Source organism: Tauraco erythrolophus, chromosome 1, assembly GCF_009769465.1.
Source record: "Tauraco erythrolophus isolate bTauEry1 chromosome 1, bTauEry1.pri, whole genome shotgun sequence".
Lineage (NCBI taxonomy): Eukaryota > Metazoa > Chordata > Aves > Musophagiformes > Musophagidae > Tauraco > Tauraco erythrolophus.
In genome coordinates, this window is record NC_141465.1 from 61,940,150 (window position 1) to 61,997,155 (window position 57,006).

Genomic DNA, 57,006 nt, shown 5'->3' on the forward strand with positions numbered 1-57,006 from the left:
GGGTAGTGCAACAACCACTTGGAAAAAAGCTGGCAGTAAATAGCGAAGGGAGGTGGAGCAGGCGTCATTAAACGAAACAAAGAGGACGAAAACACAGGCCCTGTAGCAGGAATGACTTGGCCACACAGGGCTTGTTCTCCCTGCCCTGCAGAAACCCTGTTGCAGACACAAGCTGGCTGGCTGGCAGGTTTCTTCCTATCCTCCCTCTGGGACTGCCCACTTGCTGACAGGGAATTCACTCAAGACCCTACATACAGGAGCTGAATGCACCAGGGCCCTTTTTTCTCTTCCCAGGTTTAGCGAAGCCGTAGTGCCACAGACGCCTTCCACCAGGGAGCTTTTAGGGATTCCCTTCCAAGTGAGGGCTTTACCAGTGTGGATGGGGTTGCACCTAAAAAAAATAAGGCGGGATTTCCCACTCTCTCCCCAAGCAACACAGTTGCAGAGCAGCATCAGTTGTGGCAGACCATGCCGGAAAGGACATGGATGGGCACTGCTACTCTGTCTGCATGGTCCTTTGTGCAGAGCCCAGCTCCTTAGAAAGAAACCAGCCTAACGCAGCTGGATTCATGGCTATCCCATACCTGTGCAGGGCTACACCGCACAGGCCCCGTACCTGCTGCTGTTTAGCTGCAGACCAACTGCTGGCGCAGATGCTTCACTGTGAAACAACAAGATTTTGAGAAGCCCAGACGTGCATCCATGCATTTAATCAGCTAAGAAGGTAGCAAGGTATAGGTACCCTAGAAATATTTTTAGGCCCTTAAAAAACCCCAACCCCTTCTACTTTTAAGTGCAATGCCTGCTCAACGCAATATGCGTGGGAAGAGACAATGTGTCAAGACCTACACGTACCATACAGAATAGACGTTCTGAGCATGACTTGTAGGAAATCCACTCCCAGTACAAAAAAGTACCCAAATCCCAGACCAAATCTCCCCCTAAGAAGGTGGTGATAATGGTCTATTTACAAGCAAATACTGCTTCAGTTAAAAATGCTAAAAACCACTCTCTTGAGTTCATATAAAAATAATCATGTCTATGTATGCACACATATATTTACATACATTTATGGCTTTCACATGCTTCAACCTTCTCCAGTAAATGAGGAAACAAAAATACTCCATTACTGCTTTTTCTCCTCCTCCTGTTTTTCAGCCTCTGCTTCTCCAACTGATAAGGTACCACTACCATATTTTTTCACTCGGGTTTCTACTCTGGCAAGTCTCTGCTTCACCTTTTGTTGAGATGAGGTATACTCTGCCAAGAGCCTCGCAAACCTCGTCTGCAGCGTATCCAGAGCTGTTTCAAGTCTTTCTATTTTTTCTTCCAAGTCTTTTGGGTCAGCTCCTGCTTTTGCTGCTTCCTCATCTATTAAATTGTCTTTCATCAGAATTTGTCGCCCTTTCTCTTCCAGTGCCTTTTTGGCTTCTGGATACTCTGTGAGGGCTTCCATTAATCATCCTTAGACAAGCAGAATAAATCAGAATAACCAATACTCCTTATGTTGGCTGTCCTCCTGTTGCCAGATTTGCTACCTTTGATGTTTAGGATGCTGATTTCACCAAAGTAGCTGCCATCACTTAGGACTACAAATTGGGTTATGCCATCATCCGCCACCACAGCCAATTTCCCCTCTTTAATAATGTACATTTCTCTCCCAATATCTCCCTTTTGCAAATGTAGTCCCCAGGACTGAAGACCGTAGGTTTCAGTTTCAGCACCAGCTCAATGAGAAGTCCAGCTTCACAATCCTGGAATATACGCACTTTCTTCAGTGTGTCCAAATGGACATTGATGGCAATTTCAGCCTTCAACTTATCAGGCAGATTTTTGAGAACTTCCTTCTCATCCACTGTTTTCTTGTTGGTCCAGAGGTAATCAAACCACTTAATAACTCTGGCTTCCAAATCCTTAGTCACTTTTCGGAAATGCATGTACTGTTTAATGGAATCCACTTTGGCCTGGAAACTCTGCCCTGGAGGCATTCATGTTGGAAATCATGGAGCCCACGTTACCAACGATGGTAGCGAAGATGAGCACACCCACCAGGAAGTCAATGACAACAAAGAGATACTCTTCGTCTTTCACGGTGGGGAGGTGTTTCTCCAATGGTTGTCAGTGTGAGCGTTGACCAGTACAGACTGTAAATGTACTTTCTAGACAGGTGCCCATACTCTGGAATGGACACATTGGGGTAGACCCAAGAGTCCGTTCCAAATCCGATGAGCTTCGAAATTGCAAAGTATATACATGCATTCCAGTGGATGATGATAAGAATGTACAAGACAAGATTTCCAATGCGAAACATGTTTGGATAATTTGTCCTGGTTTCTGTACGGTCAAAAAACTCAAACAGACGAGCAATCCTCAGCAAGCGGTTGAATCGCAGTTCAGGATGTTCAAACCAAACTTCAAATATGCCAGGTCTGTTGGCAGAAGAGACAGCACGTCCAGTTTGAACTGCAGAGTTTTGGTATAATGATCTCGTAATTTCTTTTCATCCTGAACTAGCAAGCCTTGTTCAAGGAAGCCTTCAAAGAACAAAAATACATATTTTACTTGTTAGAATAAAAGGACAGTTCAGAGTTACCATCAACAGTACTGAGTGACTCACATTTCAGCTACCTGAGAACATTAACACTTGTACTGTTATGCACACAGACATCGATACACTCTGAGTTCATTTAATGAAAATATTAATTGCAAATGTAAATACTCCAATTTCAAAGCTGATACATAATGATGTAGAGCAATGACTTTATTATTACCACAGTGCTCCCGCAGTTTTCCACTCTATGCTGGGACAGCTGTATCTTTGTCTTTTAGGTATCTTGGCAAAATAAAGGGGAGATTCAAATGTCACATTTTTCACAAATCATTGGCATGACTCGTGACTAGAGTTAAGCAAGTGTTAAGTAATTGTGTATAAATCAGTGGAATATTTTTAATAAACAGCAAGAATAAGTAAGTATAAATGATTGTTGTAAACTTTTTCAGAACAGTATAGATACCCCTGAGATAATGAAATCCATTTTTTTTTCTCTCAGTCATGCTTTTGTTTTGTATCCCATGTTAAAAGTGACAGGATTTCCTTTTCATTTGGGGAGAATGGTTTATGCTGGTTTTGTGTTTCTAGCGAGAGCGCTACTAAGGAGAATTTTGTACATTAATATTAAAAATACTTTGGACAGTATTAGATTTTAAAAATTATGAGAAGACATAAACTGCAGTAAGAGACCGTAAAGCAAACAGCATCTGTGTAAGAGTTCTCATAGAAAGGCTGCCTGAGAAGTACAGCTGCAGGGCTGTTTTGTACTTCTGAAAGCTCAAGGCATTGAAAATGTTCCAGAGGAACAGCCTATACACTGCTGCAATTGCAAGTGGAGATGTCCAACTGTCGGCCCACTAGGCCAATCAGGAGGGAAAGATGACTGAGAGAAAAGAAAACATTCCCTGTGTATCAGGGATTATCACATTTTGCTAATCCCTTAGCAATCTACAAGCAGCAGCTTCTCAGGGAAGCATCTGCTGAGGAAGCTACATTCCTTTTGTCCTACACGGCATAGCTGTACTTCTGGAATGTGGGAGTATCTGTACAGCTGCCTCATGTATATGTGTGTATCTGTCTTGGAGTATCTGAAAACCAATGGTGACTACAAATGGAAGTGGTTCCTGTGCCATGAATGTGTTACCTCCCAGAAACTGCTGAAAGAGCTGGTCAATATTTCCTTAATAACAATGTTATGCACCTAATCAGAAAAGTTGGCTATGCAACTCATTTTATTCTGATTCACATAATTTTTAAAAATAATTTTACAAGTGCCTTCCTATGGAAGGGAGATAAAGCCCCTCAGCTCTTTTTTGTGCTCTCGCACAACTAGAGTCCTATAGTAAAACCTTTTGAAAGCATCAAAACACAAGATATGCTAAACATGACGAGCTGCTAAGAGACACAAATCTTTTCTGCTTCACAGTGCACAGTCACCAAATAGGTGAAACACAGTGAAACTGGCCCTGCAGCTAGACAGGAATGCACCACAGAGAAGGTGACGTGGATCACTGTAGTTGCAAGGCTACCTAGAGCCCCGTTCAAAGCCAGTCCTTGCCCTTAGACAGTGGGGAGTCACACTCTTCTCCAAAGGCTTTCAGGACCTCTGTCCCAGGGCAGATGGACCTTGCAGACTTACAGGAAAAGGCAGCAGACAGGCAGAGCCAGGAGGGGTTAAGAGGGCAGACAAAGATTTCAGCCCTAAAAGAAGTGACTTCCTCATTCGAGTGCCTGAAACTGCAGCAGACCCCTGCACTGAAGCGTTCAGACCTCTGCGGCAATTCTGCAATTCCAATCCGGGCCTGCAAAGCAACCTCCTAACCATGCTTTAACAGCCATACAGTCGTTATCAGGACAGCTCATGGAGATTTGATAACTTGCATTGACTGAACATGCCCATTTTCTGCTTGGTTCTTTCCCATTACAGTAAGAGATGTAACTGTAGAGAAAAATGTATTTGGCACAGTTGATATTTTAACTACATAAAGAAGATGAAGCCCCCCCACTCTGCACCAAGCAGTCTTGTGATTAGGCTGCTATTTGAAATAGACTTTCCTGTTGAACAAAGTACTTGCTAAGTTAAGAATTTGGCTTGCATGAGTTTTGTGCTTCTTAATGTGACAGCATTTTAGCCTCTGTTTTGTAATTATGTTTACAGCTTGTCACAAGCCATAATTAATGTCAAGCTGTCAGCAATGATTTAAAAAAAAAAAAGAAAAAATAAAATAATGTAAAAATCAAAGACTTAAAAGAACTCTCATTTTTACAATGATCAGTGCAGTCTTGGACCCTTTCAAGGGACATTTTGGGGCTGCATCCGTACCAGTAAATAGAATAAGCTAGGAAACCTTTTCTGGCCCTGAGACCAGCTATCATGACAGCTTCTATTCACATGTAAGTTCTCTCAGCCCCTCCAAAAATGACACCATGAATAACACCCAGCCTCTGCTGTCCTTCCAGCTGTGCCCAGACACTGCCTGAGGGAGTTGCCAGCCAGCACAGACCAAAATGCATGCACCAATGTACACCAAGGACTGCTCTAGCAATTTAATGGTATGGATCGCTGTATGTCATTTCTTAGACCTGTATGACCCTTTTTAGTTTAAAACAGATATCCCTTTAAGGCCAGAATCTGTGTCAGCTGGGCACACTCAAATATAAAACCTTCTCAGCCTGTCTGGACTACAGAAACAGAGATGGGAAGCTGAAGAGAACCACTTCACGAATGACATGACAGGGGCCTCACAGATGCTTTAGGTTCACACTTCCTTCAAAAAGGCAGGGCCTAAGCAGAGGTTCCTGGGTAAATCCCATACCACCGCCCTCCTGGGTTAAGCCTACACCACCACCAGGCAGCGGGAGGCCCAGCCAGGACCTTGCAGAGGCTGCAGGAAATACAGCTGGTGGCAGAGGGGCAGCACTGCTGGATTCAGGCAAAGGGCTGCAGACTGGAGGCTGAGATGGGTGCCAGGTCCTGCACTTGACCAACTCAATAATCACTTCTAGGCAGGATGCTGCACAACTTGGCTAAGAAAGCAGCACTTGTGGGGTGCAGTTGGTTTCTTGCCCAACCTAATGAGCACAAGCAATACATCATGCACAGAGCGATCATGACATGCAAAGTGCCTTATTCTCCCTTCCCCACGCAACCTGTTACAGTGGCTGTTCAGTCGGCGCTCGGCGTGTCTATTAAGCACTGACAGAATTGAATTTAGCGACAAGTGCAGTGCAGGTGTTGGGATGTCCAGCCTAAAAACAATTCAAGCTGGTCAGCCACTTTCATCTTCCCAAAGCCTCCACTGTTGGGTTCTGCTGGAGACAGGTCACTATGCTAGTCAGATCCCACAAGGGAATTTCTGCTTCCAGCCTTTATATCCACACTGTATCTGAAAACACTGTAAACCCCAGAAAGACTCAGACTCACCTGTCCTGAATCTGACAAACATGTCAAAAACATAGATGACATCAGAGGCATAATCCAAGAACAGCCATAATTTAATATGGTCAATTTGTAGCTCATCAAAGCAGGCTCTAAAGAAACAAAGATTAAAAAAAAATAAACTGCATCAACTGTGTAAGCACACTTGCAATGTGTGTCCTAGCAGCATGTTAGTGCACATTAAAAATGAAGGGCACTGAAAAATTAAGGGCAGCCTAACTCCATCCTAGACATCTGCACACTCAAGCTATGTCTAAACAGACACTAGGATCTTTCAGAATGCAAAGGTGTTTAGATGAGGAGCAAAACTCAACCACACATATGCCACGCAAGTGCACTGATGGAGGAATACACATATCCCTACAATTAAATATGCATCAGATTTCATGGGATACACATCTCCATTAAGATAATTTCCAAATAAAAGATTTGTTTCTGAGTGACAAGCCATCCTCATCTCTCCCTGCCATCTGAGACAGCCCAGGTGAATGATTTCCAAAGCACCCCATTACTTTGAGTCAAACAGATTTCCACATTTTACAAGGGAAAATAAATACTTGAGTAAAATCCTCCTGTTCTTCAAGCATCTATAGATGCACGATATTAACTTAAGATGACCTAACACTGCCTACACCCCCTCCCTCTGTTCTCTACAGGGTGATTAGAAGACCGATCTCTCGTAGTGGCTGCTGAGCCTGCAGTGGCCCAGGCACATGGCTACCGCTAGCCAGCAGGTGGCACACAAAGGCCACGCACTGCCAGCGCTCATCAGGATGCCAGTTGCGAGTCACATCGGTTTCAGACAAAAAGATAGAATTGGCTACCTATTCCCAGTGGTACGTGTACCATGTATCCCTAAGGGTATATGAACTGTAAATCTTCCAGATAAGTCACGGCAAAGATACCACAGGGAGGGAAGAGGACGATTTACATAGGAAGCGTAACGAGACACTAAATTTGAAACCTAAAATCATTAGTAACTTAAATCCGTACCTGCACACTAGCATACACCAGTTATAAAACACAGGTGCTGCAATTATGGTCAGCCAGTTGTAGTAAATATTGCTTGAAGGATCTATCACAAAGATCTCTTTTTTCTTCCTGGAAAGGAAAACATACAGGTTTACACTGGAAATGTAATGAAGTGACCTGCTGGATCTCCCTCTTCTGGAGGCTGCTCATCTCACAATGAACTCACAGCTGCCTAAGAAGAGAAAGCATTCATGCAGGCAGCTCCAGATGAGATACCAAATATTAGCTTCATCCCATCTGATATGGTCTATTTATTTGTTTCACCCAACTTTAAAGTAAGTGAGAGCAGAAACAAAACCACAGACATTCACATTGCCCAGGCTGAAAACCACAGCCTTTCTGCACATGAGCCTCACTGAAAATAAAAAAAAGTAAGTTACATGTTTCTTATTATCATTCCAGCTAGAAGGCTATGGTCCATTGCTAGAGAAAGAGCCTTCCTTTGCAGATTTATTTTGATGTTTTTGGCAAATCCTATTATGGAAATGACTGTATGAGCACACATTTAAACAAGTAAAACACACATATTCAAATACATGTTTACACAAGTAAGACTCTGTGTGTGCATACATACATATAGTGTGTGTCCAGAAGTAAAACATTTATAATTATGTAAAAGCAAATTTCACACATTCACAGTCCTGGCTCCCTAGGCCTCACAACAGTGAGAGATGCTAAATGAAGCATACAGACCTGGAATTTAAAGAAGATTTAAAGAACAGCATGGCTAATGGCACGGGTAGAGAGTATGCTCAGAAGTCCCCTTCCCCAGCACAAGAAAGGTTGATACGGAACACACAGCAATTAGGCATGTTGTAGGTAATCAGCAGAAATACATATTAGTGGATGGTGAGGTCCACAGCTGAAGTCACTCCAACAGCAACATGTGATAGTGTGATCTGTGAACTGTGTAATAGTTCGGGGAACGTGTGACTGGGTAATGCTTGGATATGTATTTGTGTGACTTCTCCTAATCTCTAAGAAGGTAAATATATTAAAATGAAACAATAATTTACTTCATATTTGTGTGCATTTCTGGCATTATCCCTGCTGTCAGCTGAATGTCCACATGATAATGTTAGTGAAGGAAGCACCTTTAATCTAAAAAGTATTTACTTTGCCATCTTCACAAAACGTTTGCAGCCATTTCTTCTAAAAAACTAGTCAACACCTCAAAACTGGTGACCATGAAATGTGGTCTTCATATGACAGAGTATAGACATTAAAATGTTTATTTTCTTTGCTGAAACGTTTTAAGCTACTGCAAAGCTCAGGCTCTCACTACACAGTAATTGAAGCTGAAAGAGAATCCTGAGAACAAAGGCTTTCTAACCAAACAAAGCTTTGATTAAGAAAGTCAAGATCTTGAGATCAAATAGATTCCATTTGGAAGCAAATCCTAACTGTATGTCCCCATGCCTACATAGCACATGGCCACCATATACATACATATAAACTTGCAGTATGTTACTCTAATACTTCTTAACTGTGAGGCCCACTGAAATGCATTCTCTTTTATCTGTTATCGTTATTTTTAATGACTGGTAATACTAAATTGTACTGTGTTTGGCTCAGCTTTGAGGGAACAAAACAAGAGCAAGATCCATTTCTGTCAAAAGCATTCAAATTATCTCATTTCATTGCAGAAATGCAGCAGCTCCTAATCAGCAGAAGCAAACTGTAGTAATCACTAGTAATGAGTAATTAAATATGCTAGTCAGTGTAATAACTAAACTTATTAGTAAATCTGTAATTTTCTACATGTAAGATTTTTGCTCTTTATCCGAACCAGACTTTGGTTCACCTGCACTGTATCATTATGGACATTCTGGAACAATGAAAAGCCTGTGCAGGTCTGCAAACCAGGCTGCTATCCTAAAAGGCCTACATAGTAAAAAGGTGATCTTCAACAGCAAATCCAAGTAACCAGACGTATCCGAATTCCCTTTTACTGACATACGAAGGTGTTCATGACAGGTCTAAACACAGGCCTTAAAGATGCAACAAGTTTGTTGAGTAGTTGCACCTTTCTAAAGGGGAAAAGGTATTAAAGATTTGACAGGCTAACATTCTGCAACCTACAGAACAAAAATTGTCATGGAAGTGGCATGATGAAATGCCATACCATGCTTTGTAGTGTAGGAAATGTGTTATAAGCACACATTCATTCTTTATACTTACTCTTCTTTTTTTTATCATCTTTTTTGTCATCTTTCTTTTCCTCTTTCTTTTCCTCCTTCTTTTCCTCTTTCTTTTCCTCTTTTTTCTCCTCTTTAACCTCTTTCTTTTCTTCCTTTTTGCTGTGCAACATAATGTAAGGCTTAGCAATTATTACCAATATTCTAGCAGTTAAGGGAGAGGGTGGATGTTGAGGTACAGGAAACTAGACTACAATCCAGACAGGGTAGGACAGGGTTTCTCAGTGGAACCATTCATCCAACTGGTAAAAATGGTTTATGTGCTGAGGCCTCTCTATCTGACACCACCACACCATTATGACAGATAACCAGCTGGCTGATTCTGTGCATTAGTTACCCACGCTTTCTTGACCTTTTCAGACATCAGTGTACCAGGCTGATTTTAATTAAATGCTTCCAGTTTGTTTCGTGCTTTAGAACTCAGGCATTTAAAAAGAAATCTATCAATTATAATAGAACTTGAAATGGCGTAACGAACTGTCAACATTCTTTGCACATCCAAAACCTCATAGTGACTGTCTGAAGCTTTAATGGTAATTAAATGAAATGAGGCTGAATTTCCTCTCATCATTCTTTAAAACCAACATAGCTATAATTAATTAATTACCTCTGGCTTCAACAATTGCCTTGGAGAAGAATCTCGGTCCATGTCTGAACAAAAGCAGCAAATGTAGAGCAAAGAGGTGTGTCTCATTTAACTACATAGAAGTCATTTTATAAATGCTTTATAGTCAACGTGATTAAGCCAACCATTTTAGATCTCTATAGTAGAGAACTACTGTATCTACAAGATACATATCCATATCGCATAGTCCATATCTACAAGATGACTTGTGCCCTAAAAGCTTGTTTTTCTTTCCACCAACTGTAAAGGAAGAATTGGTTGCCTAGTTCAGATGCAGGTGTCTGTATTTGGTCAGAGGAGCCACGTCCAAGTTGCCCTGCCTGTATTTGATTGCTACTGTATTCAAAGGCTGAGCATTAAGCATGAAGTTCCATCCTTGCTAAAAACAATGAGAATTTTTCCTAGACTTAATGGACTCATGATCATCCCCATTTTTATTAATTGCTTTTCATGCAATAAAATAAAATATGGACCATTTAACATAATTATATCTTAACATTCCATAGTATCCAGCACAGACCCAAGCTGCAAGATTTAATTCCAGATATGGAGTTTCATACTGTTAAGTATGTACAGCCTTCAGCATATTAGAATGTGTTAAGCCAGATACAAAGATGGAACTGACTTCCCCCATTCTTGGGTTTGTCTGTGTTTGAACAGAAGAGTTATGAGCGATGCTAACTTTTGCAGATAGGCCCACGCATCCTCTTTAAAACTGCAGAAAGTTAACATCTTTCCTAAGATTCTGTCAACACTTAATATTAGAGATAAATTTGCTAGATGCTTTGGTCAAGAATCATAGAATCACAGAATCATAGAATGGTTTGGGTTGGAAGGGACCTCAAAGATCATCTAGTTCCAACCCCCCTGCTACAGGCAGGGAAACCCTCCACTACACCAGGCTGCCCAAAGCCTCATCCAATCTGGCCTTGAACACTTCCAGGGATGGGGCATCCACACTCCTCTAGGCAACCTGTTCCAGTGCCTCACCACCCTCACAGTGAAAATTTCTTCCTTAGATCTAATCTAAATCTACCCTCTTTCAGTTTAAAGCCATTGCCCTTTGTCCTATCACTACATACCCTTGGAAAAAGTCCCTCTCCAGCTTTCCTGTAGGCCCCCTTTAAGTACTGGAAGGCTGCTATAAGATCACCCTGGAGCCTTCTCTTCTCCAGGCTGAACAGCCCCAACTCTCTCAGCCTGTCTTCATAGCAGAGGTGCTCCAGCCCTTGGATCATCTTTGTGGCCCTCCTCTGGACCCGCTCCAGCAGCTCCATGTCCTTCTTGTGTTGGGGACTCCAGAGCTAAGCACAGTATTCCAGGTGGGGTCTCACGAGAGCAGAGTAGAGGGGCAGAATCACGTAAGCTGAAGAACTGAACTCACTTGCACACATAGAAAATCCATTATCTGAGATCTCCCTGTTTTGAATTTGAAATTTCTCTATTCCTTGAAGCAGAAAGTGTCTCCACTGCTTAGACAGAGAAGCCTAAATGCTCCTGACACTACAGTGCATGTGGATAATGCATATATAAACATAACTCTCTATGCGTAAGGTCTGCTTCGGATGAAAACCATGGATTCCGGCTCCTATGGGAGCTACGTGTTCTCCTCTGAACTGCCAAGATTAGGTCTGATTCTCTCCTTGCACTGGTGTCAACAAAGGACAAATTAGTTCAATGACAGCAATATCCCACGGCAAAGACAGAACACTAATAACAGTTGAAAAAGTGCTGCTTACAGGATTTGAACCAACAGGTAAAAAGTTTAGGGACCTCACTTGCACTTTTCATGTACACTTGCTTGTATTACTCCGAGCAGAAAAAGTCTACGCTGTGGATGGCAGTCCTGTCTAAGAATGTGCCTGTTACAGGGAGAAAGAAGTACTCCAAGGGAAAAGACAACAGTCACCAATTTTAAGGTAAATATAATAGGTCTACTAGTAGCTTTCACCTATCAGCAATGAGCACCTGTTCCAATTCTTACCCTTAGACAGTGATGCAGCACCACAATGTAATTTGGAAAAGCCCAGACTTGTTTGCTAAAAAATGATGAGCTCCTACACTCTTCTATATCCAGGGAAATACCTACCATGCTGACCAACTGCACTGAAACCTTTAAAATCATATACTGTAAGGGACTATAACTTAGGAGGAGAAAAGAACCTTTTAATTGACTCATCTATTTCTACATGCATCTCAATTCAAAGAAACAGATTTTCATTTACCAAGGCTGATTTCTACACAGCAGTGGGAACTGCCACTCATGTATTTATTTCTCTGCCACTGATCCTCCTCAGACTTTTATGGCTTCTCTTTCAAATCTGCCCCAAAAACTCCTTCCTATTTAAAAAACATCAGGATTTCACTGCACATTACTATGCACGGTGCCTGATCTAAAGGCCAATTCACAGTTGCTGTTGTTAGCATTAACATAGTTCAATACTTCAAATGTCCAGCATTCTTACCAGAAAGGAAGGACTACAAGTAAACATAATTTTCAAAGGGTAGAGCCACTGTACACTTATGGATTTGTTATGCAGGGAAAAGTAGGTTGAGATTGAGAATCAATCAAAAAGTCTCAGTCGTGGTGAACTTTGGAGGAATATTTTGACAATGTCAACTTCCTCTTATGTTTTGTTTTAAAAAAGAGAAAAATGTTATTTCACACAGCATCTAATGCCAATGCTTCTTTCTTCTCTGGCCTGAGATCTCCTACAAACTCAACTGTCAAGTACAGCTATCTTTCTAAGTAAGATTCTTCCATTTCTATGGCCTCTGTTCATCTCTCTATTGTGGTAACTCCCAACTTACCACACTCCCACCTACTTATAGTCTAGTGGTAGAAGTCACTCAGAGGAAAAGGCTGGCCATAATCAAAGACTTGAAAGCATCACCTACAGTTCTGCAAGACCAGGCACTCTTAGGTCTTTAACATAATGGAAAACCCAAAGCTGCAAAAGATCTGCATCTTTTTTCCTTTATCAGTGCTACTGAGTAAACTGAGTCGAGGAACTAATAAAACAGCTGTTTGGGCTTGTCCTCTTTCACAGCAATACAGTGGCATCCAATTCTGTGTTTCCAGCATATTAAAAGGAGTTTGCATCTTCAGACTTAGAAATGTCTTCATCAGCCCCTATAAAAATAGTTATAGTCTTTGAATTAATCAAATATTTGCATTTCTCATCTGTCAAGTACTTTGCAAATCAAGTATGTTTGAGACTGTCAGGCAGGTAGACAGACAAGTGTTGTCTTCATTTAAAAATAATGAAACATTGGAAGGATGAAAGTTTTGCCCAGGGTACATGAGTCACTGTCAGAAAAAGAGTAAGAAAGCAGTATTTCCATCCTAATCAGTCCTTTGGGCTCTGACTAGCAGGCTAGGCTCCAGGCTTTCAGCACCTTTTTTTATACCAGTCTAAATAGAATTCTGCACATTTCTGTCACTGTTCACTGCACACTGATTTCCTTTTTAATAAAAGTTATGCAAACCAAACCTAAAAGTTGCTTCAGGAACAGGAAGACCTCTTGTTCAGGTACATGCACGAAGGTTTTGCAGCATCTTTTAAAATGTACAGTTTGAGCTAGTCCATGATGGAGCTATTTGGACGAAAAAACAAGAGTTTCCTGAAAGTATTTCTGTCATAATCAGGAACTGTCCTAGTTATTTTTAATTTTTGATTTCATCTGGAAAGCAATGAAAAAATTAACTATCATTATGTCTCAGAACAGATCTGCTATTGGATGCTACAGAGCAGATATGTCTTCAGACAGCTGTGGTCTAAAACATGCAACAAGCATTGGTGTCAGGAGATTTTAAATTACAGGAGCTCTTCACCTTTTCAAGAGATTTCTCTTTGGTGTAACGCTGTGAAACATCTTGTCAAATATATAAAACAGACTCCAAAGGACCGCTTCTGTCAGAGCTTCCATTGCAATGCAAGCCTTATGATGTTACCTGTCACTCTCTCTACTTCTACACCAACAGTATCTGCTGAACTGAAACAAACATTTTTAAAAGATGGTTAGATTTCATTTAGACTGCACACACAAGTGTTTTCTTGGTACCCGGATCAGTACCCAATTCTTATTTGACAACCTGAAATTTCTGGGGCACCTGATTTGCAAAAGGGGACTGTTAAGAAATGAATACATGAATCTCATTTAAAAACTGAAGAATTAATAAATCAATTTGCAATGCAGTAAAATCAGCCAGTTGATCTAGAGGAGGCAGGGTCTAAATGCTTAATCAAAGTCATTCTTTGAGAGGTTAAGGGTAACTTCAGAAAAAAAGAAGTTCACAGGGAGAGTGAAGGATGCTTTTAACACTAAGAAAACTAGATCTTTATAATTAAACCATATTTTTAGGAAAGGCTTAGGAAGAGATAAGGAGTTTCTACTACAAATGTTACTAGGCTGGAAAGGGAAAAAGAGAAGGAGCTAGTAGTAGAAAGGTGTTTGGAAGTTATCAGTACTTACTCTTCGTTGGTGTTGTTGCTGTAGTTGACATTAAACCTGGCCAAGGGCCAGTGACTGCAGCAAGTTAAATAAAACACATTAAAGAGTGTAAAGACTCTTGGTATTTCATACACGTGTTTACAGACATGATGGACTGACTTACTAGCTTCTCACATGTGCACTGATAAGATTAGGAAGGTCAACTTTGACTGCAGTGATAAGCCTCTTGCGTAACTATTTCAAGGCACCAGTTTCTTTTTATTGTGTGCTTGGCATACACATTTGACCACACTTGATGTCTGAAGCTTGTTCTCAGGCGTATGAGTGCATGGCAACATGCATCTCACTATTTTTAGCCCTGTACTTATTTGGCTACTATTTTAAGCTTTCATCAATCCTTTCAAGTCTTCTTCACAGATGCAGTGCCAAGGCTTTTGGATAAGTAACAAGCATCCCATCCCTACCATTGCTGCAGAATTAAGCCTTCACGATAAAACAACTGGGAGTTAGTGTCACATGGCAACAGCATGAAACTGAGAAGGCAAGGATGGATGCTTCCAAATTCACTTCTTCTAATAGCCTCACACAGAGATTTGCTGGCCCAGGGTCAATGTTGTCCTCTCTAACTACTTTGAATCTGCAGTCGCTACTGATCCAGATGTCTGAAAAATCTGACAGCAGTCTGGCTAATTCAACAAAATGTGCTTTTGAACTGAATTTCTAAGGAGTAGACTAATTGAAGATAGTAAGGCTGTGCTAGCCCACAGCAAATCAAGGTAACCTGTATCATGCACAGCCCTTCAAAGGTTCTTGCTTTAATCCATATTACTAGGTGAGATTTTGAAACAAATCAATTTGTAACTTGCTTACCTACCAATCTTTAACCATGCCAAAAAAAAAAAAAAAAGAAAGTCTATGCTTCAAAATGTAATGCCAAACAGAAAGTCAACTTTTGTCTTGGGACTTAATTTTCCTCTTTTAGCTGGAGTTAAACTTAAAACATTATATCATATATTTACAAAGTAATAATAATTGACGAAGTCAAAAGACTGTAAACACATAAAGGTTTCTCTTGCGAGCCTCTGTTGTTTTATCGGTAAAATTTTAAGACTGAACCTGTCTTCCATACCAACAACTGAGTATGTGCTAATAAGTTAAGTCAGCAGCCAAAAGATTTTCTCATTTCTGCATCAGAAGCCTTCTGTAATGTTAGTAGCCTATCTCCTGAGTAGGTGCAACAAAGCTATGACATGTTTTGCACAACTGCTTTTTGGAGTCTCCTAACACTCGCAGATAAAGTGCATAACGTGAATGTTCTGAAAAACCACAACTAGATTCTTGAAATAGAAATAGCATTCATCCTCAGTGGAGAGGAGTTTAGCGACATCAATTTGCACAGGTAGCATATGATAAAATTCCAGTTCTGAGAAACCATTCTGCCTGAAGCAGCACAATCAAAATCTTTTACCTCAGGATCTTTGCCACAGTACATTTGAGGGGGAAGGAGAAAGTCTGCTGACAGCCATAATACTTCAGTTACGCAAAGATTCCTGGGCAGCATTAGATACTCTGTTCACCTCCCATGCTAAGCTCCTTACCCTTTTCTTAAAATAAAACTTACATCCTAATTACCAAGAAAATACCATCACCTCGGTCATCTCTCTTTAAAGTATAAACACATCATCTTACCTGTTTACTCCTCCAGGCCGCTCACGGATACCCAGAAAGGAGCGAATATTACTTTGCCTACTGGACACCTCGATGAGCTCTGGTCCTCGGATACGCTCTAGGAAAGAATCAGGTCTTTGGTCTTCATGATGCAAATGTCTTGTGGCCCATGACCTCACAGATATGACAAATCGTGATAGTCTGCATGGAAGAGACATACAACATTGACTGAATTAAACAAGAACATCAGATCGCTTAAATCATCCCCACAAAGAGTAGCCCAGGAGGATTCTTCTCCACTTCTCCACTTGCCACAAAATTATACTTGATGGATTAACTGTGTGAACTCAGTCACTTCCCACAGTTTCATACATCATCCTTTGCAGAAGATCAGGAAGTTATCTCACACAGCAGTTCCTAGTCCACTGTAGCAGCACCGCAGGAGCAAGAGAAGAATATTCTTGCCAAGTGGAGGCAAATCAAGCAGTTCTTACAAACTTCTGACATTATGGGATATTGGAGAATCCTGGACTGACAGAATTAGGAGATATAAAATACTCACAGGATTACATGCTCAAGGCTGGTACACACAGGGGAAACAAAAGCTGCATAGTTAGTGAGGGAGGATGGACTTTGAAATAAGGAATGATAAAAATTCAGCCGCTTTCTCCATGATTTTAAAGAGTCTGTCTGCAGATGTACTAATTGCCTATCACATACAAACCTGCCTACTGCATAGGAAACACTATTTCCTCATCCTAAATTTCTAGCAGAGCACTGAAATGAGGTAAACAAAAAATCATGACAACATAATTAATTTATCATTGTATCATTATGTATCTTTTTCTCTTCCCACTAATTCACATTATGAACCCTTTAATGTTTCCTGTCAAAGTTCAAAAGGAAATGTGTTTCTGGAAAATTGAAAATAATGGAGACTTTTTACAAAAGTGATTATATTTATTACTCACACAATATAACATATTATTTCCTGTCAGTAGTCTAGTTTGGACAAAAGTGGTGTTAATTTAGGTTTCCCAGACCTGGCCTCGAAAACAGCATAATGAAATCCTGAACAATGCTTAACTGCTTACAGAGACCTTGGGCTACTCAAGGAAAGCTCTTTACATTCTCTCTGCATTGGCTAGTATTACACATGCTCAGAATCCACAAAGAGGTTGATATGAACAACTTCAACCTTATGGTAAAGTACATTTGCCTCTTGATTACAGTTCTCAAGGGCCTAATTACACCTCCTTATAGATCTTGCCCCGGTTCTCTTACTCTGAAATAAAAAGGACAAAAATGGCAAGAATAACATCACATGTCAGAAACTATAAAAACATATTTCTCGTTCTTCAGCACTATACCGAGATAGCATCATATATATACCTACAAATTTCAACAATTACAAGAATTCAAAGGCTACCAAGAATGCAAAAAAAAAAAGCTCCACATAAAAGTCTAAGATTATTTAAAAGATTACTCATTCTATTCAAAAAATGCTGCATAAAATTAAGCTACAGAATTTTTCTCTTTGCCTGAGCAGAACTCATCTTTCACATAAGGACTACCAAAACGGATGTTCTTACATTAGAAGATAAAGCATTTTGGTGAGACCTGTTAGTAAAGGAGCAAACATATTTTACCAAATAAGATTGAGAGCCTCTTTATTTGAACAAAGAAATAGAATTTTCTGATTTCTGCCATGCTATATTATTTTCACATTTTTGTCCTTTACATCTCTAAGCAAAATTCTCAGTGAAGACCATCCTTGAGAATTTGCATTCGAGAGGCATATTATATGACCATAATACTTAAACTGCTAAGCATTCGTGTGTGCATCACAGGTTTCCTTGTATGTTCAAAGCATAAGTAACTGTAGCTACACACGTGTGTAATTCAAACTATCCTGAAAAAGATTAAAAAGGAAGTTCTCAATATTAGTTTATATATTCATGTGCTTTACGTTCACACAAAACACACACCTATAAATGTTTTCCACCTAAAACCAACTTCTTGCAGACTTTGCAATCCACACGCAGTGGTGTCACTATCTGACAATCAAACAGGGAAAAACAAGTTTATTCTCCGTCATCCAAAAGGCAGAAGTATAAAACAAAACCCTTTAAATTACTCTGGCTTTATAACAATATTTTTCTTTGCTCTGTGAAATAAAGTATGCTTAAACTGAGTATAGTCTGTATTGTGAGTAACAATTGTATCTGAAGACAGAGCTCTGCGGTCTCAACTGGAAATATTTAAAGCAGACACAATAAGTTTTTGAAGCTCCACTTCAGGTTTATGTTTAAGTCCTGGTAAAGCAAATGACTTAAGCAAATGGTTGACTTGAATCCATTATAAACACAACTGGGTTCTAAAAGCTGAGAGAAACTCTTGTACTCTCAACACAAAAGCCCCTGTCTCCTCCCTTGCCAGAGCCATCTACCAACAACAGAACAATCATCATGTCTTATTTGACAGGAAACAAACACTGCACCAACTATCAGCCAGAACCAAACATTTACCCATTTACTTCACAGTCTGACCTCACTTCATGCATTTCCTCAACATTCAATATATTCTCAGATCTGATCATGTAAAAATAATTTATTTTTTTCATTCATACTAATTTGTGCGAGCTCATTCAGCATCTCTAGGATTCTAAAGTTTTTATTAGCAATGAGTAAGTGACGAGTTCAGAATCAAGGTTAAAAGCAGCTTCTGTTACTTTTTATAGGCTTTCTTCAGCTGGACTCCATTTATTTTCCTTGGAAAGTGATGGTTCTTTTTACTTTGCCTCCAAATTGTTACCAGTCTCTTTCAAGAGGTTAAATTTATTACTAGAGATGGTATTACTTAGTACATTACCTTGCCATTGCTCCCCTGCCCGTGAATGAGCTCGTCTGAGTTTCAGATAGATGTCTTCCTTCCACAGAAATGACTCTTTGTAGTTCTGAAGATGCATCCTCACACAGTGAATGGGTTCTGCAAAAGCAAATTTTTTTTAAATGTCCCATACAATCTCCAGTAGACTCCCCCTCATCTGATTCTTTCCATTACATCAGGAAACAATGCAGCAAATTGTCCCCATCCTAGTAATGTGGCGTACATTTGATAAACATTGAGCTAAGCTTATATTCCTACTTTTCTGGAGCCATCCAACATGAAATTAGGTCAGTGGAGGTTCTGCCACCCATTCCAGCAAGCTCAGAAGCTGATTCCTTACTGATCAGTACTGCTCTGGTGTGCAGATACATAATCATGGGTAGCATGTTTTCTACTCTAACACCTCCTGTAAAGCACCAGCAGCTTCCCTTCAACATGGAAGTCATCCCCAGTGGGCTTTAAAGTGACTGCCTGCTGCTTTTTTCAGTGTTGTTCTCCTAGATATAGTTTGGGTTTAACAGTCTGGAATTTCTACCAGTGCAGTTCCTATTCGTGACTTCAAGCAAATAGGCATCTCTTCTGCTTTCATTCTTGGTTGGACTGAAAGGGAAAGCAGTGATTTCACAGCAGCATCACTGCCGCTCTTACCAGCCTGCTGCCACCAGCTGCACAACTGCAGCCCCAACGCTGCTCACTTTGTAACGAAAACTTCACCTTTTGCACAGCAAAACAGGCTGCAGATCTTCAGGGCTGCTCTGGCAGCGATGAGATGAGGCACCTCAGGCTACTGCCACGCACGGAAAACACTACAGCAGCCCAGTGGCACACAACTGCAGACAGTGATTGTAACATTAAGCTATGTGCAGGGTCTGCCAACTCCCACGAGTTCCAGTAATTTTAAGATTACTTATTAGCACTGACGTAATCAGCATTTGAGAAAAATAGATGAAATTTTAGCCTCATCTTTCAGTAATGGGAGTTCTGACATTGACTTCACTGGAACCTGAACTTTATCACAGCTTACTCTGGATATTTTTTAAAGACTCCTAGACTTTTCTCTGCCTTTTTCATTCGTTAGTATTCACTTTTACAAGACTTTGTCATATCGATTAAGGATCACTTCTTCCCTCTTTGTAACGCAAACAAGAACTTTCACATGACTCTCTTAATCTGTATTGCCAGGGAAAACACTGACTATAATAATACTTGCAGTATCTCCCTAAGAACTGGCAAAGCATTTTGAACGTTCACAAAAGGGTAATTAGCAACTCAATTTTGTGTGTGCTCACAGCTGAGAAACTGACAAACAGAGAATTAAAACTTTATTATTTCTACACAAAGAACAATGCTAAAAAAGAGGTCCTGCCACTTCCAGAATTCTCAACTGGTTAACTGTTTTCTTCTTCTCATAAGAAAACACCAGTAGACACTGTTTAATACTGAAAAACTTTTATAACCTACTTTATGTTGTGGGTGCTGAAAATATTGTGGATGCCAAAGCTAACACGGCTTCTAGGGGAGAATGAACAAACTCATGGAACAGAAATCCATTACGGATTACCAGATACACAGAGCCCATGTACAGCTCAACAAGTCTCCTGAGCTCGATGCTGGGATAGTATTAGAGGAAAGTATGCTGAAGATACTTGCAGTTTGCTCACTTCTTTTTCTTTTTCCTGGAACATCTGCCTACAGTCCTGCTGGAGAAAGGATACTGGACAAGTCAGTCTTTTAGACTGCACTGCTATGGCTGTTTTTAAGTCCTTCTATTCCTTTTCACAGAAAAATACACACTTTGTGTGATCTTCGACAGTATAAATTCTAATATTGCTACTTCTGTTCTTACTTACCAATTATTACTATTTTTGAGTCCTGAAAATACCTTTTCAAAAGAAGATAGTGGGAGTTCTTAGAAAATAATTTTAGGTGTCACAATTCAGATGTGAAAATAAACTGTAATTTGCAGAAATAGCCTTTCGTGGAGGCTTAAGCTAGTATCTTTTATTTCTTGTTTGGATGGATTAGAAATTTGTGCACCTTCAGTGACTCGGATAATGAAGAGCATCTCACTAAGCTGCGGTAACACAACTGCTTTTAGTGGCTGTACATCAAGTTGTTATATTTACTCTAAATACAGGTAATTAAATGCAAGGGACAGAAAACAAAGTAGTGAATAGTAATACAGAAAACAAAGTAAATATGGATTAAAATACTTCAGGTATCCTTCCAAGTAGAATTTAAAAAAAAGAAAAAAGATTGTCAGAGTGCATTCTCTGTCAGTCCAAGAAAACCCTACACAGAGGTCGGGCCCAGGAAATCAGGCCAATCAGACTTTTTCTGAAGTCTCAGGAGACTATTTCAATTTTATTAGCCTCTATAAGCATGCTGAAATGAAACAAACATCACATGATGTTCTATTTTGATATAACTGTGCTGGTTTATCAGTGAGAAAAAGAGCCAAGCAGCAGCTGAAAATTGCTATCCAAAATGCACTGTTAACTATCCTTCCTATTTCAATTTTGTACACTTTTTTAGTCCCAGACTCCTTTATTACTGACATTGCTGTGCTTGGGCATCTGCTGACAATAAACAAAAGGCTAAGAATGAGGAGCTCAGCTTTATTTTGAGTAAATGCCTAGGAAGCTAATGCAGAAGAGGGCAGAGAGAGCTGAGTGAGCTCTAAAAAAGCTAGATCAGGTACTAAAAAGCAATACTGTCCTACTAGCTCCACTTACCAGCATAGAGGCATACTTGCTAAGTACATCATTTGTTAAGTGCTTCGTATGCATGATCATCATCTCCATACTCCTCAGCAGTATGGAAAGCTGTGCTCCACTGTCCCTACACAGGCTCGTCATATTCTGTGTGTCTGTAACATTAAGAGTTTTACCAACTGTCTATCCTCTAGCTACAGAGCACTTAATGGCACCCTCTAAAACCCAGTGGTTTCAATCCAGGGTACGGCTTTTGGTGTCTGGAGCCAGAAGTATGTTGAATAAATGTTTTAATCTAGGTGAAATATAATGACATGCTTAATGTCACCTGACTGAACACCTTCCAACCTGATCCAGTGTCCCATAAAACAAATTAAAAATTTCTCATCATTTAAATTGTTCTCTGGTCAGATTCTTACCAGTAGGTGACCAGACACTTTCAGTGAAAAATGGGTAGTATGTAGGAAAAAAAAAAGGCAAAACTCTCAACACTCAACTGCTGGAATCAAACTGGGTGGATTATGGACACAAGTAGTGAAATCGTGAAGTCTGTATTTTTATTTTGGTTGCTTGACTGTTTTTAAGAAACTATTTTTTGATTACTCTATATGTGCATCAAGAATTTCTACAACTAGGTTTATGCTATAACTAAATACAGCAATTCGTACATAAATTCAGGTTTCCCTCACAAAAAAAGTTGCAGATAGAAAGTGTGTAGACAACTCAGGAAAATCAAGGTCATTTTGTGGAAACAGTACTAAAGTGCTTGCATTTCACTTTTACAAATAGAGCTTATGTATATTTGCAACAGGATCAGAAAACAATACAGAAAGGACTCCACTGGGCAACTCTTATGAAACGACCTGTCCAATTTTACACAGCAATCACAAATATATTCCACTTTAATTCACACAAATGCAAATCAAAAGGTAAATCTAAAATGAACCCCTTCTTCCATTATTATAAATCTCTTTTATAAAATTTATATACTCAATCCTGACTTTACTCAGTCCTGTTCAGATAACACAAGAGGCCTTAATTGTCAGCTGGCTTTATATTGATGCAGAGGGACAGTTACAGATGGGACTTTTGATGTAACACCTTCAATGCATGTGGCATAGTTTTTATTTTATTTTAACAAAGACACACAGATTCATTCCCATCTGGACTCCATAAGCTTGTTTAGTATCTGCAGTGAAACAGCAGCCACTGCCATTACTATCCAAGTGTGTTACATGGTCTAAAATCAACATGAGAGGAGAATATGGAGCATGTCAAGAAACAGAGAGCAGGTTACAAAGCAGAAACATGAGCAGATGATTGTGCCTCCTTGGGTTATGCTGAAAAATATTTTATTTCCATGGGGGTAGCAATGTCACTGTATCTTAGAGAAAACTCACTGATACAGAGGTTTCTGCTCGATGCCTCTTCAGCTCTCTAAAGGCCAATTTATTCCCATGCTTTCGTGGTATCTAGCAGTGTAAGCTCTGAGAAGGATATTTACAGCGTCACCTGCTCTGTACACTGTCCCTTGTCTTGACTGAATTTGGCTCTAAATTTGCACAAAGGTCCTCAAGGAAACCCTAGAATACCATTTCCACCTAAAATGCATGCAAATAATCCAGAATTTTCATTTAGTAGTAATTGTTTTGAAGTTCTGATTAGTTAAACAGGAATTGCTGAAGCCCTTTTGAGGAATGACTATGAGCCAGACTTGGAGGGTGGGATTTGGCTCCAGATGGCAGTAACCTAAATTAGGATTTCTAATATAAAGTGAATGTCTAAGTAGCCATTATAGTCAATTGTCATCTTAGCGCTTGATTCAGTTGCCTCAATATAGGAGTCTAGTCCCATTTGGAATACCTCAAAATACGTCATCTGACCTCTCCAGAGCACACAGTTCTCACCTCATATCCACCAGTCCCAGCTAAATGCTTCGGATACTCTACAGTATCTCAACTAGCTTTAGATGCCTGTTTTATGCAACTAAATGCCTCTCATAATCAACACAGCCAAACGAGCCTGAAGAGCTATTCAACTTCAGGGTAGGCTGAATGGTTTCCTAGGCTCCACGGACTATCAGTACTGACTACATTTCCACTGATGACAGCACGACAGCAGGGACTTAAGACCCCTATTCACATGAAGACACTGAAATCCACATGTCTACATGGCACAGGTGAATCCTACTTCCAACTGTGTCTATAAGTTAATATGCTGTCTGTTCTATTTGAACTGTTTCTATACAGAGGCTGGATTTTAAAAATGAAGACTCATTTGTTATTTTTTGTTCTGTTGATTTTTTGTTTTAACAAAATGGACCAACTTTATAGCACGCTACACTGCAAGAATATAGGCATATGAATCACCTACTCCAGCATAATTGAGAATGACAGTTTAAAGACGCCCAGCAGCTTTGTGTTAACTGTTTCAGTGAATGCTTTTCCTTGATAGCATCTCATTCCACAGCAAAAAAGCACTTAAGCACATCTTTAGCATTAAGCATAAATTTAACACCCACTGACTTTAATGAGAACTAAGTAATGTGCTTAATTGCTTTGTTGAACTATAGCCAAGAGGAGGAGTTGGAGGAAGATAAAGGCAAAGGAGAAATGCTGCTACTTTAGAAAACCTGTGGTTTTTTCCAATGTCTATAGTTGTATACTTTGCCACAAGACAAAAAAGGGCTAAAATTTTGAATGGGATCTCTATTTTGGTATACACATATTCTAAACCAAATCTGAATTTAAAAAATGTGTATCAGAATTCTTTGAGTGGTATTACAAAGGCGTTGTATACACTTACTAGAAATCACTTCAGCAATCCAAAAACCTTAAATATGAGATCACTTTTATACAGAGAGATTGTATCTTATTACTCATCTATGAACTCCTGTAATTTATGCTGATAACAGCAAACTCTTAAATAAACGGCTCTTCAAGACCATCATCATCATGACGATGAAGTGCAATTCATATTTCAGTCTCTCTATCTATCATAAGCAAGTCATTGCCTCTGAAACTGCAGATGACTGCAGTCTACATTTACATACTGTCATATCCCTCACCCATTCCGTGAGCCGCCAATCATCTATATCCTCTACAAAAAGGACATTAAAAAAGGAAAGGCTCATTTCGATCTGTGTCTTCCCTGTTTCTGAGATATCACTGTAAATGGAGACAAAGGGACAAAAATCTTGCGAATCTCCCCGAGGAGACCATGGGGTAGTATAACTAAGTCAAGCAAGCCATTCTGTGCAGAATAAAAGCAGCTCCATTTTCACTAGTGTACGTATACCTACATGACAGAAGGTACCACATAAGCAAAGCAGAAAGAAAAAAAAGGACCAATTCACACAGGACAAGGAGCACGTCCATACCAGATGCTAGGGGCATGCAATCCAGAATTATCAGCCCAGCAAGATTTTGAGTGCTCTAGTCCAGAAACACATCTGAACAGCAAAAGACAGTCTGACAAGGTCCACATAGTGGAGGTGGTTGACCGTAATAAGTCAAAAGCAGAACAGTTTTTCCAGTCTGTAAAGGTGCTGTGGATCATCAGACACTTTCCTGCAGGCTCAGCAGGGTTTGCCCAGACTAGACAACTGACCCGTACCACGTAGAATGTTAAGTGCAAGCTCCCTGGCACATTTTTAAACAGCCACTTTAAAACTGTCAAAACAGAGAAAGGTGAATGTAAAGAAACTGTTACAATTCCACTGCACAGTGAGAGGCTCTGAAAAGCCAGTACAAAAATGTCAATAATCTTTATACACGACAAATGTTCCCTATCACAGGAACTAAGCAATTTGCAGGAGCTACTTTAAAAACAAACAAACTTCCTGAGGCTTTTCACTGCATGGCACTGAGAGGATCCCCTTTTCACCAAACCCCACAGACTCTGTGGGAAGCACGGACTTTGGTATCTGTGTTTCTCTTTAATGAGTTGATGTAATAGCCACTGATGATATCAGGAAGAATTTCTTCACCAAAAGGGCTGTCAAGCATTGGAAAAGGCTGTCCAGGGAAGTGGTGCAGTCACCACGCCCTGAGCTATTTAAAAGACGTGTAAATGTGGCACTTAGGGACATGGATTAGTGGTGGACTTGGCAGCACTAGGTTAATGGTTGAACTCGATCTTAAAGAAATCTAAATGATTCTATCATTCTGTGGTGCGAAAATGGGGTTTATTCCTGAGGTAATACAGATTCTGGTTTCAAAACTGCAAGCCATGAGAACCTTCCTGTCGCTGTCTCTTCTGTACTTTGCATCTACATGGTTAAGTCAGTTAAGTGCACTGGGTCAACAATATCATGATATAACACTCCCATAATGCAGAACTAGAGAATTGCCACAAACTATGCAGTAATCTGTCTTCTCGACTGTGATAAAAGGAATATATTACCTGATACAGCCATTTTCAATCCTTTCAATATCTTCATCAGTAGTTCTGACAGACAGTCTCTGCATGCCAGGGTAGGAGTACTGGGTGTTGATTTTTGCCATTTTGCTTTACATATCAACATCTAAATGACAGCTGAAACAGTAGGGGAAAAAAAAAAACGTTTTATGAAGGCTGCAAAATAAATGTGCTAAGTACTTAAAAGGAGAGATTTATTAAAACAATGGAACAGCAAAAAGCAAATTCAACCATTTGAAGATATTTCCACACAATATATAATAGCTGTTTCTTGATTTATTTGCACTAGACAGAAAAAAGTCCTAGTAAAAGTGTTAACAAAAAAACTTCATCACAACCAAAGAAAAGAGTTATATGACACGATATTCTTTTTAGTCTCTGGGCTTTCTGAATACCAATATTGTCATACCCGTTATCCACAGTGAAATTTCATTTAAAATCTCATTAAAAGAAGGCTACTGTTAGAAAGCCAACCAAAAAAGGCTAGGTAATACATGTACTAGGACAACCCATTTCACTCTAAGTTGATCCCCTTGTGCTAATTTTGTCTATTTTATGATAAAGGTTTTTATTTTGAAAATGCATATTAATCAAGCAGATAATTAATGAAATGCATCTCTCAACTTCATATGCGCCATGCATTAATTCTGTATTATATAAATTCTGCACTAAACACATACTAGGGTTTTTTTTTCCATTTATTTCCATATGTCATTTCTATTATACTGCTTCAAGACAAGCTCTGTTAAGATATTTAGCCACCCAGTTCCTACAAGATTTAGGAAATTGACCTAAATTTCTTTCCAGATTCAGCCCTCGATACCCAATTTCATAACATATTGTATTTATCATCCACAAAATAGGTTTTAAGACTCAAGACAAATACCTTAAAAATGAGGGACTGAAAGACTTTCAGTGAAAGCTTTGAATTTTGAATTTTTTTTTTATGTTTTGCAACTCCATTCAGGAACTTTTTTTTTGCTTCAGCTATGACTACAATGAAATTCTCTTGGGATCATTCAACTACCTCAGACCATCTACTGTCCCTTTTTCACCTGTAATCCTGTAATCCTCTGTCTCACTGACGATACAACATTCAGCTTTAGCAGCAAATGAAATATAGATTTCAGAATATTACAGAAACTAATGTTCTGCCCTAAATTATTCCTGAAGGAAAGCTCACAATCCATTATCAGGTCTATGTTATGCACTCAGTTTCTTAAAAACTATATAACTGACTTACCCTCCACTCAACTCTCAGACAACTAAAGGGAATGATATACAACTTTAAAAATTGTTGAATATATTTCAAAATACAAAATAAATTAACATAATGTTTTCACTCAGAAATAACGAAACAAGTCTAGATAGAGCCCTTAAGCATCATTTAACACCTGAAAATCTGGTTAGCATTTCCCATTACTAATTTTACCTCAGTGCAGGTCGATCGTTGTATAAATACATCTCACCTTAAACTGAGCCCTGTATATACTGGTTAACTTAAGTTTTACTGGGTAAAAAATGGGCATTTCTATGACACATTGATATAGAAAAATAAAGAGGGATTTTTCAACCTGCTCTCAGATTTGAATGTTCACTCAGAAGAATTAGTTCCTGAAGTGCAGAATATTTATGCTGAAAACATAACTACATATAAAAATGTTAGCTGGAACAGTCTCACAAAATGAATCAATTTTGTCTGTTTAAAAAATATTTGCCAAATCATTTATGTATAAGTTAACGTATATCCATTATAAGCATCAATGAACACGATTTCTTTTAAAAACGATTCAGCGTTTGAGAGAATAACATTGTTTTTAATAAATTAACTAGCCAAATGACTAAGTTTCAAAATAGGTATGATGCCAAAAATATCTCATCTCCAGGAAAATTTTTTATAAATCGCTTTTTAGTTATAATTACTGATCCCATTACATACTTGGGTTACACAGAATTAGATAGATGACATGTAATAGTGCATTGGTGATTAAAGCATTTGATACTGTCCCACACGGCATCCTGTCTCTAAACTGGAAAGACATAGTTCTGATGGATGGACCACTCGGTGGATAAGGAATTGGCTGGATGGTCGCACTCAGAGAGTTGTGGTCAATGGTTCCATGTCCTAGTGGAGGCCAGTGAAAGTCAACCATATCCTGGGCTGCAGCAAAAGGAGCGTGGCCAGCAGGTCGAGGGAGGTGATTCTGCCCCCTCTTCTCTGCTCTCGTGAGACCCCACCTGGAATGCTGCGTTCAGCTCTGGAGTCTCCAAAACAAGAAGGACATGGAGCTGCTGGAGTGGGTCCAGAGGAGGGCCACGAAGATGATCCAAGGGCTGGAACATCTCTGCTATGAAGACAGGCTGAAAGAGTTGGGGCTGTTCAGCCTGGAGAAGAGAAGGCTCCGGGGTGATCTTATTGCAGCCTTCCAGTACTTAAAGGGGGCCTACAGGAAAGCTGGAGAGGGACTTTTTACAAGGGCAAGTAGTGACAGGACAAGGGGCAATGGATTTAAACTGAAAGAGGGCAGATTTAGATTGGATATAAGGAAGAAATTTTTCACTGTGAGGGTGCTGAGGCACTGGATCAGGTTGCCCAGAGAAGCTGTAGATGCCCCATCCCTGGAAGTGTTCAAGGCCAGGTTGGATGAGGCTTTGAGCAACCTGGCGTAGTGGAGGGTGTCCCTGCCTATGGCAGGGGGGTTGGAACTAGATGATCTTTGAGGTCCCTTCCAACCCGAACCATTCTATGATTCTATGATTGTATGATTGTGCCATTTCCAAGAAATGGAAAGTAACTTTCATTTCTCATATATGAATTTGAACATAATTCAAGGTAAAAAGAAAACGTGGTTTTCCTTCTGTTATTACTGATTTCTTCAAAATTCAGGTTACTAAAATCTGCAAAAGTACTCAACAATTTACACTGTCTCGCTGCCCAAGTTCCAAGACTTGAAGTTAAAACAGGAGGCTACAAGGCAGCAGCCAGAGTGTCACAGCCACTTAATTTAAAAACAGAGAAGCACGCTTCCTGCTGACAAGTTGTTATGCACACACACAAAGTAAGGCACAGTAGCAAATTGCTTCTTCCTACTAATAGTTCCTCTTGCTACCTATTTCATTTCCACTCCTTTGAGCTATAAGCCTCATGAAAAACATATTCCAAGAGTAAGGTGGCATAAGCTGCTTGGATTTTACTGCCTCATATAGTCCCTTCTCCAAAGCTCAGCCAAATAATTTTGGGGTTTTTTTTTAATCAAAATAGAACTCTCTATCGCACTGAAGAAGGGAAGGGTAAATTGTCACTCTTCCACTGAACAGCATCATGCATTTTCCATGTACCCCCATTAAACTTCCACTTTATTCTAGTTCAAGGTTTTAAAAGCTTGATGGTGGGAAAAGCAGAACGATTCATAAGATAAGCAACAAAGCATTAACTTTTTTCTAAGGAGGTATTTCTAACACAAAGTTAGTACTGAGTTAAGATCTTGACTAGTTCTGCCACCTAACACAACAATAACTCTGTGATTAGTTCTGCTGATTCACAATCAGATTGATGTCTATCCTACAGCAGTTCTTAAACAAGGGTCATCCAGTTTATGAAGAACTCTTCGAAAACAAAAAAAGTATGAGATAATAGAAACCTTCTGAAGTCTAGGGATGATGTAGATAATTTGCTACCAACAACAGGTACTATCTCACTGAAAAGACATATTGCTTTTGAACCTAGAGAGTAGTGAACAACGCCTTTCTATATTTCAAACACTGTAGGTGGATTTCCAGACCTGTCATTTCTGCATCAGTTCCTGAAAGTTTGGTTAAAAACCATTAGGTGCAGTATTTCTTTAAACTTCAAACTGAAATGGCTTCTCCAGATGTCACTAATCTCCTGAAATTAGATACTACTAGTTTGGAATTAGACATTGCTAATAGATACTGGAATTAGATGTTCATAATCTCCTGGAATGGTTTGAGTACACCAGTGGAGCCCTGAATAGAGGAAACAGTTGTATACCTTACTTACACTTCAAAAAGCTATTTTGGATTAAAAACTAGCTTCTTAGAAGACAGAAAACAAGAATGGAATTAAACCCTCATCTTCCTCACTGCAAAAGATTAAGAACAATATTTCTCAGGATTCCATAGCAAAACCTCTCATTAATGATGCTGATAAAAGAAAGAGCAGTGATATCCAAGAAGATCTCAGGATGGCAAAATGTACTATGGGCAGGAGAAACAAGAGGAGCGCAAGGAACTTCAAGGTGACGACCCCCATCAACTAGATTAATGTCTCCGTTTGATGGCTAGTGATGCGCAATGTAGGCAAATGGAAATCAATGAATATTGGTGAAAAGCATATAAACTACTACTTTATATGCTTCCAAATTAACCATATGCTCTCAGAAAGGGAACCTGAACACTATATATGTACAGCTCAGTGAAATGCCCTGCTCAATGCAGGGCAGGCTTGCTGACACAATAGCTGACAAAGTAAAGGGATGGGAAATATTAAAACTACTCCATGAAACAACAGCACAGACTTATCTGGAACACTGTTGGTCCTTCTCTTAAACAGAAAGATACTGCAGAATAAAAGCATGGCAAGAATGATCACAGACATAGAAAAGGGAGAGAAAGAAAAATGGGGCTTGTTGACTCTAGAAAGGCAAAGAAGAAGAAGCAGCTATAAAATAAAAATACGTAGGCAAAATTAGAACTCATTTCAGAGCCCTTACCATGATTTCAGCTGTAAAATCCAAATTCAATATATAGTGTGGTCTGAACTCTAATGCTGCACTAGACTAGAGGAAAGGAGGAGGACAAAATTTCACAGAAATACAACTCCACTATTAAGCAACAAAATACATTAATATGTTTTTGGAAGGAGATAGGGAGAGTGGATGAAGGTTCATTATTAAATTGTGCCATGCATGCCCAACTGTGGTAGAGACACAGAACACAGGACTGGTAGAAATAAATAACACAGTAATTTGGGTACGGCGTAGGTGATGAGACCTCCTCAAGCAACATGGTTTGTCCCTGCATGAAGCACGTAAAATTCAGACAAATTACTGGCTATCTGATAAAGGAGAAATATTTGTTCCTTCTAAGTCTCCAAAGTTCCTAATGATAAATGTGTTTAACGGTTTAGGGAGGAGATCAGCTTTTCAAAACTGGATCCAAAATCTGGCAAGCAACTGACTAGGGAGCAGCTTACAGTGAGCATGGAGCTACCAGGACTCAGCCAGCAGAAAAATGGTGCAGAGACCTAAGACTGTGCAGACACCTTTTGCAGGGCCACAGAGAGTCAGCTCCAGCTACCTGGGATCTACAATCCTAAAACAGCCACTAAAAGCTGGTGCTTACCAGGCAGTTTCAAGACTTGAGTAGAGCTCTGCATTTAAAAATACAGTCGCTAGAGTAGTGTGGTGGGGTGGCCTTGGGTGGCTGCCAGACACCCATTCAGCCGCTCTCCCACTCCCCCTCGTCAGCAGCTCAGGGGGAGACAGTAAGATGAGAAAGCTCATGGGTCAAGATAAGGACAGGCAGACCACTTGCCAGTTATCATCACAGGCAAAACAGAGTTGAATTGAGGAAAATTAATTTAATTTATTGCCAATTAAAATAGAGTTGTATGGTGAGAAACAAAGACAGTAACACCCCCTCCCCTCTACAAATCACCTCCTACACTCTTTTTTTCCTGGGATTCAACTTCGATCCTACATTCCCAACTCCTCCATCTCCTCCACCCTGCCCAGCAGTGCAGGGGGTGGAGAATGGAGGGGTTGTGGTCAGTCTATAATGGTTCCTTTCTGCCGTTCCTTCCTCCTCACACCATTCCCCCACTCCAGTGTGGGTCCTTCCCTCAGGCTGCAGTCCTTCACGAACTGCTCCAGTGCAGGTCCACTCCATGGGCTGCAGGATAAACCTGCTGCGTGGGTCCTCCATGGCCCACACTTTCTGTCAGAAGTACCTGTTCCTACATGGGCTCCTCTCCCCTGGCTGCAGTTTCCTTCATGAAATATCTACTTCCTCCACCGTGGGGTCCTCCACAGTTGGTATCTTCTCCAGCATGGTCCTCTCCATGGGCTGCAGGGGAATCTCTGCTCTGACACCTAGAACAACACCTCCCCTCCTTCTTCTCTGACCTTGGTGTCTGCAGAGCTGTTTCTCACACTTTTTTTTCTCCTCACTCCTCACACATGGCCTGGGCGTCGTTTTACCCTTTCTTAAATACATTTTCCCCGAGATGCGACTGCATCTGTTTACCTACTGTAAAGTAGGTTTCTGGCTTTTATCCAATCTCTCTTATCTTTGAAGTATACTCTCTGCTCTGAATATTTAAAGCTAGTAATTACACTGAGAGTAAAGCTTGACTACCTAAAGGCTGACAAGTCTGATAAATCCATGTTAGTCACTTAAAACAGGTACTTAGCTCACAAACAATTTAATGAGAGAGACAGGTAGGTAGGTAGGTAGGCAGGTAGGTAGGTAGATAGTCCTCTGATCCTGAATCTAGTTACTCAGTTTTAGGCAATAAAATTGGAGAACTGGATCCTTAAAGCATCTCTGTAATTTTTAATTTTCCAGAACTCAGTGAATTACATTTAAGCACATCAAGTCAAACTACGGAAAACAAAAACTGCCTCAGGTTTAAGAATTTTCCGGTGCCAGACAGCAAAACTTATCTGAAACAATCCTAGGTCTTGAAAGATTGACATCTTTGCCAATGACTTAAGCAGAATTTTAACAAGCTTTCACACTTAGAATTTCTTTCCTTGCCACCAATTGTACTAACCTGAAAGAGACGCATAATAGTTCCATACGCAAGAATATTGCTTTTCAGTACATAAATCATTGAGACTGAAACTAGAGCTAAATGAGAAATTATACATTAGTGATAGCTCTCCCTGCTCCAAACACAGATAGTTCATGTACTCTTTTAGCCTCTCCCTTTTGGATTCAATGGCAACTGATGTTTTGTGCCAAATTATTTTATATGCACTGTCTGGTATAAAAGACCTGTTTTATCAAGACAGACAGTTGTTTGACAACAATTACAACTCCAAGTAACATATAAAAACTTCGGATTCACGTAAGCATTTCCTAGTTCTGAAAATCAGGTTCCACTTATCCCTTTGTAACTGTAACCTTAAAGACTTAGAACTAGAGGTACGAAGGCTGCAGTATCTACATTTTAGGAGCTCTACCATCCAGTGGATTTCCTACAGAAGGCGTGCAGAAAAACAGGTACGCGAGAATAAGACGCTGAGAAGGAAGCTACATATGCTAGCCAATATGAAATGACTGAAGCTAAAGTCGGAGACTGAAACTAACTGGGCATCTAATTCCAGGCCAAAAGGAGGTAGCAGCCAGTTCACAGCCATTAACTCCTCCCTTTCTCAAGTCTATTCACACATCTGCAGCAATTTGCATCAAACGAGAAACTTTTCAAATCTGCTTCAAACTAAGCAAGCCAAAACCAGTTTTCCCCCCTTTCTCCGGAGCCTCCTACCAACAGACTATGGGATACACTCACACATACTTTCTCATTGGTTTGCAGAGCTTTGAGAACACGTATTGGAGCAGCTGCAGGAATGCCTCTTTTCCCGCACTCACTGCAATCTGGACACAGTCAAGGCCTCAGAGCAGCTTCGTGGCCCAGGCTGCAGGCAATTTTGCACATGCTCAATACCAAAAAATGCCCGACACACAGGCACATATTTAAATACTAAAAATTATATCAAATTTAGGAAGTTGCTGGCTATCAGCTAAGCCATGAAAATGAACTGTGTAGCCTGTTGAAATTGTCCAATAATGTATATTAGTTTAAACATCCATGAAAGAAGTTTGAATTACTATAGTCTCCCTCTCAAAAGCATTAACAGTTCACATTTGGACTACTCTAGCAGTTCCCCTTTTGGATAGAATATGTTAACTCAGCCTAACTTATTTCAAAATCGTTAACCAAAGAAATATTAATACTTGTGATATGAAGAACACGTAGCTGTTTGTCTGTAATGACGGCATGACGTAATGTCAGTAATGACAGCTGATCAAGCCGTTTATACCACCACTTAATATTCTTAAAGCTTATTTATTTAGATTAAAAGGACTACAGACAGAAAATATGGCAGAATTCAAACAACAGCTTTTCAAGGTGAAATATGTATCACTGTCACAAAGTAAAAGTGCCTTTACATATGATTTTGTAGTGGATCTTATGTATTTGCATAGTTGGCAATATACTGTTGCTCTTGAGACTTTCAACAACATTTTACTTATTGCTAAGGAAGCAGTGATAAGCTGCATAGGATCACTTACATCATTTTAGTTAAGACACGTTCCAAATCCTCACACAGCCTCTCAGGTTCAACCCTGGTAAGTCTTTGGGATTTATTTTGGGATTTGACCTCCACCTACATGATCCTTGTTACATCACTTGTTAACAGCTGTAGTTCAGCTGTATGTTATGTATGCTGCGCATGTTATGTGTGACTGTCTGCAGTTCCATGTATCAACCAGTACAAGCAACAAACAAATGGACTTCAAAGACTGGACACTCGACCTTTAAGCAACTACATGACTTGAAGACAAGGTGCAACTTTTTTCTTCAGTGATTTGGAGGTTTGTAAATTAACCTGCAGATTTAACTCTGGCACACTGTCATGGAAATTAGCTTTGTATAAAGGGTACTGAATCGAGCCCAGGTGGTTGAAAAAATAATAAGTAGGCTGCATCACCTTACCTTCATGAATCATTATGCATAACAGTTTAAATCAACAATTCTTAAATCCTATGATCTCTTTTTAAAGTACATTTTCAAACGTTATTACTCTCTGCTACATCATATTGCATTTTCCATAGCCTGTGGACACGGATCTCTCTTGAAAACGCAAATAATTTATATGCATAGTCTAGTAACCTCAGTACTAAAGAGCTATCAAACAAAGACACTACCTCCCACAGGTACTCCAGGATGTGCATACACTACACACAACACTGCACATTCATATACATATAATTTGTAGTTTTAGAATGAAATGCATGTGATTATCGTTGATCTATTTGATGGTTGAGCCCCTGCCACCTTGTAGTAGCAAAATAATCTTTAAATAAATTGAATTATTTGGATTGAGTTTCCCTTCTGTATTTATGAATTAGTAGTAACACAGTTCGATTTTCTAAGATGGACTAATTTTTTTTTCAGATCATTTTCTATGAACGAGTTATTTTTTAGACTGGAAGCTGTTCAGGAGAAACTAGCTGTGTATATTGAACATAACATTGTAAATTGAAACACAGTAAGCTACAAATTACAGTTGACTGGACAACCAACTGACATCGTGTTGTTTCTGTTGCTAATACAGGATAACATGATGCAGATATCCACGTTTCCACACAGAAAATAAGCTCTGTGCAAAGGTTCTATAACCACTCTCTAAAATTTACCAGTTCTGCCAACACCTCTGTCAGTGCACCCATTTGCCAAGGTAACTCTTAAAAGTGAACATAACAAGGGCATGAATATAGCTAAAACACAGCAGGCTTACATTTCTGAATGAGTATCTTTAAAAAAAAAAAAAAATATATATATATATATATATATATATATACACACACACCCCCCATTCAAATTCATTCCCTGCCTACTTTATGCAAACTCTCACGGCCATCCCATTTGGCTAGGGAAGGAAAACATGAGAGGCAATGTGTCACGTTTCACATGCAGTTAACAAGGCGTTCGACAGAAGAGGATTTAAGAGATGCTAATGAAAAGAGATGGCAACATCGGAGGAGGCTGCCGGATAACGTGCTGAACCGAAATGACAGAGCTGGGGTGCAAACCGGATGACAAAGGCTGGGATGCGCAGAGATATACAGAAGGCAAAGCTGAGAGACGCTGACATGGAAGGATGGCGTGTAATTTTTTAAGCTGATGTGCTCTTCCCTCAAGTCGTTCACTGCTTGTTTACCATGACTACCCTTGCTGATCAGACATCCTGACAGTCCCATTATCATCTGCACCATGGATTTTTCTAATCACATGTTTTTTTAGCATGCACATTCAAAGAAAACGACATAAAAACATCAGAGAAAAAAAAAAGAACTGTGCCGACTGAAAGACAAGTTGTGCTATTTCAAAATCAGTAACATCTGAAACTACAGTTTACTCAATCGTAATAATGAAAATTACAGATCTTAAATACAACAGTCCTCATACTTCTAGCTTTGATTGTAACAACTATGAATCTGGAAAACAAAATATGGTAACAAGTGTCCACTACTAACCAGTACCAATATTTACATTTAACATTATTTCTTCAAAGACTTTGAAGAAGTAACATTGCTGCCATTGTCTTCTTTTAGCTTTTTCCTCTTAGCAAGTGAGTGAAAGAAAGACACTGATTACAGCCATTATCGCATCGTGCAAGTTCTTACGCACACTATGGCCTGGTTTACACTACGCAAGTTTTGCAAAATATATCACATCGCTAAAAAGAAGGTTAATTTAGCGGTAGCACCAGATATCCCAGGAAAGTTACCTTCTTTCATTACACTTGTAGTGTTTGCTACCATTTTCTTTTATATAGAGTTCGACAACCTCGTCTTACACCACACGCACCGGACAGCAGAGAAGTTTGGGACACACGAATCAAACCGGTAAAGCGAAGCCTCTAGTTAACAGGGGTGGGGTGGGGTAACTCCCCCCGGCCTCACTTCTGTACGGATTTGTGTCCTGAATCTAATTTAATTGTGGACACAGGGATCTCCGTGTCAATTAATCAAATTAACACTTTTCCTTAAAAAAAAAAAAAAAAAATCAAAGCGCGGTTGTAAGTTACGTTGCCATTTCAAGCTTTTAAAGTTCAGGTTTAGAACTGAAGTCAGATGCAGGTCATGATCCCACTGTCACAAGCGTAAGAGAAACGGAGGCTTACTGCCTCCTCTTCCAGACTCACCTTTCCACGCTTCCTCCGCAGCATCCGAATTCAGAAACTCCCGTCTGTCTGTCCGTCTGAACGCAGGCGCTTCGGGGCCCTTATCCTTAAGCAACACCGGCAGGCAGCGCTGCCCTTCCCCGTCGCGCCTTCGGTCCGGACCCCGCTCCCGGCCCGCGGCGCCGGGAAGCCCCGGCAGCGGCAGCCCTCCCCGGCAGGGCGGCCCGGCCCGGCCCGGCGGGGGCGGCGGGGCAGGGCCCGCCGCGGCCGTCCCTCCGCGCGGCGCGGGCGGATTACAGCCAAAGCCCGCGAGCCTAAGCCCGGCTCACCGGGAAAAGCCGCTCGAAGGGCTTTGCGATCCTGTTAAGTTCTCGGAGCGGATCAAGACGTCAAAGGAGCTCGGCGGCGCCACGGCACATTTCTCGCCACGCCGAGGAAAGTTGGGAGCCCGCCGCGGGCAGGGGACGGCCGGCCCGGGGTTGCTGGAGGAGACCGCGGATCCGCAGCCCCAGGTGGCGACGCCGCCTCCCAGACGAAACCCAATGCGCCCGAGCGAGGCGCACGCCCCGGCTCCCGAGGAACTCACCACCTGCGGGGCGGAGCTGCGCCCGGGCGGGTGGGTGGTGGCGGGGGTGGGGGTCGACGCGCAAGCGGCCTCAGTCCCCCTTGGCCAGGCAGCGTCCCGTCGCCGACGCCAGCCGGCTCCCCGCCGCGCTCACCGCTCCCATCGGTGCCTCTGCGGCTGCCTCAGCCGCCGCCCTGCGGTCCATGTCGTGAGGAGAGACCAGGCGGAGGCAGGAGGCTCCGCGGCGTCCCCAGAGGGGCCGGCCGCCGATGGGGAGGAGAGTTTCGGGCCGCCAGAGAAAGCCGGCTCCTCTCCGCCCTCCCCTGTCTCCGCGTCCCCCTCTGCAAATCCCGGCTCCTCGCACACGCCGCCCCTCGCGCCTTCATCCGCCGCCGCCGGCGGGCGCGGAGGGGGCGGGCGCGGAGGGGCCAGGCCCGCAGCGCTGCCCGCGGCACCATCACCCCCCACCCCAACCCCCTCCTCGCGCGGGGCTGCCCGTTGAGGGCGGCGGGGCTGGCGGGAGCGGGGCTTCGTCGGGAAGGCGGGGCGGGGACGTGCCGCTGCCAAGTGGAAGCGCGTCCCCCCCGGCAGCCCTCAGGCAGAGTCTTTCCCTGGGAAGGTGACGCGTCTGTGCCCCGCCGTCCCTGCGCGTCCCGCCTGAGGGGTACCGTGAGGAGGCGTAGGGTACTGTTCGCACCGACGGGTTCTCCTTGATGAGGAGGCGTTGCTCCTCGGTGTACCGCTGGGTGAATTTCTTCTTCAGAACTTTGGCCCTCTCTCCGTGACCTCCTGGAGGGAGCTCACCTCCATGCTCTCAGCCTGCGCCAGCCAGCCGGCTGCCCTCATCTCTTGTACTGAAACTCCCCAGAGGCTTTCGCACTCCCCGGAAATTCGCCTGCTCAGTTCTGATTCTGTTTTTCGCAGGGTCAAGAAAAGCTGTAAACAAGGACGGGGTATGAAAGCTCCATACAATGATCCTTCAGCTGGAAAAAAGTGAGCAAAAGCCATGTCATTCCTAACCGAGAGGCTGCTGCACTTTGCTGCACATCAGTTCAACTAGATTAAACACAACATGACACTTGAAATGCATTTAAGTGCTTGGGTTTATGGAGAGGCAGAGTTACTCACGGCTCCCCCCTCACTAAGAATTATTTTGTGTAAGAAAGGTGAACCATATCACACAAGAAGCACTAATGAAAGGAAAAGGCCGTCTCTAAAACTCCTAAAAACCCCATCAGACACTCCAGGTCTCTTTCTTGCGCAGCTATCACATCAGTCTTCAGAGTAACAGTTTTTTTGGGGATTGGAGCTGAAAAGCCTGGGAAGGCAGAAAGCATTTGAAGAGTGTGCATTTTTCTCCACCTTTCCTGTTGCATTGCACCCCTGGAGACCTTTGGGCAGTGTCCTGGAAGCGCTGGTAGGAGAGCTAGCCCACCAGGTGCACGCTAAGCGCCAGGTTGCATTTGTCCCTCCAAAGGCTCGAGGACTTTCCAGGTGCTACATGTAGATATGCACCCTTTGCAGGTTCTGGCTTCCTACTACGAGTACGTCTGGTTGTACACTTTGCCTCCACGTTCTGATTGTTACGTGAAAGAAGCCTGGGAAGCGTATCCACGAAAAAGCTGTGGAGATTTCCAAAAGGTCCCAGATCGGGACAATAAGGGGATCAGACTGAATAAAAAAGAAAATGAATGTCTATATCTAGAATGCATCACTTTCAAAAGTCTGTCATAATATTCAGTGGTACTGGTGTAAGAAAATTTAGCGACAATACTATGTTAAATTCATAATACACCACAATAGCTCGATTTACCTCCCTTAATCAAAGTATCTTCAAATCTTCTATACTATAGACCTAAACCTCTAAAAGAAAATATGTTCATAAAGAAAAATAATGTTAAATAAATTTAACTAAGCATTTATCATAGCATGCGTATTTCCTGAAAAATTTTATTTTCTATTCAAGGAAATAATGCATTGTCAATGTAACAACTTTTTAAAAAAATATAGATTTATTTCTCAATTTTTGGATGAAGCTGAATTACATACATTTTAGAATAGGTAGTTGATTTCTCAGAGTATAAATATACAGCCTGCACTTTGAGCTGCTGAACTAACTGCCCCTCCTTCTGGTCCTCTTGCACCATTTTATGGTGAGCGACAACTGGTGGCCCCGACGTGATACATCCGTGAGACCCTGGGAAGCCCCGACTCCCTCGCCGAGCCGAGAGCCCGAGCCAAAGGAGCCCGAGCCAAAAGAGCCGGAGCCAGAGCCGGAGCCGGGAGCTCGAGCGAGAGTCCTTCGGAGAAGAAGGTAAAGCCGCAAGCCCCGATGTGGTATTCGCGGGAGGGAAGCGTGCTGGAGTTGGATGAATGGGCCGGGTCTCTGCTCACCCATAAAGCCTTTGTGAAAACAAAAAAAATGGTAAAACAAAAAGGGGGAATTATGGTGAGCGACACCATTTGCTTCTGAGGCACAGGTGCTGAGAGCTTTGTACAACATGATGTTCAGTTAATTCACTAAAGATGCTGGTACAGGCTTTTAGTTGACCTCATATAAACTTACAAAGTTTACCCAAATGAAAATCTGGTTTACTAAATGTAATGCTTTTCTAATTACCAGTGACTGTTACAAACGTTGGTATCAGGGCTATACCTCTTCAAAGGCAGCCTCAGTGACGTGACTAGTAATTATATTTGAAATTATGTCCAAAATGAAATGTAACTAGTTGCAAAGCTCATGGATTTATTTCTGCTAAATAATCCCCCAAAGAGATTGAACAAACACGATTAAAAGGTAAAGCTACATAGACAAGATGAAGAGAAGTGTTGATATGGAACCACTAAAGCTCTAACACGTGGCTAATAGCACGTAGTGCACATAGCAAACTAATGAAAAGGTTTAATTGCTGTTTGCTTCATCAGTTATTGTCGAAGTAGTAGGCACTAAGAGGCAGAAAACCACCCTGAGTTCTATAGTTAAATTTGATGACATTTTCCAGTTCTCATATTTATTCCTGTGTGCTAATTATGTTCTTATTCAAATCTACTTACTAGCCGGTTTCAACCAGCAGGTTGAAAAGCGGCAGAGTTTGGCCAGTTGCCTAGGTCGTGAGGATGACAGGAAAAAGGAAATACCTTTTCACTTTTCCGTTTTCCGAATTGTTAGATATAAGTGAAAACTTGAGTATTCAGGGAAAAATATTCCTTCTTTCCAACATTTTCCTAATTTCCATCTATTATCAAGTTTAGCTTATGCTTTATTTGTACAATCATTAAACCAGTCCTCTGAGAGCCACCAACGAGTAGGTTCAACGCACTGACAGCTGCAAGATATCATCCATCCAAATAGTTACGTTCCGCAAGGCACCACTGATGATTTAACTCAGTGACCTAAAATTATTGGTCTCTGACAGACACCTCTTGAAAACACAACCATGAATTACCATGTCTAATTTTGACCAAGTATTTTGTAGTTTTATATGCAAATTAAATATCCATTTTGTTCCATTCTGTCTGCAATTAAGCAAAGCATCCGTGATAGTTTGCAGCTGGAAATTATAATTAATAAGAAAGGGAAAATCTGGAGTTCCAGTACCTCAAAATAGAAAAGAGAGGGGAAAAAAAAAAGAAAGAAAAAGCAACCCCTTATGTTAGTCTTTCACGTCTTGGTCCTCAGCTACCTGTTTTTTAAACACAGTCTTCTCTCTCATAGCTTGCTTTCTCATTTTCTTCTTTTCCAACTTATTTGCGGCTTGCAAGTGAAATTCCTCAGCTGTCAGTCCACTTTCCAAATTCTTCCTCTTGTTTTCTTTCATCTTTCATGTCATGAACTTCTCATACTTACTCTCAAGGTCCTGTTCAGCTGTGCCCGTCTATTTCTCTCTTACGTGTTTTCTTGGTTTGCTGTGCCAAGAGTTCTATTTTCTAGATTTCCTGTCTGACTTCACTATATGTTTAGTTTTATCTTCACTTTAATAAAATTGGAACATAGCTGCCAATACCCACTTTAAGACTTTCCTAGTTGTTTTGAAGACCAAGAAAATACTAATATTTAAGTAATACTTAATCAGAGGCTTTCTATCTAGAAACTTGTGTTATTAGACACTAGGCATCTGCTGCTGATGCCTGCTGCCATACGGGATTTGCTTCCTAAATACCTTGGAGGAAGAAGAGACTTTTGAGTAAGGCACCAGTTGGACCATAGAACATCTGAATTCTGACACTCTGCTTTTTCACAAATCTTTCTGTGCCTCAGTTACTGTTTTTAAAGTGAGAATCATTTGCCACCTTAGAAACATTACCAGAATAGCTCTACTAATGTCTATTACTTGTTAGGAATAATGCTTCAGCTGCTGAGCATAGGCAGCAACGTATCCCCGTGGCTAGGTGTGTGGCTTTAGTTTCTTCCTCTGTGAGAAAATTCTTATGACCTGTGACAAATCACTCAGGTTTGTCTTCAGAGACAAATATGTGGGCATCGAACTCCTGTGGAAATCAAATACCTCTGTGACTCTAACCCTCTAACTTACTCCTTAAGTACCCATGGGAGACATCAGTTAAGAAGGCTGTTCCTTTATAGAGGCAACTCATTTCTACCACTCTGCTAAGATGTCCCTCCTTCCTTTCCTTGCCCTGTCATTAACATTTCAAATCTTTTTGCTACGCTCAGAGTTATTGCCTTCAGCCACGTTTCTTCGGCAATCTCATGTATGCTATGCGTCCTCTGCCTCCCTATGCCACACAGGACGAGCAGAAACAAATCATCGATTCTTTTAAACCTGGAGTTTGTACTGTTCCAGGCAATTTGAGGCAGGGCTTAAATTTCAATAAGATTGACTTAATAAATTTAGCTGGGCAGAAAAAGAAGTTAACAGAATCAGACTAGGCAACAAAGTTGTAAAGCATCACTCTGCCAGCTTGCACTGACGTAGTCACTACACAGGATGGAAAAGAAATTCATTTTCACATCTATAATTGAAGTACAGAAGTTCAGTTAAATAGTAGCAGATCTGGTAGCAGGAGAGATAAGAGGCAGGAAAAATATAGCATTCGTATTGCTGTTCAAAAAGAGATGAAGAAATTAGCTTGCTACAAGAGAAAAATAAATCAGAAAATATCTGAAAGTTAAACCGGCAGGTTAGTAAAATGAAGAAAAATAGTTGATGTGCATTCATGCATATCATCAGTAATAAGATGAACTTCCATAAGGATCCACAAATGACTGAACACAGGTATAGTAGATCGAGAAGAAGAAAGGATCAGGCATCCAGCTGTCACCAGGAAGATAGTATCAGTCACCCGCTCCCTACTAAACCTGGCTGACATAAAAGAGCTTTCTGTTGCATGCTGGGTTTCTCAGCAGTCCACCTCAAAACCAAGCACTTCCAGGAAAGCCATTCTTAGTCTCATTCACTGGAGACTTGAGGAGCATGGAGCTAGCAATGGCTCCCTCAAGAGTGGCAGGCACCTCAAGTCCCCAAGTGTCAGTACAGTCCAGTAACTTTTTGATTCATTCTTATTCCATCCACTTTTCAGACCAGTTGGCTGTTGGGTTAAAGAACTGGAAAAATTTTGCTCCGACTGCACATATATTTCTACAAATAACTACAATATCAGTCCATGTGTCCTGAAAACAGGGTCTTTCCTTTCTAGCAACCTTTGATTGAAAGACCTTGCCAAGATGAAATGTTTTTATCCTCTTGCCAATCAGCAAAGCAGATGCTGCAGGAACACTCTGCACTGACTCAAGGGATATGATGAAGGGTCCACATACTTTTGGCTTCCCCTGAAAAGATTTGCTTCCAAGATCTTTCCCATTCCAGTTTTGCAATATCCCTATCTTCCTTCAGAGCATAACACACAAAGTACAATATTTCCAACACCAATCAGGGTGAATAGCTGTGCTTTGAAAAGCCTGTAGCTGCTAGAAAATGGCTGGTGAGCTGAGGTGATATGTCTCAAAATATTTTCTATCGATCTTTTTTTCAAACAATACATTTTAGGAAATCTTTGTCTGCAGTAAGTTAGTTGTAGTGCATGGCGCAGACTATTTTCAGGAGAGAAAATGGGGAAATAGCCTTCTCTTTTTTCTATGTTTTGTGACACTGCCTGTCTTGTTATTTGCCTTTACTTGCATATAATGAAATAGGCTCTCACAGTGTCGTCTTTAGATAGGTTCGTTTTATTGTATTCATTGGATGCCTGTGAGTTAGAGAAATACTGCCAATAGCACAATGGCTAAATGACCATAAAAATTATACATAATCTTGAGCTATTTTCTTTAAAATGGAGAAAATAAACAAAACTGAAGGAAAAAAAACACAATCATTGAGTCCATAAATTGCACTTTTTTATAACATAGACTTTGACAATCTTCTGAGAAAGAAAGAATTTTGCACAGATATCTTTCTCCAGCTGCTTTCCATTTCTCCAGAGTTAGTCTGTTAAGCTGAAGCTCCCTTTAACTCCAGAGCTGAGCTTATTTACAGTATCGGAGGCTTTGGCTATGTGATTCCGTGTGAGGGGCATTGACATTATTCTAACAGTTCTCTCAAGACTGCTGTGCTCTGCACTAAAGCACCGCCAAGATGCATGACAGAAGAATAAGGCTTTAAAAATAAATAAATGAATGAATGAATAAATGTTTTTTAAAATCTCATTTTCTTCAGGTTGAGAAATCATAATTTCCTGTTTGCACTGTAGTTCCAACTCATTTCTTCTGATTGTTCCACTTCAGAAGAATTAAATGAACAAAGATCTGTGAAATAATTGGACTGAATTGCAAACCTGAGGAAAGCTCATTTGGTTTGCTTCCCAAGAGAAACACTGATTAGATCTGCCTTAAAAAGCCACTTGCATTCAAACAACTTGAGTTATGATTTGGAGACTAGTTGCAGAGTGGGAGCTCAGTTGAACAAAACCTTGCAGTTCACATGTGCAAATGCAAGGCAAAAAGATTCAAAAGCCAGAAAAATCAGAAACAAGGAATAGAAACATTTGAATGGGGCATGTGAAATCCACATCACAGCTATTTTTGCAGTCCTGAAACAGCCTAATCCTGTGATGAACTGACTATTGTAGAAAACTGAACATGGCCAAGCTGTTTTCAGGAACCAGCCCCACTAGAGTGAGAGATATCCTGATAAATAAAAGCAAAAGGGCACACATACCTGTTTAGTATGTTTCCACTCTGTAATCTCCATGTTGTCCTAATTATAAGTGAACTAACTGTTTATTTTACCTTATTCTGCACTAGTGGGGCCAGGTACAGTAAGGGAGAAGTATAGAACTGTGTGCAATTCTTTTTTACCCTAAGTGAATGAGCTTTTCCTTGGTTTGCATAAAAATAAATGCCAAATACACAGTGGCTAGCTGTTGTGTCCCACTGATATCGGCGGAAAGCATCTCATACATTTGGGTGTAACAGGATTGGATCCTTGATATATAAACAAAACCCTTAGCACCCACCCAAAGCCAGTCATTTTTACAAGGAAAATCACAATACAAGCCATCACAGGGTAAACTTTCCAAAGAATGAAAGGTAAGTCTCTAATATTGTTTGGTGCTTGGCAAGCAGAGGCTTTGCATAAAGGCGTAGGTAGATATGGAACCTTCCTGCCTGTTGCCCAAGTGAGCACTTGGCTGTATCATTTTTGTAGCACTGCCAGTTTATAGAGCATTTCACAGAAAAGCAAGTACGTGCCCGAGCCCCATTCTTTGTCAGAAGAGAGCCCTGTGGTTTGGGGAGCACATGGTCACTGCTCAGCAGAGACATGGCTGGTGGCCTACGAGAGGTGTGGAAATTCCTGCTGACTGGAAGCCTGCCTGCGAATTCACTTACTGTCTTGTGTGAGTCAAACTGCCTGCAGACACGGGCTTGGCAAGCCGTGCAGAAGCACTGAGGATGCTCAGGGAGCTGCAGAGATTTTTCTGTGAATTTCCGTGCTGCTCTGTTTAAACAAACACGATTGCATATATGGCCTTGTTAATGTTTCCCAGGTGACTAGCTTGGGATAATAAGTATACACAAGAACATTTATTTTTTATGTTGCTTCTCGGGACAATCCTATCTCTTAGTGAAAATAAAGCCATCTCGCTGTCTCTATGGGAATTTCAGCAAAATGCTATCAGGCTTGAGGCACTGATAAGGGTACAGCCCACCTCCTCCAAACAGAATGAATTGGCGTTTTCAGTCACATAATGGTGGCCCATTAGCAGCAAGCACAAGGAAAGAGAGATGCTTAAGTGAAATATAAAGTAGGGCTTAAAAGCTTTTCTCATTGTGCTTTATGAAGGCAGTTGCTCTCCTTGCTGGGCCTCACTAATGAATTTGAGGAAAATTGGTTGACAGTCTGCAGCCAGATGTTGGTAATCACAGATTAAAGATGTCTTTTTCATGAACTTATAAATATCTTCACTTGTATATAAAAACAGTCTGCCCAGGCTCTGAGAGGGACTGCGTCCTCCTGAGATACACAGGATGAATGATGAGGGGCAGGTCTCTGACTGCTTTCTGTAAGTGTAATGCTGTGCCAAGTTGTAAACTTAGAACTTGAGAAACTAAAGAACTAAAGAAAGTGTATGGGAAAGCTACCAGGGGCTAACAGCTCCGAGTGTCCCTGTGCTTGACTCTCATTTCAATAACACTTTGAGCAGTCTGATGCTTCCTATCAGAAAGCAGTAAGCAAAGAGGAGAAGAAAAAATTCCTGTTATCTTTATTCTACTTTGGAGTTATTTTAGCAAACACCATTTATTTCCATTTACTGTATACAAGGCTCAAGCTGTAAAGTATGCCTTGCTAATACTGGCATTAATAATAGCCATAAAATCAAGGATTTGAAAATACAACAAAAAGTTCAGCATTTCAGTAAAGAGCAGTGAGTCCTGATGAATATTCTTCTATCTGGCACTGTTAAATGTCTTTGTATGACTTTCTGTGGGCTAGAGAGTAAAGCAGGGCAGCAGCAGTCTGACATGGTTCCATATGAATAACCTGCAGCCAGACCTGCAGTACTCAGACTATGGTGTCACTGGCACATGTGGCCAGTCCCAGCTCACACAAATTAGATGGGGCAAAGCTGAAGTCCTGAAGAAAGTAAGAAATGCTTAAGTAAGAGCAAATATCACTGCTTGGGGCGGATGGGAATTGTTATATTATGATATCAAGATGACCACAGACAACGAAGGCAAAGACACCACAAGTCTTTGCCAATAAGAACCCTCTGTAGACAAGCTTTGCGCAAACAAGCAAGCTGTCTGAGAGTTCAGGTCAGTGGTCAATGTGCTCCCTCGCTGATTTGCCTGAGCTGATCTGGTTACTGACTCTCACTGGTCTCTTGATGGGAGAGACAGATTCTTGTTAGTTGGCTCTTCTGTCTCTTTTTAGAGGAGATACCTTCTCTCGTAGTGTGAGCGCTAGGCTACCTGTGCCGTAACTCCTTTTAAGTTACACACACACGTGGTTAAAGCATGATAATGTATTGTGGACTGGCACAGCCCATCATTGCTTGGCGGGATGTATATATTAGTCAAGGCAGTGAAATCATACTAGTTTTAGGCCACCTTGTCCTAGTTCCATACCAACAGGAGTTTTACTTCAGCAAGCTAATATCATACTTAAACATCCTATACAGTGGCCAAAGACCCTCCATAGCAGTAACTATCAGCAAAACATAAGTTTGAAAGCTGATGCTGCCCATGCGTAAAGAATGAGGAGGGCTATGCATCACACTGTGCCTTGGCCTGAGGAGGCCTATGGAATTGCCTTGGGGGTGTTACAGCTATTCCAGTGGTACTCGAGGCAGCGGTATTGATATATCTTTGCTAATATCCCTGTAGCACCTATAAGCACTAATCTGTTTATCGTCTACTTGATGTCATATTCAGAGGGACAGCAAGGCATTGTAATACAGCCCTCTGGATTAGCAGCCTGCAAAGAGATTGCAACTAATCTTCTGATGCCTCTCGGAAAGTCAAATGAGGAATGGCAGCACAGCTGCCATTGGGAAAAGAGATTTCCCAGGATGGTGTCTCTTTTTTCATCACCAAGGAAACTCAGGGAAAACTTTGGGTGATCAGCAAACCTGAGGGATAAAGACAGACCCAGAGAGTTTTTGGAAATGGCTTCAGAGGCTGGCAGTAAAACAGAAGAACTCCTGAGATTAATCCTGCTAAAATCCGGTATGGCTGATAAGAATTAACCATGCTTGCACCTGCCTACGCACAGAACGAAAAATAGAGGCCTTGGTGCTGGTAATGGTGAGAGGAAAAGGAAAATTTTGGCAGATTATATTCCTAAAAGTTAGCTCCCCGTTTATTGCCTTACATAGCACTGAAGGCAATCTTTCTGTTGCGTTGACCTTATCCTGAAAGCATGGACTGATCAGGAAGAAATTCTTCACTCTGAGGGTGGTGAGGCACTGGAACAGGTTGCCCAGAGGAGTTGTGGATGCCCTATCCATGGAGGTGTTCAAGGCCAGGTTGGATGAGTCTTTGAGCCACCTGATGTAGTGGAAGGTGTCCCTGCCCATGGCAGGGGGGTTGGATCTAGATGATCTTTAAAGTTGCTTCCAACTCAAACCATTTTATGATTCTATGATCAGTCTGACTATGCTACTGCATAAAGAGCTGGTGAATGACACGTGCCTGTAATTCAGAGGTAGGCAAGCCCAGATGTCATGTTAATTCAGAGTCTGATAACTCATTCACATGTATTCTTTGAACATAGAAAAGGAGTGTCTTCTCTAAAATCAAAACTTCTGAAATAGGAGCAATCACCATTTACAATGAACCTCCATTCAACTTTCACAGTCGAATAAAAATGTAGCATAAAAAATAAGAAAATCAACTTCACAAGCTTCTGATTGCTAAACTAAGGCCTCAACATTCAACGGCACCAAAGTGTGATCAGGTCATTCTTGGCACTGCAGGAATCGCAGATATTTTCAAAAATAAATCCCAAAGTTGTATTCAAAACTATTGAAAAGTGACATTGCTGCATGTTGTTTTTTCTGAAAGACGTACAAGGTCAATCAGGTGTCTAAACCAGTGCTGTACTAGATTCAAAGAATAACAAAAATAAAATTAGGACAGTGCTCTAGAAATTTCTGTATCACACAGAAATTAGTAGTCACTTTAATCGTGGCTACATTTTGTTTGTGCATAATACACAGGAGTGAACAGTAGAGGGTGTTAGCTTAAAGGAAAACTTGAGTTCACTGTATGGAATATGTCCTATTTGCTACAATTCACAAAAAAAAATCAGGCCCTGGGAAGCACAGCTGCGGCACAGTGTAAACGACACTGGGGAATCTGTCCATCACCTCTTCTTCAAGACCAAAGTAAAGAAATACAAGAATTGCAAACAAATCTCTCTTCCCATCTCCAGTCTTACTTCACAAATTCTTTGTGTCCAAAGAGAGTCCAGCTGGAGTGGTGGGGGGTTTCTGTCCTCTCACATTGTACTGTTTCAGCAGGGCAAGCTCAGGCTTCAGCTGGGCTCGGGCAGCCAGTGTGGTCCTTGTGGCCTTGCCACTGGGAAGGGCTGTGTCCAGCTGGGCCTGGCGGCAGCTCGGGGCTGGATCCTGCCAGGTGCCAGACCACCCAACTGCTGGTGGGAGCCCTGAGCCAGAGTTTTAGGGTTGCTTATACATTTTGTGGGATTTTCAGGAGCATCAGCCACTTCAATCACTAAGAAAGAATGTTTCTGTAAATGCGTGTCTCCTTAGGCACCTCGATGCCCCCCAGGGCATGTGATTGCACTGCCTCGGAGCCACTTTATAGGAGCGTTTGGCCCCTGGGAAGGCTGAGCTCCAAGCAAAGAGCCCCAGAGTTCTCATATAAGAGAGAGGAACTCTCTTTCTTATTTGCTTTCCTACACTGATAGGAGAAAAGAGCCACGGGGGGCTTCTTTGTTCCACTAGCAAAGTACTGTTTGAACAAACATAACGAGCGAATGTGTCAAGGACAAAAGCAGACCAGTAAGGGAGAATGGCACTGACAGGACCCAAAACTCCATGCACAGCTCAACCCACCTGGGGGTTGCGACAGATTAAAAGAGGTGCTATTATCTCAGCCAGGAAGCCTTTCTCTGCATCATCCAGCTAAAAGACCTGGCTTTGCCATCAGCAAGTTACAGGATGGTATTTATGTCAATGTTTTGGTGTCATTTATGACTGTTTTTCAGACTTGAATGATTTTTCAATGTACCTTGCAGATAAATAAATGTTTTAATGTCTTGTGATGTTAATATTAATGATAACTATTACAATAATAATTATGATAATATAATGATAAATAGTAACATGATAAATGTTCTCGTGATGACCTTCCAGGCAGCAGCTCAGAAAATATTTTTAGTGAGATTTTTTTGTGGCATGCCTTGGTACCAGTAGGTGTGCCTTTCTTTTCTAGAGCTTTCTAAGGGCAAAATTATTTCTTCCACTCTTCACATAATCAAGCAGATCCAAATGGTAATGGACATAAACAGACAAACCTAAGCCTCTCCTGTAGTATTCACCAGAGGGAATGACTTCACTGACAGGTCTCAGTTCTATATTAGGTGCTGTGGATTATCTCACCCAGCGTCTAGCAGCCGGACCAAACAAATCTTCCATAAGTCTTATGTGATATATGCCAGCCTGAACCAGATGTCTTGGAGACCCTTAGCTATCTCAGATAGCCCTGGACAGATGTGTCTGGGCAAATGGACTTTATCCCGTTTGTTTCAATTCTGTGTCTCTGGACTGAAAAAAATATAGATTTTTAAAGTCCCTTAATTTATTTAGGAATATGCTCAGGAAGCCTATTTGTGACTACAGTATTCATAAGCAACACAGCTACATCCTGAATCACTGGATTTTCCTCCAGCTCAGCTCAGTTAGATGCTACATCTGTATCCTGGGCACACATGTACTCCTCAGCAAGTGCTGGTGTTTAGATTTCAACTCTCAGATGAAAATGGTCAAGCGTGGGTCTTACCCCTGACTTGGCTAACTTTCTTTTGTACATTTTAGTTCATAAAAACCCATTTAGGTCACAAACGAGACACATTTTTAAAGTATTATATAGTCATAAGTACCAGGTGAATATTACAGGAATTAACATGTACATTGAGGTCTAGAGTGCCTATAACAATAACTCCTCAAAGTTATTGGGGGCCACTGCTGGAAAGATCAAAACTGCAGTGCCATTGAGCTCTGTATTACATAGCTTGTAGGAAGACCCAAGGCCTTGTAGAAGTACTCATAACCTAATTCAAGAAAAAAAGGCAAAACAGAAATATATGTGCAATGTAGATAAAAAGTGCAATAAAAGAAATTTTTTATTACCTACTGCACCCAAGCTACTACATAACTATACTCATGTTTATCTTTACCAGTTTCTATGAAGGAGTGGACATGACCTCTCAGCTTCTCCCTGGCTTCTTTGAAGTTAAAAAGTGTGGAGAAATCTTTCACAGGATGCTGCAGCAGCCAAAAGATTCCTCCACAAAAAAAGTGTTTGCCAAAGCACATGTAAACCACCTATGCACAAGGTCACATATCTACAGGAACAAAAGTTTCAGTGGGAGGCACAGTCCATGGTGACAGGTGAGGAATATTGTGTTCAGTGCTGCTTTGGCATGCTATGAACTTCAAGGCTTTTGCAGACAAATTGGACAGGTTAACACTGGTCAGACCATTATTCGAATGCATTGATCTCTTTTTAAGCAATACAGGGTGGGTAGGGTTGGAAAAGGGAGAAAAATGGACCACAAGTTACTAATCAGCCACCAGCTTGTCACTAGGAAAGTTCCTCTTCATGGACTAGATTCCACCCTGCACAAAGTGTCACACATTGTAGGAGGAAGGACACAAAAAATGCCCACCAACTACAGAGAATGATGGGGCTGTGCTCTCTTGTGCCATTTAAAAAGCTTTTGCCTCAAGCGTAGCCCATTTCTCTGTGGCAGTAAAATAAGCAATCTCCTGCTGCTCTTACAGCCAGAATTGAGCAGAAGATCCATGATACTAAAAGGAGAAAGAGGCAAAGCAAGTAAACTTTGTCAAAGAAGACATGAAGGAAGTCTACATGTAGCTTTTGTGCTTGAGATGAAAGCACACAGGACAGCGTGTAGCTGCTCTTTGACCGTGAGGACTGGCAGAGCTGCATGGCACTGACAAGCACAGCACCACTTGTCCCAGCCAGCGCTGACGTGGCTAAATGCATTTAGCTGTATATTTAATTAAGAGAACAAACAGACCAACACTCAGCTGCCAGCACTGAAGGCATATTCACAATGTAATTGTCTGAAAACATATTTTTATATTCATGTGCCAAAAAATATTTAAGCTCTCAATACCAAGCTGTTAAGTTGAAGTGCTCCCTCTTGTTTGGCAAGGAAGGGTCTGAGTTTCCTTCGTCTGTTAAGCAGCTGCAGAAAAGAAGGGTTGATGGTAAACCTTGGCAGGAACTTTTTGGCGAAAGATTTTTTTCTTCTGTGATAAACCTCCTATAATATATCCACAGGCAAATTACATACTGACCCCATGTCATCTATCTTGATGCCAATGAAAAACTGGCCAGTAAGTACTCAAATATGTTTCTGCTCAGGAAAAAGAGGATACCAGAATAAATACTGAAAGGTGTAACACACCCTGCCTTGGTATCTAGTCTGCCTCTGTTCTATGAATTATCTATTCAATCCAATGGCATTTTGCCTTTCTATGGACAACTCAGATTCAGTATCCATGACCTCCTACAACAGCAATCCCTACAAAAACTTGCCTACCCTCTGTGTTTTATATGCTTATTTTTATGTTCATGTTTTTTAACACTTTGCATACCTAGCAAGGGCAAAGCTCTTTCAGTTCAAGGTGACTTTTATGTTAGATCAATGAAAACAACGGGAAAGAATAAACAGGCAGCATCTGTGGGTGGTAAATGGATGCAGTATGTGTGAAAATACTTGCAGAACAAAGCCAGCCTCTGCAGACAGGCAGAGAAGATGAAAAACGGGAATAGTAGAAAGAAAACAAAATATTTTCAGCTACATTCCCCATCTGTATTCACCACATTGCCTGAATTCACTCCCCACACACACACCTCATTGCTCTCTACAGCTTCCTGAGAGGGTCACGTGGAGAGGGAGGTGCTGATCTTAGTGGAGGGTTTCCCTGTCCATGGCAGGGGAGTTGGAACTAGATGATCTTTGAGGTCCCTTCCAACCTTAACCATTCTATGATTCTATGATTCTATGATTCTATGATCTCTTCTCCCTGTTATCCAGTGATATGACTTGTGGGAATGGCTCAAAACTGCACCATGGGAGGTTCGTACTGGATATTAGGAAGCATTTCTTTACCAAGACGGTAGTCAAACACTGGAACAGGCTTCCTAGAGAGGCAGTCATGCCCCAAGCCTGTCAGTGTTTAGGAGGCATTTGGACAATGCCCTTAATAACATGCTTTAACTTTTGGTCAGCCCTGAATTAGTCAGGCAGTGGGACTAGATGATCGTTGTAGGTCTCTTCCAACTTAAATAATCTAGTCTAGTGTAGTCGAGTCAAGTCTATTCTACTTCTTGGTAAAAAGTTTGATTTTCTATTTTAGCCATTAAAAATGAGTACATTCACAGTATGTTGTTTCAGAGAGAGCATGGGGAGATGGTAATTCTACGAATTGCTGGTAAGGAGACTATCCCCCCACAGAAATCTCTCCTCATGTTCCTAGCAAACAAAGTCCCACTACATCTCATCAAGCGGGGAGACTAACGTTCCAAAGACCGAAGGGCCCCATATTGCAGAGCTAGACCCTGCAATAGCTCCAGCCAGCACAGTACCTGGAGCACTGATGTGGTAGTGGCACAGTTACACCACGTACTGCACCAGCTGCAACTTCAAGTAGATGCTAACAGGACAATCCAGGGATGAAGCAGAAGTTCCCAATGACTGGAAAAGGGGAAACATAGCCCCCATTTTTAAAAAGGGAAAAAAAGAAGACCCAGGGAACTACAGGCCAGTCAGTCTCACCTCTGTGCCCAGCAAGATTATGGAGCAGATCCTCGTGGCGACTATGCTAAGGCACATAGAAAATAAGGAGGTGATTGGTGACAGCCAACATGGCTTCACTAAGGGCAAATCCTGCCTGACTAATTTGGTGGCCTTCTATGATGAGGTCACAGCATTGATGAATAGGGGAAGAGCAACTGACATCGTCTACCTGGACTTATCTAAAGCATTTGATATTGTCCCACACGACATCCTTGCCTGCTTTAACTCTGAGCCTATCAGCAGCTGTGTAGCTCTAGCAGTGCAGGGTGAATCCCAAACCGATGCAGGCTGCTTATCATCAGGGCTGATCAATGCAGGGTCAGTGCTGCAGTAGCCACCTTCATGTGGCCTCTGGCTGACTGAGGGCACTGGCAAAGCTGTTTGTGGAAGAAATCGCCTGGGAAAGTTAAAAAGGATAAGGAGGAGAGGTGACAAAATGGTAACCTATATGTGAACTCAGATGTGCCATGCTGTAAACTCAAACTACATTCCAGGATTAGGTAGAGCTTGGCTGGAGCTCGTGAGCTCCTGGGAACAAAGCTTGATCCAGGTTTGAGTAAGTCTGTTCTGTTCTCTATCTTTACAATAAAAGTGGGGAAGATCTGCCACACTGTTCAGGTAAGCCTTGAGTTTTAGAACTCAGCTGAGCCTGAAATTCACAGCTTACCTCAAGGAAACTAAAGGTGTTGGAATTAGCCACAGTTCTAAAATCAAAAGGCTTCCATCTAATCCTGCCTTAACCACTCCTGTGAAATTCAGTGACAGTAATTAATTTTTTAGACTAGTGAAACTGAGGACAATAGTCCCAACACAACATCATGGAAGAACCAGTCAGATGGTGGCGAATAAACGTATCAATGAGACCAAAGGCAAGCTCTAGGAATAAAATAAAAAAGACCACCTTGGCAAATGAGGCCCTGTAACACATCGCCATATTTCTTTTTATGTTGACCCAAACAATGGTTGCCTGGAAAATCTTGTATACTTGTCCATAACCGTTTCTCTCCAGATGAAGGGCTATTTCCAGAGGAAAAAGATCAAGAGCAATCTGAGGAAAAGTTCTAAAATATCTGTCTCAGCAGCTTCCCTGAAATCTATGGTATCTCCTATCTTAAATCTCCGTGTGTCTTTGACTTTTCCTCTCTGCTGGAGGCACAGGACATAAACCAAAGATGTCATGTGCAGGGATCTTCAGCCCCCACATCACTCTCTGACATAGAGAAAAGTCAACTTACAGTCACAAAACTGGGCTCAAGATCAGTGTATGCAGGTGGCTGTGACTACACGTCACAGCCTGTGTCCTGACTTTCCTTACATCCTGTCCACAAAAGCCTCAGGCAGCTAAAGAGCATGTGGAAAACAGGGAGGCAGAGAGGCAGCTACACACATGCTGCAATGCTCAGCTCTTCTGGAATGGGGAATGCTACTGGAGATGGACAATTATCTCTTCTAAACCTGCTAAGGACTGAGACGTGGGGCAACTTCCAGAGGAAGGGGTGGCACTGTCAGTGCTGAGGCCCCAACCCTAAATGCTGGTTGGAGTGGAATAAGAATTGGGCAAGAAGAGCTGGTGTTCAGTTTAGGCCACAGATGTGTTTGTATTGCGTCTAACCTTTTCTTACAGGCCTTTAATTAGAAGACTGAACTTACAATGTGCCAAAATCAACCCTCACGTGGTTTCGCATTTCAGCATGTTTTCTATTAAACTGGAACCTGGTAATACTGAGCCAGTTTGATGTGTGTCTTTCCAGAAGCAGCAAGGCTTCATCAGCAAACCTCATCTTGGGATTTGGGCAGGGACAGCACTTGCTTAATGCTATTGGTCTGCCTCCAGGGCCAGTGTGGGGAGGACTGGCACTGATAACTGCTCAGTGTTCAAGAGCAGTCGGCATAGGACTGCACCCTTGTCTGCCAAGCATCCCCTCCTCCCGGGAGAAGCACCTCACAGCTGGCTGAAAACATCAGGTTTGATGCTAACACCCTCGTTTTATCAACAGGAGGTGGTTACAGGTGGCCTCAGATCCACTCGGAGCACTGCAGATGTGTGGTTAAGAGCAGCTATGTGATCTCTCACAGTGTCCTTTAGAGAATGACAGCTCTTTGGAGCCCAGTTGTATTTATGCAGCAGTCAAGTTAGCAGTGTTCTCACTAGACAAGGAAGGAACTAGCCATGGAGGAAAAGGTCCTTTGCCTACCTGTGCAGATTGAGCCAGTTTGCTATCCAAAGCTCTTCCATGGAGCTGCCCTTTTTCTTGGAAGATAGGGCATTGATCTGATTTCATGGATTCACAACTGTGTAGGAGGTTACTGATAACTTTCTAAAGGAATTCAATCTCAAAAGCTTTTCTACATCCTCCAGTTCTATCAGCTGGTCTCATAAAAGCCTTTATTCTCATTTCTCCTTTTATCCTTACTTCCCTTAAATCTCAGGAGTTTCATGGCCACACTACCAATATGACAGCTAGCTGGCAAGCATTCTCTTCCTACAATTCTCTTTTGCTCAACCAAGCAGTCCAGAATAAAGTATTTCTTTTTTACCTTCTTGTGCAGCACCAATAAATGTGTGTAATTCTGAATGCCAGGGACTGAGTCTCAGCTCCTGGTGTCCAGAGTTTGATCCAGAATGACAAATGCAGGTGGGGATGAATATGACTTTTTGTTTTGTTTTGTTTTGTAGACTGTCTTTCTTTATCAAAAAGAAACAGAAGTGAAGGGGGAAGGGGAATGAATAGGAAGAGTACCATCCTATTAGATGGAAAAGAATCACAAAGAAGTCTGAGCATAGCCTTGGCCAGTGCCAAAGCCAGACAGGCAACCCAAACTCCACCACTGCCAACTTTGTATGAGGCAATGTGAGGAAGCAGCAACCCGGATTTTTGGTGATCTGGTTATGCTCTATTAACAGAATCTGAAATTAGGCCATCCTAGTCAAGCTCAGCCATCTGGCAAATCTAATTGGAAAATTCATCTTGTTGACAGACCACCATAATACTACTTGCCACTTTAAAACAGATCGGAGGGAAGAAGCAAGTATATGAAAACATAACCTCCTGTGCACCTGCACCACGATGGGGAAGTCAGGACAGAGCTTGTGTTGTGCAAACGGACCAACAGGAATGTCTGAATGAAAAGAATAAATAATCCTGACGATTTCCAGGCTTAATACAAAGCAATGCAACAAAGCATTTAACCAAACTCAGGCAGGAAAAAGGTCTTGTGGGCCGCAGTAGGGAAAATTAATAAATGTTATCCCATGACAGGTGCTTCTCCAGGTCAGACTGCACACTCGGAAAGGAGCACTGAAATGGATCCTTAATAACAAGTGAGAAGGGAACTCATCCATCACCATCCATATTTTTATAATAAATCAGTCTTTAAATATAGCTTGTCTAAAGAATCAACAGTGATTGATGATCACTCTTTACATAGAAAAATAATTCACCATTCTGACTACCTGTGCTGCCAGTTTTGATCTTG

The 57,006-nt window shown here is 41.3% G+C and overlaps 1 protein-coding gene across 1 annotated transcript; it reads right to left on the reverse strand.

Annotated features, from left to right (window-relative positions):
* Nucleotides 1-1,126: 1,126 nt before the first annotated feature.
* CNGA3 (cyclic nucleotide gated channel subunit alpha 3) lies at nt 1,127-26,076 on the reverse strand. Its single transcript, XM_086615741.1, is given in 13 exon segments — nt 1,127-1,458; nt 1,461-1,676; nt 1,679-1,970; nt 1,972-2,097; nt 2,099-2,400; nt 2,403-2,534; nt 5,976-6,082; nt 6,984-7,091; nt 9,200-9,322; nt 14,322-14,375; nt 15,990-16,169; nt 18,840-18,956; nt 25,976-26,076. Coding segments are annotated over 13 exon segments (2,190 nt in total).
* Between the last annotated feature and the right edge of the window lie 30,930 nt (nt 26,077-57,006).